Below are 72,089 nucleotides of genomic sequence, written 5' to 3'. Positions count from 1 at the left end.
AAAGAAATGGTCATTGCAAACCTTATAGTTGCATAGAAGTAATGAATTGCATATTTGCACATAATGTGATGTCTTGCAGCTATTTACACCTTAGAATAAATTTAGCATCTCTAAGAAAAGATCGTTTCTTGTCGCAAGACAAGTAGACCGATTTAGCTAAATCATTTGTAATGACATAATCCACATGGAATTCTTAAAAGCATAAGTAGTTAGTACAACGAACACCTCAAAGTGCTAGCTAGGGTTTAGCACGTTAGAAATTCTGCCTAGTATCGCACTTGGATGCCAAGTCGAGACTTTTGAACCCAAAGGTCCTACCCACATTCATGGAATGTTTGGGCTAATTGGACGCCCATACAATAACGATCTAGGGTTTTATCCTAAGGATCAAACGACCTAATACTAAACAACCGATTGAGTTTAGAAACCCTAAGGCCAAACGTTATTGGCCTAGTAAGGTTAGGGATTGGGTTGGGGCAAGAGGATTCCCAAACCGTACATCTTGACCAAACATATTTCGAGAAACACCGCCTGATGGGAAAGATGATCTCACAAGTCAGATGCGACTCCTATACAACAAGTTGCAACGTTGCATGGTTTTGTATTAAATCACAAAGGAGACTTGCCACTCCTTAGAACAAGGTTGGGAGATTCTAGCGCAAGTCTAACTTGCAAGAGGATGAGTAGTCATCTTGCTACATCACCCTTCTTGGGCTGATTTGCCAAGTTAGGGGAAGTTATGTATTGCTTTGGGGTAATAGGGTATAAACCCTAACCCAAGGATAAAAGGGTAAACAAGCAACGAAACCCTTGGGGATTTTGCCAAGTCGCGATTGATCCCGGATCGAATGCTAGATGTATTTGGAGAGAAGGATTCACACTTTAGCAGTTGGGCGTATAAACTCGAGTGTTTGTGTTTGTACACTTAGGAGCACTGTTTGTTCTTCTTTGCTTAAGGAACTAATGCTAGAAAATAACTAATGCTTTAGGTTGAAAGCCTAGAGGGAGAGGCAGTATTAGTTACCCCCGACTATCTGCCTGACCCTATCCAAGGGGGTTGTTAGCCACGCCGGGTACGTGGACCAAACCCGCCACGAGAGGTCTCTCTGTGGGTGCTACTTGGAGCAGGAGAACGCTTAGGTGCCAGGGGGGCTCTGGCCGTAAATCCCTTGCCTCCGGGTCCTGCACAAGAGGCCGACATGACTCAAGATGGGATCTCGAGGCCCGCATACTAGTCAATGGGCGAAAACTTGGAATAGCAATCCCTAAGGATTGTTGGAATAGCCTTCGGGCAGATTATGGATTAGCCTACGGGCTGGATTATATGATGTATTCCAAAGATAAATAAGATCAATTGTTGTAAAGGAACTTGTTTGACATTGTTTTTTTATGTCAGTGCTAAGCTTACGTGAAGGAACCGGTGACTAATTGGATAATTAAGGAAGCTATTTTATACATGTCCAACTAAATGTGGTAGGTAATTAGCCAACTAAAGCAACTCTGAGGAAAGTGGAGTTGATGTGGCCATGGGTCCGTCCTACGGATGGGTGGTCCCGGTTGGCCGGAAACTTTTCTTGAAGGAAATGAATAGCAAGGAACCTTGACCTAGAGTCTAGGTTACTAGAATCCCAATTTATGTTGTTTTAGGGGAATAGAATGGGACTATGCCTTATGGGCAGAGAGGTCGAGCTTTGCATCCCTGTCATTTCCCATTCTCCTTGAACCAAGTGCAGCATGAATCCGCTTTGACCCTGACGTTTTTGCGTAAAGTAGTTTGCCTGGGGTTCGACGGTAGTTACTCTCTAGGAACTTGACCATTAGGGAAACCCTGATTCAGATTGGTCCTAAGTGGGAACGGCCAGAATGCTTCTGCTATGTGACAGACTTGAGAAGACCTAGATCACAAATCCCATAACATTCCATGGGAGTGCCGAGCGGCTCTTTCTAGACTCTCTTCCCGATGGGCTACTAAGACGTGTCCTGCAAGTGAACAGGTGGACACGTTACAATTTTCACCTACGTATAGCTATAAAACGGGGACATTGAGCAGCCAGAGCCCGGAGGAGTGAAACCCATCACTTACCTATTGGCCATAATATAAGATAGCTATCAGCTTGGGGCAGTTGATTATTCATAGTTACGACACCTCGCTAGTGACGTCCTCCACCCGCTGTATTATTAATCTACATCGATCATGGCAACATCCGGTAAGATATCTAAGAAGAACAATATTCATGAATCTGGCAGTGGTTTCGCTTATAATTGTTGTACTAGTCATGCTTTGCAACAACAATATGGTTGCCGCCGAGTAGGGTACCGCCACATGGTATCACGGGATTTATGTGAGTAAGTGCTCGACTGCTAATTAAGAGCCCTCAATCCTTCTCATGGCTCGGAGGCTCCATGTTTGTCTCTATTTTGCCCCCTTTTTTTAATCCCTTCTTTGTTGGCATAATGTTATTGACGCAGACAATGCCTGCCACCTGGGTCTCCCTGAAGACTACATGTTTGCGGCTGGAAGCTCTGCAATCTATCAAGGTAGCAGGGGCTGTAATGCACGCTACCAGATCAGCTGTGTTCGGGCCAACAACGAGGGACCAGACTGCATAAACACTCAGGCATTCACCGTCACGATCATCGACTTCTACAATCCTGCTGATGACCCTTGCAATGGGACCCTAGGGAGCTCTTTCAGAGGATGGCACCTCTCAAGACTGGGAACATCGTCATCTCATACAGCCGTGTCTCATGATCATCATATTCAGCTTCTTCTGCACATTCTACATTTGCCCCATAGAGATGCATGAATTCCGCATGATATCATCCTAGCCTCATCATCTACCACGGCTATATATAAGAGCTAGAGCCTGGAGCAGCTATGTATTACTGAAAAAGTACAATATAATATGTAATTAGTGTTTGTGTTTGGATTCAGAGCTAATTATCAGTATGTTTTGTTGCCAAGTGGCACCTACGCAAAGGGATGAGCACCTTAAATGGTTCTCCTTTGTGTGTACGTTGGTGGGATGAGCACCTTAAATGGTTATCTGTCAATGTGGGGCATGTTCTTAAGAATTGACTTAGATGGAAGGTCGATGGGGACGCCTATCCTTTCCGGGCATCGATGTAAGTATGAACGTGGTTGATACCATTTTATCCACATGAGTATTAACGTCTTCGTGAATTAATTATCATATGGAATCCCAAATTAATTGATTTATGTGGCTAGCTACAATTATTCAGTTGGTTATTATTCTAACATGATTTTCTGAATTTTTGACAACTGATGTGTAGAGCAAGGTGAATTGGAAAGGCATGCCACGTGTAAGCATTTTAAAGATTATTTCCTCAAGAATTTATTTGGCAATTATTGGATTATTGTATTAGATACACCGCTATTTCTTATCAAGTGTGCACATAGCTTTTATGTAAATATTTATTAGCAAAATAGATTTTTAGAAGATATGTCCAATAAAATATTAATGGTTCTAGAGAGTTGTGGGATGCACAACTGCTAGCATCCATTAATTCAGATTACTCTATCTCTTTTCCAATACACTCAAACTCTTTATGCAAAGATTGATTGTAAAGGGCTTAAATATTGGGCAAAGAAGATTTCATAATATTATTATAAATACGGCATGAAGGGAGCTGCCCACTTCATGTCGGGGGGAGATTGTACCCAATCTTGTGTCGTTTCATCTTACTTTACCCTCTCTTTTAGTCTATTTTTAATTTCTCATGAGTCGAATGCAATTTTATGAGTAAGTGAGAGAAAGAGGGAGCTTCTTCCATTCGCTATGCACAAACCATGCATCCGTTGTTCGCAACAGTGGTATCAGAGCTGAGCCTACCTCTTGGGCTTCCAATCGCCTACCCTCTGGCGTGAAGGTGAGCCCTCTGCTACAAAGCGGGCTCTACAGTCCCGTCTCATCACGAACCGACTACACGGCTGGATTCCCAGGCCTTCAAAACCCCCAACCCCTCTATCACAATCAAGAAATTCTGTTATTTTCTCAGACATTGAAGAAGACCCACTCCCATATCATGGCTGTTAACCCCAACACGAAGAAAGCAAAAAGAAGTGGAAAAGACGCAGGGCAAAGGTGGAAAAAAGGTAGCCCGACTAAAGAAAGAAAAGAAGAAAAGGCCAAAAACGCAAGGGCAACCTTAAAAGTCCAAGGCAAAGGCAAAAGGGAAAAGGCGCATTTTAAAATAAAAAGGCGCACCCTAAAATCTTGTAAAAGAGCGCCGGGCTCTCACCCGTGCAATTTGTAAAGGTAGACGGGCAGTGGAAAGGAAGCTAGGAAGATAGAAGGACAATGGGAAAAAGGGCCTAGGCTATGCCCGGCCATGTAAAAAGGGGAAAAGGGGATGACCGCCCAAAAGGGATTTAGGGTTTTGTATATAAAGTTGAAAAGTGAATGAGAAGCTCATTCTTGTGTGTGGCCAAAAGTAGCTCTCCTCTTCTTCTTCTTCTTCTTGTTCTTGCTTTCTTGAGCTTATGCTTGAGAGAGGGAGTGTGAAAGTGTGAGGGAGTGAGTTTGTGAGGGTGAGGGACCGAGGAGGAGAAGCTCTCCATCTTCTCCTCTCTTCTTCTCTTCTCTTCTCTTCTCTTCTCTTCTCTTCTCTTCTCTTCTCTTCTCTTCTCTTCTCTTGCTCGCGGTAATGGAGCTTGGAGCCTGGAGTGGGAGGATTGAGCTTGCTTGAAGCTTGCACTTGGATCGTGGAGCTATCGGAGTGCGCGGGAGAGGAGGTAACTCGAACGGCACGGAGGTAATCTCACTACACCCGTAGATATGGATGGCGTGTCGGCTATGTGAGAGGTAGCCATTAGTGCTCGGCTTGGAATGCTTGAAACAATAAGCGGTCCGAGGGTCTTGGTGGTTGAGTGAAAGCTCCCACATTTTGGTTCCGTTGCCGGGACCTATGGATTCAAGCCTTGAGCGCTTGCGCGCTTCGAATCGAGCATTGGAGTAGGGTTTGTCCCGAAACGGTGCTTGAGGTAGATAGGTAGGAAGCGAGGGGGTTGAAGAGGGTATTTGATCTCCTTGGCAAGTAGGTTTTTTGCTTTTTGAGATTTATGATTGTGGAATGGAGTAGTGTAGGTATTTATTTTGTGATTTGGATGCATTTAGGATAGGAAAAAACAAAGAAAAAGAAGAAAAAAAGAAACAAACAGTAGGGTCCTCTGTTGCTGTATAACAGGCTAAAACAGGGAAATAGGGGCACAGATCCTTGGAGTGCCGTTCGATTCGAGCACCACAGTGGTTCTAGGCATGTCTGGCTTTCCCTTGTAGTGTCTTGCACCTATCTGGAAGGCGCTGGACGATTTGGTGTAGTAGACGTCAGCCTAGAGGCATCGCGTGCAACTCGCAGGCCATCGTCCGCGCCGTCGGACCAGGCCGTCCGAGTCCCAGAATCGGACGTCCGATCTTGAGAATCGGACGTTTGGACAACCGTCCGATCGGACCAACCCGTCCGATTTTGAGAATCGGACGCTCGAACGCTCGAACGCTCGGACTCGGACGCTGTCCAATCAGACCATCCTGTCCGATCGGACCACTCGGACTCGGACCGCTCGGACCAATCCGTCCGACTCGGACACTCGGACGAGTCCATAATCGGACCACTCACAATCGGACCAGGCCGTCCGATTCCCAGAATCGGACCAGCTCAGAATCGGACCACTCTGTCCGATCCGATTCCCAGAATCGGACCACTTGAAAATCGGACCACTTTTTGATCCGACTCCTAGAATCGGACGTGACTAAAATCGGATCACTGGTCCGATCGGACCCACCCAAAATCGGACGTCCGATTCTGATAATCGGACTCCTGAAAATCAGACATTTGAGAATCGGACAAAAAACTGTCAAAATCGGACACATGCTTAGAACATAAATTTTGATACATCTAAACCCCGAGATTGACCCCTAAGGCTACGTAGAGCTGAAGGCATATCACAGATCCATAACCGGGCTAAAATTTAGAGCACGTAGTTCAAAATTTGGCTATAAACGGTCCTCCAAATTGTGCATGGCTTTTACCGTAACGGCCCTGCGGGCCGGGGGGGACTGCCCCCCCTAGACCCCCGCAGAGGGGGCTCTGCCCCCTCCGCACCTCCCCCGAGTAGGTTGGAGAGAAAATGCGTGCCGTGATAGGTCTTCCAAATTGGACCCTAGTGAAGTAATGGCTCTACACCAGCATGGAGTCTCACTTGCAATAGAGCAACCAAAAGCCCATACCCGAACAGAGAGAAACAGAGACCCTAGAACATCAATGGGCCAATCTAGCCATCAAGGGCAAAAAGGCCACACCACGAGAACACAAAGACATTGTATTCAAACCGTGTCTAGTCAGAGCAAAAGGCAACTTCAGCAAGCTACAAATGCGCAGATGACTAGACATGACACTCTTGACGAGAGATGTACCTTGAATAGCACTGCACTGACGATCCAAGACAGCAGTGGAGAATCCACATCTGGTCGTGCAGTCGAGAACTCAAGGGAATCTATCAGAAGGATTAAATTTACAAGCTAAGACCCGGAAGATGAAGACATAGTACCACCTACTTATCTTAGGGTCAAACTCATCGCGAAAAGAGAGCATACTATTGATGCTCTAATTGATGAGGGAGCAGATTTTAATATCTTGACCTATGAATCATGGACCCTACTAGGCCAACCAGAGCTCACACCGACTAGTGCAACTCTTAGCCCTTATGGGGGACACCCACAAGCACTCATAGGGAAGTGCAAAATCCTTGTGACAATTGAAACAGAAAGCTTGCCTATCCTATTTCATGTTCCTCCAAATAGTGCTAGCTGCGGGAAAGAAACCCTCCTAGGAAGACCCTTCAAAAGGGCGACCAAGTGTGAGGCTGACTATGTAGCACAGAGGATACATGACACTACCGGGTGTGAGGATAGTCACAACCTTTAGCAAGGGTGACCTCATCGAACCTCAAGGGAAAGGCAAGGAAGGTGATGACATAACAGTCAAGCCTACAAACGAGGGCAAGGACTTGTTGGAAGAGTTGATACAAGCACACGTCGAACAACGAGAACCAGTGAGTGAGGCCATGCCGGAAACAAGAAGGTCAAGAGACAAGGCCAAGGACAGGGTTTGGACTCACAAATATCGTAGAAGACCACGAAAGAAGCCCAAGCCTTATAGACGGAGGCGTCGATGGAGAGTCAGCACAACACCGCGATGGATATCCAAAGCGTTGCTACGTGCTCAAGGATACTACGCAGGTAACCAATGGATTTGGGTGCCCAAACTCCCTGCTAGGCCACCTCTATCAGAAGCCCAAACTATGTCCAAAGCAAAGAGGCGCAGGAAGGAAACTAAACGAAGGGCCAAGTTTCAAACCAAAAATATTGGAGTGATTGAGCCCAGCACTACTGAAATCAAGAAACCAAACATGGCCTATCTAAAGGTAGATCCTCAGCCTAGCTTGCTTGACAAGCAAACATCAAGTGTAATCAGTAAGGATACGCAAAAGCCGCTAGTGCCCAAGGAGCCTTTGATTCCCCAAGGGGAGAACAAGCATCATGGGCACAACATTGCTCAAGGCAAGGCTGATCGCTCAACAAAACAAATGGCACAATCGCCTAATAGCCTTGAGCAAATTCTCCAATCAGTGCCAAGCCCACGTAGGAGTCCCAAATCTCCTACATCCTCTTCACCTAAATGGACACGGGAAGCACAGCAGCAGCAGCCTCGTGCCGCTGCTCAACCTACACAAGTGAATGTGCAAAGGGCAACAAAAGACATGACCACTTCTGATCGCCCTAGGGACTTGACACCGCAATCCACCAAGGGTAGCCAGCCCACTAAACTAGCTGCTACTACTTCCAATCAGGGATCCCAACAATCACAGAACTTGGCCGTGACAATATCCTATGTGGAACATGTCCTTAGAAGTTCACCTGTGGAGGAGGTGTCGCAACCAAATCCCTCGACAACTCCAGCACCTGCAAAGTGCCTAAAGCCTAGGACGGAGGAGTTAAACGAAAGGGAGTTGGTTGAAAAGCTAGACTCTTCGAAAAGGGTGACAGCTGTGCCCTCACAACCGGGCAAGGCTATTCAGCAAACCACCGCTATGTCCCATAAGGACACACTAGAGAAGGGAAATGCTAAAGCCCAACCAAGCACATCAACGGTCGATATAGCCCAGGGTCCTGAGTTGCTAAAAGAGGCACCTTCATTAACCAAGAAAAAGAGGAGAAAGCAGAGAAAACAACAACAGATGCAGGTGGTTGTGGACCCCAAGAACATTGAGACGAAGGGCACTGGAGAGCTGATGAATGAAGCATCGAGTCCACCCACCAATGAACCCACTGATGCCTCTCCTAATAGCGGTGAAATCTCAGACACATCTGTGTATTCTGAGAAACCAAAGCAACCGTTGCCATCAACAGTTGCTTGCAACACTCTATCCACTGACAATAGAGCTCGCATTGATCAATCAAGAGTGGATGCAACGCTGTCACAACAGGGTGACAAATCTATACCAGTCACATCCGAGAAGAACCAGGACGAAATAACAGCAAAACCTCAGGAGAAACGTGAGAACCCCAGGAGCATAAGAAAACCTAGTGTGGACCAATCTTGCTCATCTAGGCCTGAGCCCCCAGCCATGCTAAAGCCTAAGGAAACTCTTAGAACTTTGCATGAGATAGCAACCGAGCAAGCCCTCGTTGAACATAGAAGTGTCGTAGAATGCTTAACTGAGTTGGAGGCTAAGCTCAAAGTGGTCACGCATGTCTACGTCCTTGCGGACGTGGGCACGATCCCCAAGGAACAGCTTGGAGATTACTTGACCTTTCCTCTATCATGCGAAGAACAAGAACATCTTAACGGGCACTACGATAGGCTCTTGCATGAACAGATGTGACTCATCCCTGACGAGGAGGCTGACGAACTACGCTTAACCGTCACGTTCAATGAAGTACTCTGTCGACCGAATCTCGTAGACATAGAGCTACTAAAGCGACTGTCAGCAGGCCAGGGTCAATTTGAGCGGCGTTGGTGCGAAAGCCGCGTCGTAATGGCCGAACTAGGGGCTCAGATCATGACGGTCTCAGAAGAGCGATTGGCCAAATGGCGGTCTCAAAGAGACCCAACCTACGTGGCACCAACTTCCCTTCGAGTACTCACTGACATTCGGGGTGCAGACTTGGCTGGGACTAGGCTACAGGGCCCTTTGATTGATAAGGTTCTCACCGAACAGGAGTTACATATTGCCAGTAGACTCGGTCAAGGTTCCATGCTACTCGACGTGGCAAAATATCTATCAATATTAAGTCAGCTGCCACGAATACTAGATGCGTGTGCCATGCTCCGGTACAACCGCGAGTTCTACACTTGGTTCTTATCCTCGTGAAGTGACATGGATTCATAGATATGTATATAAATAAACACTGATTTTTGTGTCACCATATATAAACAATATCAACACACACAAGCAATGATAGTCAAGCGCAGGGAGAAGAGTCGGGTTGGATAGGCTAAGCTCCTCAGGTCCTCCTCTCATTACACTTTTGAAAGTCGTGTGATCAGCCCCACCTCTAAGTGAAGGACATGCAACCCATATTGCCGCCATAAGAGGCCTGGACCAACAACTTTAATGGTGTAGACAGGGTGTAGTCCCTTCTTATACACCTTCTTCCCTTTTTGGTCTATCCTCCCGAGGATGTACCATGTCCCACTCCACGACAACCAGTCCACGCGACTTAGCATAAACTAATATCCGCTAATGACTGAAGGCAACGCGAACATCAGCATGGGGACCATTAACCTACAACAAACACCGCATGCCTCACCCCTCCCCTTCTTGTCATATTCGCTTCATGAACCATACTAAAATCCCTTCCATGCAAACAGTTGTACCCTGTATCAAGGTTTAACCCTTGAAGTGCATCTTGCAGGTTTCCTTTTGCGGTGGAACACATGGAGGATCATGGAGATCTAGCATGCAAAGATGCTCTGCGCACAAGGCGGGAGCATCTGGCACGCGCCCCTCCACCGGAGCGCTATGTGCCCACCATCAAGAGGTATGCCAAGAAGCGAGGCCCTAAGCGACATTGCCCAGGGCGAAGGCCGAAGAATCCTCGAGTCAAGAAAGTCGAGACTCGAAACGCGCAACAAGTGGTAGCACTAGTGGTGCGCACTCCCAGCTCCCGCTCGGCCCCCAGATGCTCAAAGGCAGAAAGGGAAGCTCGGGAAAGAGAAGGATTTAATGAATTATTTAAAGACATTCTGGAGACGGTAGCAGGCCGGGATTACACCATTCATGTCCCGGCTGACATGTCCCCTGCTCACCCCCACACCAGCAGCAGCAGAGCCCCAATCACCCGGCCTCCCAGACTCGCCCCGCCTCGTACAAATAGAGTAGCCCCATGTTGTATAAAGGGCTTATCAAATGCTACCGAGCCATGACTTTTTGTCTTTAAATGGTTAAGTGTTGACATGATCCCGAAGTGTATGAACTTTTCAAATCTGCGTTTAATATATTTCATGTCTTTAGCAAAAGAAAAAGCTAATCAAGCGCAGGTGATAAATATCTAAGTCAACACCATAAAATTCAGATAAGTGATGTCTCCTTGCATTGCACTGGTTTATTATAGTTGTGGCATATACCATGCATGTACTCTCATGAAGCGGCAAGTTGATGCAGAATGACACAGGTCAATGTCTAGAAGCATTTCACATCCAAGTCACCACAAGACCACCAACCCCACAAAGAACCATTATGGAGGAAGTGACAGGAATACCAAGAAACAAAAGCCATGATGGAAACGCCACTAGATGAGAACCCAAGGACACCTCTGCAAAAGCACATATTGCGACTGAGCATGGCCAAAGCATAATCATCGATTACCTCCTCCTTCTTGGCCAAACTCTATGTTCGGGCAGGAGCCACGCTCTCAACAAGGGCGAGCGTCTCTTCATCATCCAAGATTCAACTCGCAAGATGCTCTGCCCTTGTCCATGCACACCTCACTCCAAGTGCTACCTCAATTGTTCGATGTCTCACATGTTACAAAGAGGTTTGCAAAATCTCAAGTGTATCTCTTCATCTCAACAGCAGTTCCTCTAGCATCAAGGCTGGTGACACAATCATCTTTGTAATATCCATCCTTCATAGCCTTTGGATCCCAACATTTCTCAATCCAAATGAAAGGCTAACAGCCTCAATGTATGGCATTGATTGTATTCATTTTTCCCACCAAAAAAAAAGGGAAAAAAAAAGAGAGAAAAAAAGAGAGAGAGAAAGAAGAAGAAAGAAAGAAAGAAAGAAAGAAAAAGAAAAAAGAAAAAGAAAAAGAAAAAGAAAAAGAAAAAAGCACACACAATCACAGCACCGCACCTAGGGGTCCTCAAATTAGGTACGTCCAGTGACCTTGGTCGGCTAGCTCCATCCCTAATCCCCTAGCCCTTTGTACATCCCCCACAATTGTTCAGGGCACATCAAGGGCAGGACATACCTCGGAGCTCGCCTTGCCTATGGTTAGACTTGTCACCCTGAACCACTTGCACAATTCTCTCGCACTCATCTCAATGCCATTACAATCAATAGTGGTAAGCAAGGCATGAAAGACACTGGACAAGTACAACATACTTTTCTACGAGTAGCCACTAGCTACCAAAAGCTAAGACATCAAGGAGCTCAATTATGCTACATGGCCTTGACAAGACCATAATGATGTCTCAAGCAATATTCAAGTGTACTTTTCCCATCCTCATCGACAAATTTTTCCATCAACTTAGCCCCTTGCTACACTAACCCATTGCTATACAAGGAACCAGGTCGACAATCTTCTAACTAAGTATAACCTAAATACTCACGAGCACTCACATACTATTTGCACCAAAGCATATACACGGTTTGGGTCCTCAAGTGCAGGACAATACTCCAAGATTACTTAGAGTTCGACCTATCTCCCAAACTAATCAAAATATGTCTTGTGCACGATAAGAAGACTAGCACTACCCCCTAGGAAGAGACCACAGGAGAGGTTTTCAATTGCAGGTGTTGAAGACTCCAACGCAAGTGTCGTTCGCTCTTCATCAACACCCAACTCTGAATGCTTATCCCTTACCATCCGACAAGCCCGCAAAGAATCGTCATGTGCAAACTCCCCAACAAGCCAACACTTGTGCTGGCCATCAATGCAATCCCCAACATAGCATAGCCCTACCACCAACTCCAACAACCTTCCACCAGCCACCTTGGCCACCAACAGGCCCCCAGGACCTCCTGCCACACCACCACCAACACTCCTCCATGGAAACCACAGGCATCCTTGTCACCCACGTCTTCGATGCATGCTACAGCCTGCTACCTACGACGGTGAGTGCCATGGGACTGGCACTCTTCTAGGAGGGGGGTAATGTTAACCCCAACACGAAGAAAGCAAAAAGAAGTGGAAAAGACGCAGGGCAAAGGTGGAAAAAAGGTAGCCCGACTAAAGAAAGAAAAGGAGAAAAGGCCAAAAGTGCAAGGGCAACCTTAAAAGTCCAAGGCAAAGGCAAAAGGGAAAAGGCGCATTTTAAAATAAAAAGGCGCACCCTGAAATCTTGTAAAAGAGCGCCGGGCTCTCACCCGTGCAATTTGTAAAGGTAGACGGGCGGTGGAAAGGAAGCTAGGAAGATAGAAGGACAATGGGAAAAAGGGCCTAGGCTATGGCCGGCCATGTAAAAAGGGGAAAAGGGGATGACCGCCCAAAAGGGATTTAGGGTTTTGTATATAAAGTTGAAAAGTGAATGAGAAGCTCATTCTTGTGTATGGCCAAAAGTAGCTCTCCTCTTCTTCTTCTTCTTCTTGTTCTTGCTTGCTTGAGCTTGTGCTTGAGAGAGGGAGTGTGAGAGTGTGAGGGAGTGAGTGTGTGAGGGTGAGGGACCGAGGAGGAGAAGCTCTCCATCTTCTCCTCTCTTCTTCTCTTCTCTTCTCTTCTCTTGTCTTGCTCGCGGTAATGGAGCTTGGAGCTTGGAGCGGGAGGATTGAGCTTGCTTGAAGCTTACACTTGGAATGTGGAGCTACCGGAGTGCGCGGGAGAGGAGGTAACTCGAACGGCACGGAGGTAAGCTCACTACACCCATAGATATGGATGGCGTGTCGGCTATGTGAGAGGTAGCCATTAGTGCTCGGCTTGGAACGCTTGAAACAATAAGCGATCCGAGGGTCTTGGCGGTTGAGTGAAAGCTCCCACAATGGCGCCATATTTTGTGAAGAACTGGAGCTTCAAGGGATTAGCAAGCTTAATTAAAGCCTATTTAAAAGTTTTGCCTAAGCTTAATCAAGATCTTAAGCTCAATTTTGATTTTGTGCGGGAGGGGGGGCGTTTTTTACCGTCACGACAACATCCACAATGTTCTCTAATTGTCAAGTTTTTTAAGGCTTAAAGCCTTATTAAGAAAGTTACATTACCACTTACATAATCAACTTCATCTTCTCTTACTATGTGACATACATAGACTTTGCAAATCTTCACAAGTCACAGCTGACTATCTCTTCCATAGAGGCAGCTCTCGTGCAGTTCTTTCTAGCTTCATAAATTTCACAAAATTTCCATAAAAAATTCTCGGCTTTCTTGCCTACTTCGATCCATAATTTCTTGTCCAAAGACCACTTAAAATTTTGGTCTTATACGCCAAAATTCTTCAACGACAAGCAAGGCGTCTTTTCATTTGCAAGGCGTCCTAAATCTTCGGATTTCTCCATCAAGCAATCATGTCACACGAAGGGCCATCCGACACTACCAATTTGGACTCTGCATCACCGCTCCTTGAGCCAATCCTGGAGCAGCGTATGGATTTAATATCCATGCAACTTGAAGAAGAGCGTCAACACTGCGTACAATTGGAGCAAGAACTAAAGTCCCTCAAGCGTCCTGCCACTGAAATTTCTACCAATGACGACAACCTAGTTCACGCCATCAACACTACTTTGGATGTCCACGCTAGTCGAAAGGAGTCGAAGATAAGCAAGCATACATTTAAATTTAATTCTTTTGATGATATTAAAGATGGTCGCAAAATTTTGTCATGGTTAAGTCAATTCGAAGCTTATTTTGACAATGAGAAATACTTAAAAAGTAATAAAATTAAATGTGCATCTCATTATTTTATTGAGAAAGCTGCATTACGGTGGGATGTCATGCGTAAAAGCATTGATCGTCCTCTCACATGGAATGAATTTTGCAAAAAGGTTCTTGCAAATTTTCTTCCTACACAATTCGAGCTCCGCATGCAACAACAATGGGACATATTCATGCAACGGGAACATGAGTCTATCCCTCAATAGACATAAAGATTTTGGAGCACTCTCTTGCAGCTCCGAATGGTGGAGCCAGTGGCCGAGTCTACCTTCAAGAGAAAGTATATGTCCGACTTAATTCCATCAATCCAAGCCGAAGTCAACATGTTCAAGCCCAATAATCTAGACAAAGCCATATCCCTAGCTCACGACACTGAAAAGTAGTCTAAAGACCAAAGGCAATTTCCGACATCCAACAATAACAACATGGGTAACAAATTTCATTTTAATTCTTTCCGTAACTTCAATTCTCAATATGGAAAGAATCGTTTTAGCTAACGACCATGGATGCGAAATGTTCTTAATAATCATGGTCAATCAATTTCCAATTCTAAACCTCCCAATCTACCTTCAAATTTGCCTAAATCTGGTGAACCTAAAAATATTAACCCAAGTGTCTCCAATGCCATTTCCAAAAATGTGATTTGTTATAATTGTAAGTGTCTTGGTCATATTGCGAGTTGTTGTCCCATGGGCAACACCCGTGATTGGAAGAAACCCACGGCGCATCTAAATTTTCTTGGAGCTGAAGAATCCAATGAAGACCTTGAAGTAATGCTCGACTTCAATGAGGCTACACTTATGGGCGAAAATTCTAACAAACCTAAAGACCTTTCTGGTAAAATTTATATGCATGCCTTATTAAAGAGGCGATGTAAAATCAATAATAATGATATGACTGTTTTGCATGACGATGGAAGTACTCATGATTTTGTTTCAGAAAAAGTAGTTAGAAAATTATAACTTAAAACTATTCCATCTACCTATAAAATTAAGGCTGCATTTCTAGGACAATGATATAATGGTACTAAAGAAGTTCATAATTTAGAAATTTGTATTGGATCTTATAAGGAAAAATGAAATCTTTTAGTAGCACCTTTGCAATCTGCTGATGTAATCCTAGGAATGCCATGACAACACCAATTCAACCCCAATATAGATTACAATACACACTCAATGCACATTGAGCACAAAGGTAAACAAATTTTACTCGAAGGGTTAACGAAAACCAAATTATTTCCAATTATTAGGCATACACAGGTGAAGCGAGCTTTGCATAAACAATCAAAAGCTTTCTTAGTATGGATTAATGAACTTGATGTTACAAAAACTGAACTAACTCCAAAGCAACATCATTTTATTGCTAAATTTTTTGATTATTTTTCTAATTATTTACCTTTACAACTTCCTCCATCACGACCCCAAGACCATCAAATTGATTTACTTCCTAGTAGTCAACCACCTTGCAAAGCTCCCTATTGCCATAACCAATTAGAACAGAAAGAGATTCAGAAGCCAATTGAAAAACTTCTAAGTAGAAAATTAATTCGTCCAAGTAGCTCGCCTTTTGGAGCTCCTGTATAAGAGTAGACGACCTTCTAGATAAATTACAAGGAGCAATAGTGTTTAGTAAAATTGATTTAAAATCATGATATCACCAAGTTCGTATGTCTACTCCTGACATTTTTAAGACAGCTTTTCATACACAATTTGGACATTATGAATTCTTAGTAATGCCCTTTGGACTTAGTAACGCACCGACTACATTTAGTAGAATGATGAATAGAATATTTTTGCATTTTCAGCATTGTGTAATAGTCTTTTTCGACTATATTCTTGTTTTCAACAAAACTAAAAAAGAACACAAAGAACATTTATCTTTAGTATTTAGTTTATTAAAACAAAACCATCTATATGCCAATCCTGACAAAAGTTCTTTCTTTCAATCTGAAATAGAATATTTAGGTCATATCGTGTCTGCCAAAGGCATACACGTAGATCCACGTAAAATTGAAGCAATTAAGTCTTGGCCAACACCTAAAAATGTACATGAAATTCGTTCATTTCTAGGATTAGCTAGCTTTTATCAAAAATTTGTTAGAAACTTTTCATTGCTTGCTTTACCATTAACTCTTTGTTAAAAAAATGTCATGTTTATCATTGGGGCGACAACCAACAACGATCGTTTGAAATATTTCAACATGCAGTCACACACGCACCAGTTTGTCGTAGGCCATCATTAAACAATATTTCTGTCATTTCTACTTCTTCGTTAGACACAATGAAAAATACTTATCTTCAAGATCCCGATTTTCATGATGTTTGGGTAAATTTATCTAACAATCAATGGATCCCTACTAATAACTTTTCTCTTTCCGATGGGTTTTTGTTTTATGAAAAAAGATTATGTATTACTAATCCTTTTCATCATTTCATTATGCAAGAAGTACAGGAGCCTCCTTAGATGGGACATTGTGGTATTATCTCCACACTTAGAAATTTACACGAATATTTTTTCTGGCCAAATACGCAACGTGATGTCTCTAATTTTGTTTCTAAATGCATTGTATGTCAACGCATAAAAAGACATCATGGTAAGTCATATGGTTTATTACTTTCATTACCTATTCCTAATGCACCTTGGGAGCAGATTTCTATGGACTTCATTACAAGTTTACCACAAACTTCTTCACAGAATAATATGATATGAACCATAGTTGATAGATTTAGTAAACAAGCTTACTTCATTGCTTGTAAAAAGACCTTAAGTGCTGCAGAAGCCGCTAACTTATTTCTCAAGCATATTTTTGTGCACCATGGATTGCCAAAATTATTGTGTCCGATCGAGATCCTCGATTCTGTAATAATTTTTGGATTACATTGTTTACTAACTTAGGAACTAAGATTGATTTTAGCTCTGCATTTCATCCAAAGACTAACGGTAAAACATAGGCCACAAATAGCACAATTTTGGATTTAATATGTGCTTACACAATTTCATTTCCAGCCACATGGGATAATCATCACCACAACAGAAACAAGGCATAGACGCACATGTTAGACGCGCAAAGTCGGCCGCGTCTATCATTGCGTCTATATGTGTGTGTAAAAGAGTGTGTAAATAAATGTGAATTTTGCGTCTATATATCTGCGCAGATAGACGCGAATATAGATGTGTTTGCAGATGCGTAATTATTTAACCACCTAAAATTGGAATTAATATAATTCAAAAACTAGAGTTAATAATTATTTTTGCATTGCTCTCTAATGAATGGCAGTTCCTCCAGTTGACAAGCCTGATATAAGTAATTAGCGGCAAGTGACACAAACCTTATTATACAATTAGTAGCAAGCATTGCATGTATCTCATAATTTCTCTACTTGAAGATGATAAAAAATACTTCCTTTTTATTATGGAAAATTCAATTTAGCTTTAAATTTGACTATTGATTCTTGAGTATGCACATGTGCGCATGATATTTTCCATAGAATTAAGAATACACATTGAATCATTAAGCGAATTAAGTATGTTATAGTAAATGATCCATCTCATCTTCAATGAGATCAGCCCTTGCTAAACTATCTACTTCTAGGTCTATGTTACCAAGAGGTAACGAAACAAATAAGTCTATCCCACTATCAGATGTGTTGCTATATTGCTCAATAACTTCATCATCATTAACCACATTATTGTCCTCTTTTGTGTTTCCTTGAACATCCTCACGAGGTTCATCTTGTACTATATCACATATATCATCCATTATGGTGTCATCATGTACATCATCATTAATTGTTGGATTGTCATCCGCTATCTCTATGTCGGTAATATTACCATATATTGGTTTTGAACGATTAGATATAGGGATGACATACCACCATCGGTTATTATTTACCATTGGATGATACACAACCTGTATTTGAAAAACAAAAGCAAGAAACTTAAATACTTATTATATTGTGTATATGTATCACATGTATACATATTAAAAAATTAGCTTTTACATATATACGTGCTCGCATTGTTGAGGTAATACTAATGTGTCATTCTTGTTTTGGTGAAATTTTGTAGAGTCAATGATTACAAAACCACTTGGATGACGTCTGATTGTGCAATGCTCACCATTTGTTACCACTTCTTTAAACCACTTCACATCCAGTAAATATATAAAGAATCATCTGAAGTCAAGCTTCAGAATATCTTGGATCAAGCCACAATAACCTTCCATGGTACCATTGGCATCCTCGAAGTGAGCAAGGATACCACAATCTTGGGTATTTCTCTTTTCATCTATACGTTGAGTTCGAAGATGTTTACCCTCACACCAAATAGCATTGAATAATGTGCACTAGGAGTAAAAGATTAAGATCAAACATGTCAATTTATTATATAAAATATAACTAGAAACAAATTAATTGATAGTATGTCTCACCTTTGATAAGCAACCTCGTGCGTATTCCCACTCTTCTTGAGATATATTAATTTCCTCCTCTTTTTCCATTCTCTCCATTTCTTCATGTAACCAATCTATATCAATATGACGTGGGAGCGCATTTAGATGATCTGGAAATGAGACATTACATCCATATCTGATGCGAAATGCTTGTCTTTCACTTTTTCTTCTTACCCTTGCTTCATTATATAGCGTCACCCATTTGCTCATTACATCACTATTGAGCACACAAAAACTATTTAACTTACGAAGTTCTTCTTTTGTTAGCACTTTACTCATTCCTTTTCCTTGAGGTATTATAGAGGTCATCCTCAAGTCTTCATCGTCTTTCCATAGTCGTGGTTGAGAGGGGTCCACTTCAGCAAGATATTTAGAGATATAAACAAGGGATGATTGCACTAACCAACCCTCAGCCATGCTTCCCTCAGGCCGTGCTTTTTGCCTCACAAAATCTTTCAAGGTTTTCATGAAGCGCTCAAGAAAAAACATCCACCTTGCATGTACTGCCCCACAAAGTACGATCTCATCAATCAAATGTACGAGTAAATGTAATTGAATAGTCAAAATGGATTGAGGAAAAATTTCCTCCACCAAACAAACCACCTCAACAGATAATACTCAAGCATCTTGAAATGTGTTTGGATCAATTTCCTTCGAGCTCACGTATCTGTCAGGATGTATTTGACAATTGTTTATTTTTGTGTAGAAATTCAAAGAGGTTCACTACATGATGTATGCAATATATAATGAAAAAATACAATGTATACACACCTCACAAGCTCTCCCATCTTGTAAATGATATCACGTACATCTTTGGATACACAATGGGATATGCTAGTAGGAAGTACGAACTGAATGTAAACAATATTCATAGATCAAATGATTAGTTGAGGAAAAAGTCATCATACCCCAAAGTTTACACACAGTTACTCCACTAATTACTATATTCATGGTTAGAGATACCCTTACTTGAATCATTTTGTGCCAATCGTGGGACTTCAAACTAGATAGTTGCTCCACACCTCTTTTCTTTTTCTTTATGAAGGCTCCCTTGAGACATCTCATACATCCTGTGGGTGTTCGAAAGCTACATATTTGTTCCTTCACTATTTTTTCCTCATTATTTGACAACATCCAAGGTGCATGGGGTAGCTCAATCTTTCCTCTGGGTCCAATGCGTGGCCAGGCTCGTCTCATGTGACCAATGTTACGTAAATCCTCCCTTACATTGACTGAATCACGAGCCCCTATCAAGTGATCCCATAATGTAGATACAACATTTTTGAATATGTGCATGGGGTTGATCTTGAGTTCAGTCCAATACGAAAGATGAAAAAATATAGAGAACCTAACAAACAAACAATATATTATGTAAACAATTCATCATGCTAAATACTTTAAAGTCAATCGAGAGAAATATACGTCTTACCGACTCATGTCGAGTGGAGGGTGGCTATCGGCATTAATCCATCTCTCCTATGGTTAGAGATTGTGGAGTCATTCCATTAGTAGGGAGAACATATTTGGGATGGTCAATAGGAAGAAATCGGTGATGATTGTCATAGAAACCTTCTTTAAACATGCCGGTCTAGAGGAAACTAGAGAGGGACTGCAAATAGGACATGCATGCTATCCTGATGTGGTTAAACCTGAACAAACAAGTGAATTAATAACATGCAATTGATTCAAGTCTTGAATTTCAAATATAGAGTTATATACATGTACCTGAACACTCTCCATATCCTGGAAAGTCATGCATGGTCTACAACAACATGGCCTTCAACGTGAAATCTCTAGAGGATGCAGATGCGCTTGTATCTTGCACCTCAATACCTTTCCATAACATTTCTAACTCTTCAATCAAAGGCTCTAAGTAAATGTCCATGTTTTTTACATTGTGCTTTCCAGGAATCAGAAGGGACAACATTACATGTCCCTTTTTAATTGCCATGGATGGAGGAATATTATAGTTCACCAATACCACTAGCCATACACTGTATGATGTGCTTTTGATGCCAAATGGATTGATTCCATCCATACCTAAACCAAATCTCAAATTTATTGGCTCTTCTTTGAAAACGGGCCACAAATTGTCTCTATGTTGCCATGCCGGTGTGTCTGTAGGGATCCTCCATTTTTCATCACTTGAACGATGACTAGCATGCCATGACATGAGCTTTCCAATAGACTTACACTTGAACATAAGTTGAATACGTGGAAAAATAAAAAAATGTCGCAAAACCTTACGAGGCACATCCATTGACTTCATCTCCACTTCATATCTTGATTCGCCACAAACAGGACACTCTCCTGCGAACTCATGAATCCCACGAAATAAGACACAATCATTGACACATGCGTGGATCTTAACATAATCGAGGCCTCCCAGAGATGTCAAGTAATGTCTTGCTTGCTCTCTCTTAATTGGCAATTTATTTCCTTTTGGAAGCATTTGTAATAATAACCTACATATATTTTTAAAAGTGAGTTAAAAAACCACCAACATATATTTGTGTCTGATTTCAAAATAGAACAATTAATATTATGATTCATAAGCCAAACTAAATTGATACTTACTTCAATAACGCATTCAAACTGACATTACTCCATCCATAAATTGTTTGCAAGTTAAGTATCTCGAGGGACGCACAAAGAACGAAGTACGTACAACCTTCATACAACGGAGTAGATGATGCTACGCATAGTGGGTCATCTGGCTTCATAGAGTGACCTTATCCTCGAATCGATTGCGAAAATAGATCGTGTACCATGTTATCCAAAATCTCATCCTCTACAACTTGATGGGGTATTTCATGAGGGCTACTATCATGGTTGTCAGTCTCCACTCTTCTTGAAGACTCTACCTCCTTGCGTCGACGTTTTGCAGCCTCTCGACGCCCGGGAGGGAGCATCTGAGAATGTGGCACCGCATCCTGCTCAACCACAAAAGGGAGTTACATGTACGTTGATATATATTGAGTAACATAGACTAGCAATCTTTGTTAGATATGATCAATGCCCCACCCTCATTAGGTGCTACCAATGATCCATGGTGCTCAAAATTGTAAGGCCCCCATTATGAGGAGAAGCCAAGTGTGAGCCTGGACATTGGTGGAGTCCTGACTTGTATATCAGATGAGGTCTATGTGACTGGATGGCAAAAAGGTGACCATTGTGGGTCTAATCTTTAGGTTAGACAGAGAGGTTAAGTTGGTAGCAACTCGAGGCACATTGCATTGAGTTGCGTGGTAAGGGAGTTAAAAGGGGCCCCTATTGTGGTGTTCGGGGGCCGCGGAAGTGGCCCCTGGCTGGGGGGGTCCCAGGGGGGCCAGCGACCCCCCTGGCGGGGGTCCAGGGGCAGCGCCCCCGGCCCGATGGTAAAGGGAATATTCCCTGGAATATTCCTTGGCCGACTAGTGGAGGCTCATATGGTAGGTCGGTTAGCAGGCCGACCTAACGACCTTCGCAGGCCATAAAAGCTAAACCCCTTCGTAGCCATCACACACTCATCTTTCACCCAGTCAGAGTTGTTGTTCCAGCTAGCCTTAAGCTCTTTACCTATCTTCTGTCTAGATCGCCATCTAAGCTTCACACAGTGAAAGCGCACGGGTGGACAGAGCCATCTTTGTATCAGTTGTTTGAAGTTAAAGAATTTACTGATTCTCCTCTTATCTATTGTGTACTCTCTATCTCTTTCTCAGATTCTATTCACTGCGCCGTGTAATATTTTACATCTTAGTGTTAAAAACAATGAATACCGGTGATTTTTCTCGGTCCCATTCTCCATACATGCTGAGGTGTGACATTGCAACTCGACGTGCTCGAAAAAAATACACCCTCGACAACGATCACACATGCATTTAATTTTTCGTCGTAGCCATACATCTTGATTATGAAGACGTAATGTTTCATCCTCACTTGAGGATGTGCTCGTTGACTCATCAGCATGCACCGCACTAGGTGATGACGACGACATGATTAAACCTAATTCATGAAAACATCAAATTTGTTATCCATATGTTTACATAAAAACTTCAAGGCGTATTAATTATTCTAAGATCTCAATTTTAAATACACAAAACTTATCATAAATACATAAAAACTTATGATAAGAACTTACTATCAAAACTTATCTTAAAAACAAAAACTCATGATAAAAGCTAAATGCACGTCTATATCTGCGTTTAACTACGCGTCTAAACCTGCATCTATCTGCACGTCTAAATTTGCGTCTATAAGCGTGTTTATGTAAACATAAACACGCATATACACGCAAAAATAGACGCAAAAGTCAAAATTCAAAAGATACTTGAATCATTTCTTTTCAAACTACGCCTTTCCTTTCCTGCGTTTTTTGCGCGTTCTGAAGCTCAAGTTCAGCCAACATGCAGTCTACCTCCACTAGTCTCTTCATGCCTCACCTCCTCATGACTCACCTCTTCTTTCACTTCAAAGAGACAAGAGGGAAAAGAAGAAAGCCAAGGAGAGGAAGAAAGAGAGAATAAAAGAGAGAAGAATAAGAGGAAGAAGAAGCAAAGAGAGGAGACAACAAGCAGCAAGCATCAAGGGAGAGTAACTCACCAAGGAGAGGAAGAAGGGGAAGAAAGCAGCGCCACCACCCGTCCACACCAAAGACCCAAGGTGAGTCCTCTCTCTCTCTCTCTCTCTTTCTCTCTCTCTCTCTCTATGTATTAGGATCTATGATTGAACTTCTTATATCACAAATAAATCATGGATGGCAGTTGTCGGATTTAAAGTAGCCGACTGAGCGCGTTTGACAGTACGTGTAGATTTCAGTGCAGATGCAGACATAGATGTGTAGCTATGTTTGCTGTCATCCCATCTACAGTCGCATCTCCAAGCGCATGTATTCTACATCTCAAACGCGAGAATACATGTGCTCTACCCAGAAGCTTTGACTTCAGAGTCACGTCTCCAGGTGTGTGTATTCTGTATCTCAGACGCGAGAATACATGCGCTCTACCCAGAAGCTTTGACTTCAGAGTCGCGTCTCCAAGTGCGTGTATTCTGTATTCCAGACGCGAGAATACCACGCTCTGCCCAGAAGCTTTGACTTCAGAGACGCATCTAAGATCGCGTCTATGTTGCATCTCAGACGTGAATATACAGCGCTCTGACCAAAGGGTTTGACCTCAGGGAAGCGTCTGAGAGCGCATCTATTTTGCATCTTAGACGCGATTATACACGTGCCAGCTCTGATAAAAAACAATTTTTTATTTCTGAAATTGTACGAATATGTTACACAATAGTATAGTTTACACAATATTGCAGTTTAGCAAATTTATCTTATTCTTGTGTTTTGTTTGCAGATGTCGCATCCTGGTTCATCTAGCAATGGTCCAGATTTGGATCGCATGAATGATACATTGGGCTTATTCGGCAGAGGGGTCAATGCTTTTTTTGGAGGTTTTCCTAGTAAGGAAGACTTCATGGGAGAGATGACCAGACACCTTGGCCGCTCTCCCACAGCAGACGAGGTGTTCAGCGTCATGTCTGGAATGCCTCTGATGTCTTTGCATGGCACTGCTTCCCAAACACCAAATGTCCAAACTCCAATTGCAGGTACTCCACGTGCAGTGCATGTACATGCATCAGTTGAAGCATAAGCGTTAGCCGACGCACGTGCATTTGCAGAAACACATGCATCTAGCGAGGCAGAGGGTAGTCGACAGAGAGGGAGGAGGGAGAGTCGAGGGGGAGGACGAGGCTTGTGTGGGGGTTGCCTAGGAGGTGGCGAGTGATCACCCTCACTAGAAGATCATGTAGAGGAGCATGTACGCTAGTACTACAGAGTTACAGATACTGGTGGCATCTTCCATGATGATGAAGGAAGAGATGTAATGGCGTACATGAGGAGCCTCATGCATGCAACATATAAAGATTGTTTCGTTTACTTCAAGAATCAGAAAAGCGGCTTGTGGCAAGAGGTGTTGAGGCCAGTCCTTAGGAGATACCCAAATCCTGAGGGTCAACAACTCTCGGATGATTGGGGATACACAAAAGTGAGGGATTGGCTTCACAACAAAAGATCCCACCTCGCGCGACACATCCAAATGGAAACCATGGGATCGTCGCATTATAGATCGGGCGGCAGAGAGTCGTGGGAGACAGATTTTGTAAGTATATTTTGATTTTTAGTTTTTTACAATTTATATTTCTTTCAATTCTTTATATAATTTGTTCTAATACATTGTGTCTCATAATTGTTTGTATATATCATAATTGTTTTGCAGACTACTATTGTTGGTAGGATACCTACTCCTAGAGAGGTAGGTTACTATCGAGGCCATAACCGCGCAGCCACATGGCTTTACTTCTATGAGGAGGGTCTCAGAGGAGCAATACAACCGGGCTATGAGGATTCGACAGCCAGAGGAGGTATGTTTTTCTTACTTTCCTATTAAAAGTATAGCTAATTATAACTTTTTCTTTGCAATTGTACGTAAGTAACCTTGATCTTTTGTGTGTGTAGGCAATCCTCGATGTGGAGCATAGCGAGGAGGGGGATAGCGACGCTAGTAGCCATGGTGGTGCTAGCAAAGATGTTTCTTTTTTAGATTCATAGAGGAGCACCATACCTCCTCTATGGCCCTGTTTCCTTGTATATCTATTATCCATCTTTGAGCCTACTGCTTGCGGCCACGCTTTAGGTTGTAAGCACTTAAACTCCCCATGTAAATGCATTTTATCTATAATGAATACATGGATTTTTGTTTTCAATTCTCGTACCTTCAGATCCATTGTGTTTTTCCCAAATGCACAATTTGATGTGTATGGGAGGCGGAAAAAAAAAACCAGAGACATGCTCTCTGGTTTTTTTTTCTAGGTTTTTTCTTCGCGTCTATTTGCACGTCTAAATTGCAGAAAACAAGCATCTAAAATGCAGAGTACACGCGCTCATACATGTCAAGATTGTGGGAGAGAAGGAAGGAGTCTTACTTGTAGCTTTCTTGCTTGCACAATGGGGGAATACACATAGAGGTGGAGGCTGAAAACAATTTTCCTCTTCTTAGTTGTGTAAGCCAAAAAGAACTCATACAAAGAAATAGAAGAACCCTATATATGGGTCTCAAACCAAAGACAACTAACTAAGGTGGCATACTAACTGAGCCACGAACTAGAGTAGATAAGGATAGCTATCATCTAGCTATTATTCATGGGCGGTGTACCAACCGCATTTACAACTGACAAGTCGGTGACATAAATGCACAACGGTCACCCTGGCATATCACGAGTGGAGCTCGATATCTCAACACTCCCCCTCGAGCTCAATCCCAATTCCTGCACACCAAGCAGGTCTCTGAACTTGCGCAGCTTCTCTGCGCCCAATGCCTTTGTAAATATGTCAGCTACCTGATCCTCTATGCTGACATAAACTAGATCAATAAGACCTAGTAAAACCCTCTCCCGCACATAGTGATAATGCACCTCAATGTGCTTTGTTCTAGCATGATAGACTGGGTTATTTGCCAAGTGTATACTACTCATGTTGTCACAATAAATGACAACTGGCCGATCTGTAGGCTGATGCATATCATAAAGTAGCTTATGCAACCAAGCTACCTCACATGCAGCCATTGCTGCACCCCTGTACTCAGCCTTTGTGCTGGACAAGGCAACTGTAGGCTGTTTCTTGCTGCTCCAAGTGACTGCAGCACTCCCAAAAGAGAACACATATCCCACCCACTGGTAGATCGTCTATCATAAATGCTACCAGCACAATCAGCATCAGTGTATCCATGCAACTGTATCTGAACCCCAGTCTCATAAAATAGTCCATACTGCAATGTGGACTTCACATACCTGAGTATGCGTCTAGCCGCATCCAAATACGATTTCCTTGGAGCCTGCATAAACTGACTTACCAATCCAACAGCATAGCTCAAATCTGGCCTGGTAATAGTCATATAAATCAAACTTCCTACTATGCGTCTGTACATAGTAGGGTCTTCCAGAAGCTCACCTGCATCTGCGCTCAGCTTCACATTCTGCTCCAAAGGAACTGAAATAGGCTTGGAGCCTGTCATCCCATATTTGGACAACATGTCCAATCCATACTGCCTCTGCAAGAGCTGTATCCCACTTGGTGATCTAATCACCTCAATGCCCAAGAAATAATGCAGCTCTCCCAAATCCTTCATCTCAAACTTCTGCTTCAATAGCATTTTCACATGAAGGATATCTTCATCACTGTCACCTGTCATAATCAAATCATCAACATAAATGACAAGTAGCATAATACCTTTCTCTATTTTTCTCACATAAAGTGAGAAATCTGCCTTGGAAATCTGAAATCCAATAGTGACAAGATACTGTCCTATCTTGTCAGACCATGTTCTAGGTGCTTGCTTCAAGCCATACAAGGCTTTCTTCAACCTGCAAACAAACTCAGGATGAACAGCATGCACATAACCTGGTGGCTGCTCCATATAGACCTCTTCTTGCAAATCACCATGCAAGAAGGCATTCTTTACATCCATCTGATGTAAAGACCATCCCTTTGATGCAGCCATAGCAATGACTGCTCTTACGGTTGCCATCCTTGCAACCGGACTGAATGTTTCTTTATAGTCAATGCCATATGTTTGTGCATACCCCTTGACTACTAATCTTGCCTTGTATCTATTCACAGAACCATCTGCATTGTGCTTCACCTTATAAACCCACTTACAGCCAATTGCATTCTTACCTTTAGGCAAAGGTACCAATTCCCATGTAGCATTTTCCTCCAAGGCATCCATGGCTTTCTCCCATTTTTCTTTTCCCATGGCTTGCTCAAAAGAAGTGGGTTCTGGTTCCTGTATCACTTTGACCATATATGCATAGTGAATGGCTGTAAATCCATCATATTTCAGCCTATCCACAGGATACCTAGCTCTCGTAGACCTGCTCAAAATAGGTTCACTCCCAGGTGCTCTCAAAATATCCCTGGTCTTCCTTACTCCATGTGTAACAATAGAAGGAATACCCAACTCATCATCAATGCTCTGTTCTGAGCCACTGGATTCACCATCCACATAAGAGTGATCTGCATTCACATCAAACATGGGCTGATCAACCTTCTCTTTTCCTTTTCGTGATACCTGCATACCACTATCTGCATTGCTTTGAGAAGATTCTCCTGATCTCAATCTGCCTGTCCATGGCGAAGAATGTGAACCACTGCTAGAGGACGCTCCAGGTCCACTAATATTTTGTGACTGCTGCTGTGAATTCTGTGCAGCATTACCATTTTGTGCATCTACATCATCAATCACATTTACTGGTTTATACCAGCTACTCATCTCATCAAAAACAACATCTCTGCTCACTGTAAACTTACGAGTAGAAGGGTTATAGCATCTATATCCTTTCCTGCAGAGAGTAACCAATAAAGATGCACTTCTCAGCTTTTGGATCCAACTTGGATCTCAACTCATCTGGCACATGAACATAGGCAATGCAACCAAATATTTTCAAATGAGAAATATCTGGTTTCCTACCAGTATACCTCTCCTCTGGAGTCATTCCATGTATTGCTGCAGTGGGAGTCCTGTTCATTATGTAGACTGCTGTAGCAACTGCTTCAGCCCAATAAAAATCTGGCAGGTCTTTTTCATTGAGCATGGCACGAAATACCTCTCCAATATGCCTGTTTTTTCTTTCTGCAATTCCATTTTGCTGTGGGGTATGACTGCATGAATATTGCTGCTTTATGCCATGCTCCTACAAGAACCTTGCAAACTCATTTGAGAGGTACTCTCCCCCTCCATCTGACCTTAGGCTTTTTATTTGCAGGCCTGTTTCTTTTTCAACCATAGCTTTAAGAGTTTTGAAATGCCATAAAACTTCACTTTTCTTTTTCATAAAATACACCCAAACTTTTCTGCTATAGTCATCAATAAAAGTGACAAAATAATGACAGCCTCCAAGAGATGCAGCTTTAGTAGTCCACACATCAAAGTGGATTAATTCCAATGGCTTCTTACTCTCTTGAACATGTCTAGGAAATGGTTTCCTTGCCTGTTTTCCAAACTGACAGGCTTCACATACCTTATGCATTTCTGCAACCTTGAATCTAGGCAATCCTGCAACAATATTTTGGGCCTGCATTGATTTAAGTCGTTGTACATTAACATGACCAATGTGTTTATGCCAGATATCAATATCTGCAACTACACTAGTTCCATGTGCAAACATTGCTGCACTCAATTCAGGCATGTCTGCATCCAACGTAAACATTCTGCCCTTCTTCTTTCATTTTGCTATCAAGCGACCTTTATTTTTCATATCCTCAACAAAGCATCCATGAGGATTAAATCTGACCTGCAAGCCCTGCTCAACCATTTGACCAACAGAAACCAGATTCTTGGTGATATTCGGGACATGAAATACATCGGACAGGTATTTCTTTTTTCCATCCTGCATAGACAAGGGAATTTTTCCAATCTGCACAATAGGATGTGCAGTATCATCACCAGTCTCCACAAATCCTGGTTTTTCCATTTTCCTTGCATCCTCCATCCATTTCATGACCTGTCATGTGGTTTGATGCACCTGAGTCAACATACCATACATCGTTGCTTTCTTCTGCACTTGTCACAGAATTGTTCATGTGCTGCACCATAAACAAATGCTCATTTCTGTCATCACCCTGTCTACTAGAAGATGCATAATTTCCTTGTTGCAGTTTTCCATTCATGATGACATTCTGCTTTTTATAGCAGTCTTTAGCCATATGACCCATTTTACCACAGTAGTAGCATTCAACATTGCTGTTTTGCATTTTGGCCTCTTTGCCATCCACCATGACCTCTTTGGCTCCCCCTGCCTTTAGAGTTACCACGTTCTCCTCCATAGGACTGGTTTTCTTGAGTTTGCTGCATATTCTGATTTCTACCACGGCCTCCAAATCGGCCTCCTCTACCTCTGCCTCTACCTCTTCTAGCATTTGAGTAGAAGACAGTTTCTTTTGAAGTTCCTCCTGAAGAAGATGTACCACCATTTCTCTGCTCCTCCTCAGAAATTAGAAGAGCAATCAACTCCTCAAAATCAGGAAATCTTTCGCGAACTGAAATGGATGTCCGAAACTGTGCATAATCCTTTCCTAGACCATTCAAGGTCACAGAAACTAAATCATCATCTTCCACTGGCGACCTAATGGAAGCAAGTGCATCTGCAATCTTTTTCACCTTCATGTGGTAGTCATTGATGCTCATACTTTCTCTTTGCACATTATGCAACTCTTGCTTGAGCTGCATTTTCCTGGCTTGCGTATTTGTGCTATACATTTTTGACAAAGTATCCCATGCCTCCTTTGGCGTACTTGCATCCTGAATATGCACAATCATAGAGTCTGAAATGCTGATAGACAGCCAATACATAACTTTCCTGGCTCTCTCATGCCATGCTTTAAATGCCTGCATTTGCTGTTGATTGGGAACATCAGGAAGAACTGGTTCTTCTTCATTTCCTGCAACAAATTCCCAATATCCTTTTCCCATAAGGAAATTCGTCATTCTAAACTTCCATGCTTGGAAGTTGTTCTTGTCAAGCTTTTCAGTTACAATCTGTGAAAGAGAATCAGACGCCATTACAGAACGCTGCAAAAAATTCTGTCACTGCAAAAAACACAGATTCACCCTCACAAGGGCAAATCTGCAAAACTGGCGAAAGTGGTATTTGACCACACAGTCACTTCCTAGTGACGATTTTGCATCAACAGGCAACAAAGATGATTCTGTAACTCCCAATGTCTCTGCACACAAGCATACGATGCAATTTCTACAGTAACTTTTCACCGACCTGTAGAACAGTGGTCGCACAGCATAAAACTGGGCGTTTTCCTGAGTGCGTGCAGAAAACTTCCGCCTCCAAAACAGGCCCCGAAATGGCCTCAAATCAAAAAAACAGGGTCGCCAGGGGCTAAAGCCCTTGCCCCAGTATATACTGCCCTCTTGCTTCACCGCGAAGGGCGTCTCAACGTGAGACAATGCATCTTGCAATTTCCGGCTGTGCTACCTGCAGAGATCTGCTCCCAAAACAGAAAATGAAAGCAACACTGCTCCTCTTACCAGAACACCGCGAGCTTGGCTTGCTTTCTTGAGCTCCTTACCATGAACAAGTCTCTGATACCATGTCAAGATTGTGGGAGAGAAGGAATGAGTCTCACTTGTAGCTTTCTTGCTTGCACAATGGGGGAATACACACAGAGGTGGAGGCTGAAAACAGTTTTCCTCTTCTTAGTTGTGTAAGCCAAAAAGAACTCATACAAAGAAATAGAAGAACCCTATATATGGGTCTTAAACCAAAGACAACTAACTAAGGTGGCATACTAACTCAGCCACGAACTAGAGTAGATAAGGATAGCTGTCATCCAGCTATTATTCATGGGCAGTGTACCAACGGCATCTACAACTGACAAGTCGGTGACATAAATGCACAACGGTCACCCTCGCATATCACGAGTGGAGCTCGATATCTCAACAATACACGCGCTATATAATTCAAATTAATAAAAAGAAATTAAATAAATTTTTTTTAAAAATGAGATTTTTGGTTTTGCATTTGCGTCTACTAGCGCTTCTAAAAGTACATCAATGAACGTGTCTATATGCCCGTTTAATTTTCCATGTAGACGCTATCGAAGGGTTTGTGAAAGCAAAGTCATGACCACATAGGACTTTGAATAATTTCAGGATTGAAGATCAATATTAGAAAAGCTCTGTTGTGACAACATGAACTTTTAATTCAGACGGTTAATTATTGTCTAAGTTCAAATCCACAGTTATAGAAGATCCTTCTTTTCCCACAACAAGAATGCCCTGGCCTGGTTCCACAGGAAAATTTGCAACTTCACAGATAAGTATTCACTGAACTACCCATTGGAGAAACATATGAAACTTTGATGCAAACATCCAAGAAATCCCTGTCTAAAAGAGCTTTGGCACTGTCATCTGGATAATCTCTATTTACAGAAGATATAAGACGCTTTGTATTGCCTGGGCACGCAATGAAAGCTCTATCTCTCTATTTACTGCAAGTCAGATTGTCAAACTCTATAGAGCTTTTACTGTACTTGGCACATTGCCCTATGTAGGTTTTTTGGGTCTTTGATCTCTTCCCATATTGTTCAGATGACCTAACTTAGTGATTACTATATCTTAAGCACCTTTCATCAGTGCTGAGTTCAGAGCTTTGAAGGGAGAAGATGTGATGGGAAAAGATATAGAGCATTCTTCCTTATATGTCTGTTATTTTTCAGTGTCTGAAGAAAGCTTTGCAGATTGTATTAGGAAGCATTTTGTATCTAGATCGTGTCGTTTCCTCAAAGCCTGGTAGACATCAATCTTCTTCTAGTTCCAATTACAACTGTATTCTTTTCAGCTGGCTTGTCAGTATCCAACTAGTCGATCAACTTCAACACCAAGGCTGAAAAACAGTCTGTTCAATTGGGCCCAATCAATATTTGCACTCCAAATAACGATGGAGATAAGTTTGTGCCAGCACTGGAGTAGCTGTGTAGTGTCTTTTAACAAGGCGGATTCAGGACATTTCATTAGGTTAAAAGATCAGCACCTCCAAGGAATGACAGAAATCCACCACTTGAATCCTGATCATCAAGGAAAAGATCATCCAAAACTTTGAAAGCCCATGTACTGCAACCAGCAGCAGCCCAATCATAGCAGCTGAAATGAGGAGAGACTCAACATTGGTCAGAAATATGTCAACACCACCATCATTGCAAAAACCTCCCGTTCACTGAAAAGCCTATTGAAGAGGACCAGCTGCTCTGTCCGATACAGATACAAGAAAAGCCAGGCTCTCAGAAGTCCATTTAACATAAGCAGAGAGAGAGAATGCGTGATCAGGATGAATTCAACTCGAGCTATCAGAAAGAGCAAATAGTTCATGTGGACATAATTCCAGTTCTTGCGAAGTCGGGTTCTCGCATCTGAAAGGAATTCTGGCTTTGCAAAGGAGCTGCTATCCAAAAAAAAAACTCACCCAGAGCATTCAGGATTCTCTTCCCCCTGTTTTTCCTGTTGTCTTCATTGAAGATGCAAAGCTTCTTCTGCCGCCGCATCACCTTCGTTCCTTCCACTTTTCGTCCACCTCTGTTCTAAACGCAGAGTTCACCCCAGCTAATCGTCTTCAATTCCCCAGAAGCGTTTGGTTCTTAATTCAACTGCATAATTTATCTCTTCATTCATAAGTTTGATCCGCATCCAACTCGTTGTGAACGTCACACCTTTTCTGTGGCTCGATTGAAAGAAGAAAATTATAGGCTCTCTCGTCACAGCTGCAATTCGATCTGCCATAATTGCTATTCGATCCGCCGTCTTCAGTCTCCGTCTTCTGAAATTCCTCCTCCATAGACTGGACCTAGGTGCGCCTCCCCTCCACACGCTTGACAAGCCCCTCCAAGATTAGACGACCATGTTGGAGCTAATTTTAGCCACTCAACCACTCCAGGTTTATTCACGACTGCGCTCTTCCTCGTCCGAGGGTACCTTGTGAATGCTGGCCGTCATTGATACATACTATCAGCGTCGGCTTTTTCCCATCTCGATTCCAGATAGGGGCGGAAAAATCTCTTTCCTCCCAGTAGAAGTTTGTCGTCCTCCTCTGCCAAAGACAGCCATCCCCCTTTTCCCAGAAAAGCCTCTTTTTCCCCAGACTTCCCAATTTTGTAAAACCTTCTTATTCATCTCGGTGCGGTGGTGATAACCATTCTGTCCAGCCCTGGCCACAGTAAAGGAAACACGTGCAGGGTGCCATTGTCCTTATCAGTTTGATCAAACTCCGTTAATGCTTTGTGCGATTCATCCACAAAATTAGATTGAGAAAAAGCTCTCTTCTCTCCCCTCCTAGATCCCCGAATGCCTATTTCTCTGTGTTTCCTTCCCTTCTCCCCAATTAGCATCGCCTTCCTTCCTTTTCGTCCCACACGCCTGCTTTTCCCTCCCTCCTTAGCTTTTGAATCCCCTAATTAGCGACACTGTCGTCGAGTCTCTTTGCCAATAATGGCGTGAAAATCTCTCACCAGCATTGGATAAGGGTGAGGTCCAGCTACGGACCCTAAAATATAGTGTGTAGTCTCTACATTTGTAACCCAGTCTCTTATTGCTTCTGATGTCGCATCTTTCAACGTACCTGTACCAGACTGGACAGCACGTACCTCAGCTCCAAGGAGTCTCATTCTGAATACATTAAGAGCCTGTCATTCCATATCTTTGGCGCCCATGTAAACAACACATTGTAACCCAAAACAAGCACACACTGTAGCAGTGACAACTCCATGCTTCTCATAGCACGTTTCAATGCTTGGCCTCCTTCTTTCCAACTCCTGGATGTGGAGGTTTGATATCATTAGGTATTTTTGATGTAGCTGGAGAAGGAGAAGACAAAGTCCTAAACGAATACGTGTAACATGTTCACCAGCATCAGTTGTGCTTTCCACTCGACCTTGCTCAACATAGGCTGAAAGCATCTCATCATGTTCACCACTATGCCTCCAACTCCTCCCCACTATACTCATATGCAAAAAATAAATGTAAACACAACAACTAAGTATGTACAAAGTATCAAATCACATGCACAACTTTTGGGTGGTTTTTCACACCTCGAATGCGCAGCAATACGACATCCACCCCCTCTAATCCTGCGCATCCTCCGGATGGGCCAACTACCCATGATCGTTATCGTCAAGGTCCACAAACAGATCAATCTCTTCGTTATGCATTTCCGGTAGATCAACAAGATTATCTGTCATATCATCTGTCTCTTCCATTGGAGTTTCTTCTCGTTGCTCTTCTCTTGAAAATTCTTCCAATGCATAATCCTCATCATCTCTTTTCTTGAAAATCTTGATTCTTTTTCCAGCAATAGGCACTCTAAGCACTGTCCCATCCAATTCTATCAGCTCATATGTTGCATTATCAAAGACATGTCTAACTATGTACGGCCCAAACCATCTTTTCACCATCTTCCGAAGTGCGGTATGCTGATTTTCAAAGCTGCTATCAAAGACCAATACCCAATCTCCCTCTTCTATTGCTCTAGGCCGCAAGCGATGCCTGCTGTCAAATCTGTCATTATTCCTTATTCTAGCAACCTTCAACCTGTCAATAGCTAGTTGAATATCATCAGGTCTCCTCTCCAACTGTCGAATCCGAAGAGCTAAGAGCTCCTCTCTCGTCAAATCCTCCTGCCAAGGTAAAACTGACCAAGTCAAAGCACAAGTCTCAGTCGGCATAACCGGTTTCTGACCATACATCAACTCTGCAGGCATATATCCTGTGGTAACACTATGAGTCGTACGATCAGCCCACAAAGCAAATGGTAGAAGTCTCGGCCATTCTCCAATCCGTCCTCTACATGCTTTGGCTAATGCTTTCACTATTGGCGGATGCCCTCTTTCACTCTTCCCATTTCCCTCTGGATTATATGCTGTGGTTAGAGCCAACTTGATTCCTAGCTGAGAGAAAAACTCCCTAGCTTCATCTGCATCCAATTCACCATGACCCGCAGTAATCTTACCCACACAACCATACCTGCAGAAAATTTCCTCCAATAAGAACTTACACACTGCACTAGTGGTATTTGTTCTCAAAGATCTGCCCTCAACATGATTGATAAGATCCTCTCTAGCCAAAACAATGTACCTCATCTGCCATAGACCCATAGGCATGGTAACCAAATCAACTACCCACTTATAATGAATGCATAGCGGATAGGTCGGATGAAGCTCATCTCGATGACGCACTACTGAATACATCTGGCAGTCTCTGCAAGTCTCAACAAAGTGAGAAACATCTCTGTACATGCCTTTCCACCAATATTTCTCCTTGATTTTCTCATAAGTAGCCCACACTCCTCTATGACCAGCCCAAGGACTCTCATGAAACTCCCTCATCACCTGTAACTGTGTCTCTCTATCGCAGACAACCCGCAAAGGTAATCCGCCTCTTTTCTTCGGATGCTTCCAAAGAAATCCGTCCTTGAGAAAATAACCATAAGCTTTCCTTCTGATCTTCTTAAACTCTTCATCTGTCCATTCATCTCTTTTGCTTAGTGTACTAAGGTACCTGCCAATCTGCAACCAATCTCCAACATAGAGTTCTTCTATAAAAGCCACAATATCATAGACATGACAAACATGATCAACCATAGTGGCTGAAATTTTTGCATCATCCTCTTCAGCAAGTAGAGTCTCCTCATCATCATATCTGGCTCTAGACAACATATCTGCCACTGGATTATCTTTCCTTGCTATGTGTTTAAATTCCGGATTTAATGACTTGATGTATGCAATCCATCTCAACATGGCTATATCCGGAGTAGAGCAACTCGTGATCATACCAATCAATGACAAGCAATCTGTCTCTACCACAATTGAAGCTCCAATAAAGTACTCCTTGTCACATTTGAGAGCCGTAACAATCCCCAGTAGCTCCCTCTTGATTTGTGGATATCTCCTCTGTCTCTCGTTTAGGACTTTCGCCCCAAACCGAATAGCATACCTATTTCCATCTGCATCATTTTGACCCATAGCCCAACCTATGCCAATTGGACTAATGTCAACTGTCAATACAATAGGCCTTTCACAATTATAATCCGCTTTCCTGAGAGTAGGAGCATTCTGCAATAACTTCTTCAATTTCCGCATGGCTCTAGTGTGGCTCTCCTCCCAATAGAATTTCTGCCCCTTTCGAAGCAGCTGATACAAACAATCTGCTATGTGTGCTAAATGAGGTATCCAAATCATATAAAACACACAAGCTCCAATGAATCTCCGTACCTCTGAAGTGGTAGAACAATACTCCGCAATCTTGCCTATAGCATTCACCTTATCAGGTGAGGGTTTTCTGCCATAATATCCACAAATATGTCCAACAATGACAACCTCATTCACTCCAAAAATAGATTTTTGCCCTGAAAGTGTCAAGTTCACTTCTTCTAACCTGGCCAAAATCTTCTCACATGCTGAAATATGATCAGCCACAAAATATCTGCATCCCTGCTCATTTAGACTCTCATTCTTCTCTTCTTCTGCACACCCCTTAATGGGTACATCATCCAAGAAAGTCATAGTAAGCTGAGGTATATAATCACGAAGGACCTTATGCATGGCATTCATCATATGCGCAATAGAATTAGTGGCACCTTGAGGCAAGGTACACATCCTGACAAGTCCAATAGGAGTTCTCATGGTGGTTATGTCCCTGCTTTCCAAAGCCAGCTGAAACTGATCATATCCTGAATACAAATCACCTAAAGAATAGATGGCACGTCCAGCAAATGCTTCTGCAAACTCATCCACAACTGGACCTATACCAACATTCCTGATAGTAACTCTGTTCACTGGCTGCATGTCCTGAATAAATCGGAGAGTACCATTCTTCTTTAGAACTGTAAACCACCTGTTTGAGTATGGTGCAGATGAAGGCTCAAGGATTCCCATCCTGATTTTCTCATTCAATAAATCAATCAGCTTTGGCAAGTGTGCTTTAGGCACTGGAATAGGTCGGAGATTCCATGGGATATGAGGAATAGTAAAAATGACCATTGGAGCAACAATATCAGGATTCACACATCCAATCTCATGCGGGAAAAAAGCAAATCCCCTTCCATGTCGCTCAAGCATCTCCTGAAAGCATTGCTTCTCTATGGGTAGCAAGAAATCACCATTTCCAATTTTCAATTCAACAAGAGTCTCTGCTGAAAATTTATGACCAATATGCTCCGGATTCCTCAAAATTTGCTGTTTAGCAGCCCTCTCTATTTGCTGATCACTGTCAGGTGGAAGCGGTACAGCAACCGGCTTCACCTTCTTATCCACAGTTTTGTATTTCGTGTCAACCCTGGCTTCATTATGCTCTTCTGCATTACATAAATCTTGCTGTAAATCAGCAATTCTACACACCAATGGCTGAATATCCTCAGCCCTCTGCTCTATGGACTGCATAGGAACAGCCCCAAACTCTGGATGCTGAAATATTTCAGCAGTAAACTCTGTTGGCTGAAAGTTTTCAGCCCTCTGTCTCTCTGAAAGATGATCATAACCAGCTGGAAACTCTGTTTGCTGAATTTCTTCAGCACTCAACACTCTTTGCTGAGTTACCTTAGCCTCTGACTCAATCTGTGATACAAAATCTGCAATTTCATGAAACATGTCCAGGGACTACACTAATACATTACTGTGACAATTCTGCATATCAGTTTTCAGCATATCTCCCATCTCTGTCATCGTATCTGCACAAATCACACTGTCATACATCCCATCTATGTGCTCATCATCCTCCAAAATTCCTGCATTTTTCAAATTTTTCTCCTTCCTGCATATATACTGCCTGGCAGCTCTAGGCAACCTAGAAGTCTTCTGATAACTCATCGAACTGTTTGCTGAAATCCCAACAAAACCGGAGGAGAAAACACTGCTGCCAGGAGGCGAGAACTCCAATCTCCTCTGCTCTGTACCACCGTCGTCTCGCGAAACGGCGGTACCTAATGAAAACCCGAATCCCTCACAGTGGGCAAAGGTGCATCTCTGAGAGTATCCCTGTTTCTAACATGGTTCACACATACAGTCATAAACTGAACTGCTCTCATACCATCTTTACTGCGAATCCGTGCATAAGCAGATCCATCATCCATGACCTTTGTTTCTATGCGCATCTCTGTGATGAATGGCTGTCCAAGAATTATGGGATAAGAGCATGAATCCTGCACAAAGAAATGAAAATCCTCCTCTACATCACCAATAGAAACCCTGACACTAGGACAGGCAGCATACAAATCACCTGCAGTGTTATTGGCGGCTCTCATACGCCACCCATGCTCTACATCCATAGGCCATCTGTTACTCTCATAAACTCCATGAACTATGAGATTAATCTCTGAACCATGATCCACCAATGCAACATAAGGCACCTGTTTCTCTCCAATCTTTACCATCGTCTCTGTAGTTGCCCTAGCCCAATGGCTCCGCGAAAAGTGACTACGCGATATCAAAATAGGCTCATCAATTTCAACATAATGCATAGGCTGAACCCTCTTTTCTACCTGCGGAAAAACAGAAGCATTTTCAACCATAACCTCATCCTCATCCTCATCCAACTCCCCAATCAAAACTCCCTGTGTATCAGTGGTAGACAATGCATGTCTTTTCCTCTTCAAAACCTCCTGAAACTGATCCTGAAGCTCTCTTTTCGAGATGCCCAAAATCTCAGAAATAGTGAAAGTCACCTCACTGCCAAGTATCTTATCATTAAAGATTTTCCTCATGTCTGTAGATGTCTCAATATCGGACATCAATCTAAACCCTGGCTGCTTTCTCTCTCTAGGCTCTTGCCTCTTTTCTCTCTTTTGAGCATCTTCCATCTGTCGATCTGGCCCTGGTCTTGAAGACGATCCTGCAGTAGGTGGAGTAACAAACTCACCCCCTCTAGTCTTCTTAGCTGCACTTGGATTTTCTTCATCCCTCTTACGCTTCTCCTCAACAAGTACATCTGCACCATGAGACTTAGCCAAATAAGCATAAATAGAGTACCTGTCAACAGGCGAGTCCCAACCTGTCTCTGATCTGATGCTAGAGCCTGCACTAGTCAAAACAGTTTGCTGAATTTTCCCCTTGTTTGCAATCTCCATAGCATAAGTCCATAGCGCTGACTGAGTCTTTGATCCCTTCTCAATCTGGACTCCATATGCAGAAGCATCACCTCTAGCTGTCACATAAGAAGTACGCGCAGCTATGTCATCCACTAACTTCTTCATTCCACCTTTACCAAAGTTGGTAGCAAGTGGAGCTCCTGTCTCAGTCAACCAAATCTTGCCATCTTGCCCCCAATATACCAAATTCTTCCTTCTTGCATCCTGAAAAGATTCACAATCCTTGCAATGCTGATGGTCCGTACTATCACACCAAATACATCTCCGATCTCTCCTAGGTGCACTAGGAGCACTCCTAGGTGTAGTAGGAGCACTAGAAGAAGTAGTAGGCGCAGTCGAAGCAAACTGCTCTTTCAACTTTCCCACCAACTCCGCTTTGACTGACTCCAGTGTCAAATCTGTTGTGCCTTTGATTATGTCATCAAGAGAAGTAGGCACCGATGGAGCGGATGGTTTTGGAGCAGAAGGTGTAGGCATCGGTCGTGGAACAGGAGGAATAGGTGGAGTGGAAACAGTAGGCACTGGCATAGGCCAAGAAACTGGCTGAGGAGGAGAAGAAATAACAGGGATAGAAGTAGGCATAGGAGCAGATGATGGTGTAGGTGTCATGGAACCATTCTGTAGGCGAGTCTTCCATATCCTCCTCTTGGTCAAAGTCGAGACTGCATCCTAAGCATCCTGCCAATCCATTTTAACGCCCATAGGCTTCGTGCGATCCTCAAGAAGCTCACCCAATTCTTCTTGAAGAGCAGGATCTGCAGCTTGCAAGAAAAGCTCAACTTTCTCAACATCCAATGCTCTTTGTTTAATGGCATCAAGCTGACTATACCTCTCCTCAAATTCTCGAATCAACTCCGAAGCAGCTAGACCTTTGTTTGGCATGTAGACCCACTCTCGGAATGACCGCCGAGTCACCATACCAAAGTCCTCAAGGAAGTATTCTTCTTTCAGGGCCTTCTTAAAATCTTGCCAATGTGTATTTTGAATAAAAAGATCAGTCACTTTTGTCCTCAAAGCGGGTGTGACAAGACGAAGGAAGTACTTACTCATAAATCCAGCAGGAACTCCAAAAAACCCCATCTTGATCTCATATGTCTTCAAATATGCTGAAACATTATGCCCGTCAAATACCTTCTTCTCATTCTCAACTGCTTCAATAGCCTTAGTCGCACTGTTTGCATTCTCCTGCTCCGAATAGAGTTGCCTTTGCTGAGACAACTGTTGTTGATGCAATTGTTGCTGCTGCTGCATATACAATTGTGTCTGCTGATTTTGGAGCTGCATATACATGGACATATTCTGCAAAATCTTCTTTAGATCATCTGTTGAAGTACTTGACGCAGCAGTCATTGATGGAGCTGAAGTAGACGCAACTGGAGTTGTAGAAGAGGCTTAACAGATTTGACACTGGAGTCAGTCAAAGCGGAGTTGGTGGGAAAGTTGAAAGAGCAGTTTGCTTCGACTGCGCCTACTACTTCTTCTAGTGCTCCTACTACACCTAGGAGTGCTCCTAGTGCACCTAGGAGAGATCGGAGATGTATTTGGTGTGATAGTACGGACCATCAGCATTGCAGATTGTATTAGGAAGCATTTTGTATCTAGATCGTGTCGTTTCCTCAAAGCCTGGTAGACATCAATCTTCTTCTAGTTCCAATTACCACTGTATTCTTTTCAGCTGGCTTGTCAGTATCCAACTAGTCGATCAACTTCAACACCAAGGCTAAAAAACAGTCTGTTCAATTGGGCCCAATCAATATTTGCACTCCAAATAACGATGGAGATAAGTTTGTGCCAGCACTGGAGTAGCTGTGTAGTGTCTTTTAACAAGGCGGATTCAGGACATTTCATTAGGTTAAAAGATCAGCACCTCCAAGGAATGACAGAAATCCACCACTTGAATCCTGATCATCAAGGAAAAGATCATCCGGAACTTTGAAAGCCCATGTACTGCAACCAGCAGCAGCCCAATCATAGCAGCTGAAATGAGGAGAGACTCAACATTGGTCAGAAATATGTCAACACCACCATCATTGCAAAAACCTCCCGTTCACTGAAAAGCCTATTGAAGAGGACCAGCTGCTCTGTCCGATACAGATACAAGAAAAGCCAGGCTCTCAGAAGTCCGCTTAACATAAGCAGAGAGAGAGAATGCGTGATCAGGATGAATTCAACTCGAGCTATCAGAAAGAGCAAATAGTTCATGTGGACATAATTCCAGTTCTTGCGAAGTCGGGTTGTTGCATCTAAAAGGAATTCTGGCTTTGCAAAGGAGCTGCTATCCAGAAAAAGAACTCACCCAGAGCATTCAGGATTCTCTTCCCCCTGTTTTTCCTGTTGTCTTCATTGAAGATGCAAAGCTTCTTCTGCCGCATCACCTTCGTTCCTTCCACTTTTCGTCCACCTCTGTTCTAAATGCAGAGTTCACCCCAACTAATCGTCTTCAATTCCCCAGAAGCATTTGGTTCTTAATTCAACTGCATAATTTATCTCTTCATTCATAAGTTTGATCCGCATCCAACTCGTTGTGAACGTCACACCTTTTCTGTGGCTCGACTGAAAGAAGAAAATTATAGGCTCTCTCGTCACAGCTGCAATTCGATCTGCCATAATTGCTATTCGATCCGCCGTCTTCAGTCTCCGTCTTCTGAAATTCCTCCTCCATAGACTGGACCTAGGTGCGCCTCCCCTCCACACGCTTGACAAGCCCCTCCAAGATTAGACGACCATGTTGGAGCTAATTTTAGCCACTCGGCCACTCCAAGTTTATTCACGACTGCGCTCTTCCTCGTCCGAGGGTACCTTGTGAATGCTGGCCGTCATTGATACATACTATCAGCGTCGGCTTTTTCCCATCTCGATTCCAGATAGGGGCGAAAAAATCTCTGTCCTCCCAGTAGAAGTTCGTCGTCCTCCTCTGCCAAAGACAGCCATCCCCCTTTTCCTAGAAAAGCCTCTTTTTCCCTAGACTTCCCAATTTTGTAAAACCTTCTTATTCATCTCGGTGCGGTGGTGATAACCATTCTGTCCAGCCCTGGCCACAGTAAAGGAAACACGTGCAGGGTGCCATTGTCCTTATCAGTTTGATCAAACTCCGTTAATGCTTTGTGCGATTCATCCACAAAATTAGATTGAGAAAAAGCTCTCTTCTCTCCCCTCCTAGATCCTCGAATGCCTATTTCTCTGCGTTTCCTTCCCTTCTCCCCAATTAGCATCGCCTTCCTTCCTTTTCGTCCCACACGCCTGCTTTTCCCTCCCTCCTTAGCTTTTGAATCCCCTAATTAGCGACACTGTCATCGAGTCTCTTTGCCAATAATGGCGTGAAAATCTCTCACCAGCATTGAATAAGGGTGAGGTCCAGCTACGGACCCTAAAATATAGTGTGTAGTCTCTACATTTGTAACCCAGTCTCTTATTGCTTCTGATGTCGCATCTTTCAATGTACCTGTACCAGACTGGACAGCACGTACCTCAGCTCCAAGGAGTCTCATTCTGAATACATTAAGAGCCTGTCATTCCATATCTTTGGCGCCCATGTAAACAACACATTGTAACCCAAAACAAGCACACACTGTAGCAGTGACAACTCCATGCTTCTCATAGCACGTTTCAATGCTTGGCCTCCTTCTTTCCAACTCCTGGATGTGGAGGTTTGATATCATTAGGTATTTTTGATGTAGCTAGAGAAGGAGAAGACAAAGTCCTAAACGAATACGTGTAACATGTTCACCAGCATCAGTTGTGCTTTCCACTCAACCTTGCTCAACATAGGCTGAAAGCATCTCATCATGTTCACCACTATGCCTCCAACTCCTCCCCACTATACTCATACGCAAAAAATAAATGTAAACACAACAACTAAGTATGTACAAAGTATCAAATCACACGCACAACTTTTGGGTGGTTTTTCACACCTCGAATGCGCAGCAATACGACAACGCGCTTGTAGACGCACAAAAGAAATTAAATAAACAACAATTTTGGTTTTCCTATGTGCTTGTATTCATGCGTGTATATGCGTGTCTAAAGCGTATCTATTGGTGCATGGGTTTGAAGAGAGCTAAGATAGTAAGATGAACAATGTGAGTTAGTGTGAATGCAATTCATAGTTTAAGAGAGAAAGAGAGAGTGTGCATCTATGTGAATGAGTCTCGCAGTTTAGGGTTATAAAAGGGGGTTTCACTTTCTATCTTATTCATTGAGTTCTCACATGTCTTGTGCAGTAAAGATAGCTAGGTCTAAGGTAGTTGCAAATAAGCTTCCGTCAAAGCCCCATATCATGTTCAGCCCCTCGGAGCGTCTACTAACTCAGATGCACCCTCTTCTTAACCTAATCCACCTTCATCAAGCTACCCTCACAAGATGTAACGAGCAAGATAATTTCCATTGTAAGATGGCATCACAATAGGTGAAATTGATTAGATAATCGCATCATAATTTACCAAACAAAACTTGCAAGAATTCCTGCATAAAGTGCATTGTTCCTTGCACAAGTTCTTGCTTAAAATGCATTTTAGAGGACATTGAAAGAAACAAAGTGCATGTTGATGCTCAACGTTGTGCAATACATGCGAAGGGCATCACTGTAACTCCAAAGGACTTCCAACTTGTAAGAAATCTTCAATCAGTGAAGGATGCATTCGTTCTAATAGAATGAACACAGTTTGCAATGTTATCTTTTTTGGCATAGTATTATCCTCGTACATTGGACATATGACTATGTCCCAGTGCAAAACTATTGTATGCGGATTCACACTTCATCCTCAAATGTGCAAGAGATATAGAAGAGTGAGATCTAGTTTCATTACACTTGGGCTTACCTCTTGGCACGAGTTAAATTTAGAGCTATAGATTTCAGTGGATGAAGGATCATTGCTAAGATCTAGAAATCAAATGAGGTCCTCTCTAGTAATGGGAACCTAGTGCTTAACTCTATGTTGGCTCAGCATGTGAATTTCGACTCTACTATTTTTTGTTGTTCAATATTTCGGATTCACACTTCATCCTCAAATGTGCAAGAGATATCTTTTAGGAAGTACTTGTGGTACAATGGTGATGGACATCACTGGCATGTGATTGGCTTTAAATGTGATAGCTTCGGAGCTTCAATGAAGTGGCTTGTCTGCTGAGGAACCCAATTAGGATAAGGCTGAGAGACTCCTCTTCGATCTCACCTACAAGATGTTGCAAACCAGAGTTGCAGCATTGGAATGTGTACACAAGAGGGAGAAGAGAGCTCAAAGTTCAAGAAAAAAATCATGCTTACTAAGTTGCTTAGAGTACAACTTGGGTACACTCTCCCACACTTGATAGTGACCCATAGGCTATTTATATGGCCTTTGCCAAGCTAGGGTTAGGGTTTCCCCTGCCCCTAGGGCTATTCACACTCATCTGTCCTTATACTCCCTTGCTTATAGTGCGTTCCTATGCCTATCTTCTAACACCCCCTCTCAATGCCAGGGTGGCATTGGATTACAAGCATGTACGATGTTCCCCCCCTTCTCAAGATGCCTTTATAAATCAAGCTTACAAGAGTGTTTTAGGCAGATGATTTAAAGAGTCAAAGCAGTCGATCTTCAGATGGATTGGAGGCATAGTTGGCCACCAATTCTTTGGGTATATCAGGAGTGTTGGGCCATTTACTAGTGATATGCCCTACCTTCTTGCATTTGTTACATTTCATCTTCTCGGGATACTTCTTCCAACAGTTGTTTACAATATGTCCTTTTTTCTTACAGAAAGAATAGCTAGCGAGAGCTGTATGTACCAATACTTGATCACGGGAAGTTGAAGATGCCTGACTATTGCTGCTTTCTTGGTTGTTCCTCTTTTCTTCATCCAAACAGGGTTGAATGGTACTTGCCAATGTAGGATCTGGAATGTTGGTGAGAGTGGTTACAAGAGTAGGAAACGCCTGTTTTACAACTTTTAGGAGAATAGCAATAGCATCTTCTTCATGTATTAGAGCTTGTACAGAGGCAAGTTGTGCCATAAGTCCCTTCATATGAGAGACGAATTTTCCCAAATCTTCTCTTGATTGATATTCCAAGCTAAAGAATTCAATTTTAAGAAATATTTTAGTATTTTTACCGGTGGCTCCATAGAGCTTTTGAAGCTCATCCCATTTTTCTTTAGCAGTGTTTAGTTGATCAACATGATGAATCAGGGATTCATCTAAGTGTAACATTATGATTGCTTGAGCACGTTGGTCATCCTCTATATCAACCAGATTTGCAGATTTTACAGCTCTACTGCGCCTTGAATGAGAGGCCAATACCCTCTCTACATCATTTTGTATTTTATAAGTACCTGCCATGGGTGGAAATCTTTGCCATCAAACTTTCGAATTTGAGGACGGACATCAGCATATGTTGTGGTCATTGGGAAGGTCTTACCACTTGTTAGGACAAGGGCAGTGTCTAGTCCCATACAAATTTTCCACTGAATGTGGAAGCAAATCAGACAATTTGAAATCAAAGTTGCAATGAAGAGAAAGGCTAATGAAAATCATATAAATGTAATATTTCAAAGTATGACTATGGTGGTCCTTTCTTATGTGCAAACTTCTTCCGAGGTTTAATAGTCTTTTTAGGTTTTAATGAAGTAAACCTAGACTAGACTTCAGGCTCCTCCTTGTGGTATGGCTTAGTGGATAAAGCTGTTGTTGGACAAGGTTGGTCTATGATCTCAATGCTTGTTGCTGATGATTCCGAGGAGAGTACAATGACACTCATCCTTTTGATTTCATTGACCAATGTACTTGAAATAAAGTCACTCACGATATGCAATACACTTCTAGTGTATGATGGTTTATGTGTTTATAATTGTACACATAACCTTTTAACAATATACAAAGAGGAATAACAAAACTCACTAGATTTTAGTCAATACCCAGCAAGCAAATGATTAGATGATTAATGATTAGTGTTTAGAAACACTAATGTCAAGCTTAGTGAAATGCTTGAATGAAACCCGATTGGAATTTGGCTTCTCAATGCACTTAGTGATGTCCATTGAGCATGCCCAAGAGCTTTTGAATCTAGAATAAGCTTCAGAGAATATGCTTCAGTGATTAGAATCACTATTAATGAAGCTCAGAGTGAAAAAAATGACAAAATGTCAAGCTTAGAGCTTGCTAGCTATGGATTCCACAGGATACACAATTAGGGTTTGTCAGAGATCTCTCTCTGTAGGGCAAATTTCCGAGAACGCTTGTAGATGAGGATAGCCCACTAGGGGGGCTATCAAAGCCCCAAGATGGTTGCTGGGATTGTGTTGCCTGCTATGTGCACAGTAGTACGGATTTCGCGCTCTCAGAAAACTGCACCTGTTTTGGAAACCACGCAATGCCGGGCTCAGTCGTGGATATGTTGGGGGTAGACCTGACAAGGAGTTGCGTCGTGATGTGGGGAAGAGATATCCAGAGGAAAGCATGAGCTAATATGGCCTCCTTTGTCCTCCCCAAGTCCTCCAATGGAGGTAAGTTGCAAGCAGCTACGGAGGAAAGAAGGATAAGATGAAGGAGATGATAGCTTATGTGCACTTAGTGGTAGCTGAGGGTATAGGAAGCTGAGGGGATCAGAGGAGGCTCTGATACCATGTTGCAAACCAGAGTTGCAGCATTGGAATGTGTGCACAAGAGGGAGAAGAGAGCTCAAAGTACAAGAACAAAATCTTGCTTACTAAGTTTCTTAGAGTATAACTTGGGTACACTCTCCCACACTTGATAGTGACCCATAGGCTGTTTATATAGCCTCTGTCAAGCTAGGGTTAGGGTTTCCCCTGCCCCTAGGGCTATTCACACTCATCTGCCCTTATACTCCCTTGCTTATAGTGGGTTCCTATGCCTGTCTTCTAACACAAGAGAATCCACTAAGAGAATACATGGATAGACAATCTACTTCGACATTGGCTAGCTAAAATGTATACTACCATAGGGTACTAGTATACGATAAAAGGAAAAGATTTTGGGTAGTCTCAAAAGGGTTTGGGAAGATAAACTCAAGGTAGAACGATGCACAGAAGTTTCTCAATAAATATAGCTAGGTCCTTTAACTTGAAGATATCAAGCATCCCCTAGTAGCCTTTTGATTGATGTAAAACTTTTCTCCAAAATCTATAAGAAATATGCCTATTGATGTGCTAATAGATGAGTCTTGTGAAATATAAAGAAAAATCATAGATGTATTTATGTATGTATTTATATGCATGTATAAAGACCCATGTCTACTAGCTTGTTCCCCTTACAAATTGAATGAAAATAGAGATGCACATATCAATGCAAGTATAGATGTGGTTTTCTCTTAAAGACAAGTTCCACAAAGGTGCTACTTGCAAAAATTACAACTGAGTTTAGACTAGAGCTATCATGATACAACGAACCATTCCCTAGTTTCTTACGCATCCTTGTACATGTTTTACATTATTCCTTATAAGAGACACATTATAAAGAACCTAACCATCATAAGAAATAACATAATATGCCTCATACTCTTGGGTAGGGGGGGAGGGGGGAGTGAGGAGTGGGAGAGGGTTATTAAGGAGTAATTTACATATTGAATATAAAAGGGTTTTTTATCTAAGAAAAAAATCACAAATACGAATAGTTACAAATAAGCCTTCAAGCACATGATATAGAGGGTATATAGACTTTAATCAGTAATCCAAACTATCACACTAAAGTGTATAATTCCAATATGAATAAGCAATAAGATTGACCAAAAAATACTCTGTATTGCATTATACGCATGGGCCTACATATTACACCACAATCCAATGGAAGTAGAGACATAGTGATCGGACACATATTTATGAATGTGTTTTTAATCGTGTTTATACATATATTTATACTTGAACTTGTTGTTTTGTAGGTGATACATATTTACTATAGAGATTCATGAATTGGGCCTACACCTCATGTAGAAGATCAACAGAATTAGTGATGATTATCATATCCTCATCATCTGTCATTCTCTAAGAGCTAGATCTTGGAGATAATATATGCATGCGATCAACTACCATTTTAACTTTGTACTACTAAAAAATGTATTGTGGTTAATAATTGATTATGACTGCTGAGAACCTTGCAAATATCTACAATCATGATGTGTCGACATGGAAACTTAGTTTGTTTAATGAATTACACATTGTGTTGGGGATTGGGAGCTTGTGCAGCTTTTCATGACTATTTTAATATGCAATCTGTGTTTGTGTCTGGATGAAGAGCTAATTCCTACCATGCTTGAGTATTCTAGAACATCTTAGGATATATTGTGATGCATGGATAAAAAATTGTATGTATCTACTTAGAAGCTAACCTAAGTGTAATCAATGTCATGCTAGACAATCTTTGTTGGAGGTAAAGGCGCCTCCGCCTAGCCGCCCGTGTATTACTACACTGACAGTACCTGCCACTGCACATTGCAGGTGGCAAGCGCTAGTCACAGTCACTTATTCTTTATTCTTTTAGTGACAGTTTGAATAAATGAAGGCCTGGCCACACATTGTGGTTGTTGGGGTTCCCATTTCTTGTCTCTCTCTTTCTTGTTCTTGCTCTCCCGCCATAGCTCTCACGTACAAGCTTCGATCCTTCTCACCTTTCAACTGGTGTCAGAGCTCGGCTTCCCGACTCTTGAGCTTGGCTCGTAGCATTCTTAGCTTCCCATCGACTCCCTACTTGCATTGGGTCTCCATTCCGACAGCCATGGCCGACTCCCTTGAGCTCCTATCACTCCCCGTCTTCTCGAGCTTCCTCCCAGCCTATTGAGGCATCCTCAAGGCATTCACACAAAGGTATTGCTTCATTCTTTACTAGGTTTTATTTGGTCCACAAGGTGCATGCAACAGGGCAGCCATATCCAAGGTTCATGGAGCTCATATCTTGCTCCCCCTTCATGGTGGCTTGTTGAGGCCTCTTCTTAGGCTTCATTGGTGCCTTCCCTACCCCCCACACTTGCCATTTAGACCACGTGGCATTGCAATAACCCCAGATTAGGTTGTGCTAGTTTTTCAACTTGTTTCCAACAGGTACAATTTTGTAACGTGTCCCCCTGTCCACTTGTAGGACATGTCTTAGCAGCCCATCGGGAAGAGAGTCTAGAAAGCGTCGCCCGGCACTCACAAGGAATGTCATGGGGTTTGCGATCTAGGTCTCCCGGAAGCACCTGGCCATTTCCACTTAGGACCGACCTAAATCAAGGTTTTCCTAATAGTCAAGTTCCTAGGAGGTAGCTAGCGTACTACTTTGCACAAAAACATCAGGGTTGAAGAGGATTTATACTGCACTTGGTTCAAGGGGAATGGGAAAGAAGAGGAATGCAAAGCTCAACCTCTCTGCTTGTAAGGCATAGTCCCATCCCATTCCCCTAAAATAGCATAAATCGGGATTCTAGCTCTATAGTTTCTAGGTCATTGTTACCTCGCCGTCAATTCCTTTGAGAAAAGTTCCCGGCCAACCGGGACCACCCTTCCATAGGATGGACCCAAAATCACGTCCACCGCACTTTCCTTAGTTTGCTTTAGTTATCTAATTACCTACCACATTTAGTTTGACAAGCAAAAACAACTTCCTTAATTAAGCAAATTAATCATTGGTTCCTTCACGTAACTTAAGCACTGACACAGAAAAACAATGTCAAGCAAGTTTCTTTTTCAACGTTTGATCTTTATTTATCAGTATTTGGAATACATCAAATAAACCTGCCCGAAGGCTATCCTAGCAATCCTCAGGGATCGCTATTCCAAGTTCTACCCGTTGACTAGTATGCGGGCCTCGAGATCCCATCTCGAGTCACGTCAGCCTCTTGTGCAGGATTCGGAGGCAAGGAATTTACAACCAAAGCCTCCCGTGGCACCCAAGCATCCTCTTGCTCCAAGTAGCACCCATGGAGACACCTCTCGTGGCGGGTTCGGTCCACGTACCCGGCGTGGCTAACAACCCCCTTGGATAGGGTCAGGCAGACAGTCGGAGGTAACTGATACTGCCTCTCCCTCCAGGCTTTTAACCTGAAGCATTAGTTGTTTTTCTTGAATTAGTTCCTTGAGCAAAGAAGTACAAACAGTGCATCTAAGTGTACAATCACAAGCATTCCAGTGGTTGTTCGTACGGCCAACTGCTAAGGTGTGATTCCTTCTCCCCGAATACTTCCAGTATTCAATTCTGAATCAATCGCGACTTGGCAAGATCCCAAGGGTTTCGTAAGCTGAGTTGCTTGTTTACCCTTTTTCCTTGGGTTAGGGTTTATACCTTTTTGACCAAAATTGTCTCTTCCTTAGGTTTCCTTAAATTATAGACAACAAATCCTGGGCAACCTTGTCGCCCTAACTTGGTTGGTCAATTGCTTTCTTGGCAATTCATTACTACTCTGGCTTGGCAAATCAGTCCCAAGGAAGAGTGTTATAGCAGGATGTCTACTCAACTTCTAGAAAGTCAGACTTGTAACTAGAACTCGCCAGACTTGGTCTAAGGAGTAGCAATACTATTTTGTGATTTACACACAAAAGCATATGACGTTGCGGCTTGTAGCACGAGAAAGGTGTCGGTATTTGACTTGTGGAAATATTTTTATCATCACACAGCATTGATCAAGAATACCTTTGGTCAAGATGTAGGGCTTCGGAGTCCTATTGACCCAATCCAAAACCTTGATCCTACTAGGCTGATAGTCGTTTTGGCCCTAGGGTCCCTAAATTCTTTGCAGAGGTCTAGCATTTGGTCAACTGATTCTTAGGGTGAGAACCCTAGATCATTCTTGCACGGGTGACTACATAGTCCTAACATTTCAAGAATGTGGGTAGGACCTTTGAGATCGGAAATACTAGATCGGCACCCTAAGTGCGACACTAGGCAGAATTTTAACATAACTTAACCTAACCCAACACATTGAGGTGTTTGTCGTATGCTAACTATTCACGCCTTTATGAATCTCATGTGAGTTACACGATTACATGCGATCTACCTAATTGATCTAATTGTCTTGCGATTAAAGGTGATATTTCCCTAAGAGATGCAAATACTTTCCCTAAAAGATGTAAGTAACTGCAAGATGTATGAGATATATCATTCCATGCAAATATGCAATTTCAAGACCATAGACCTTTTGCCTTTATGCAACTATAGGATCTATAGTGATCATTCTTTTCCTTGCCTTATGTGACATAGATTGACATTCAGAGCTATTCTTATAAACCCTAGGTTTTATGCATCGAATTCAAGCTTTACTATTTTAATGAAGATGCATCCTTTCCCAAATTTAAACTTTGCTAAAAGAACTCCATGCACGGATGTATCATTCTTTCATGATCAGATGCCATGAATCCATCATAGATTTAATCATTCTTTTAGCACTTAACCCAACCTTAAATCTAACTACAATCGCATGCAATTTGCAAAGTTCATAAATCCTTTCCATGCATTGCAACTATTCGGACATCATTTAATGACCGTCTACGATTATCTTCCACATGAGTCACAACCAGGAATTTATTTCATAAGCGCATTCTGTGTCATAAGCCCTATCCTTGCGAGATGCAACAAGGATGCCTTCGCACAATTTCATCTTTTAACTTTGCAACATACGTTCAAAAATGCAAGTACTCGTCGTGCAACTACACTTTGTAAATCAAGCGACTATATAAATTTTCCAATGCATTTAAGTTTCCTATGTGAATTAAAACATGCTTTGTGCATCTTTTCCATGCGGGACTATTTTCGGAACCTGGGCATTCATTATCGGGGCATTTTCCATTCTCGTACTTTGGGTGGAAGCTCCCATGTGCACTCCTCTCGACTTTTGCTTGGGAGCCATTGACAAAGTAAATCTCGACTCAGCAAACTCTCCCTTTTTCGATTTCTGAAATTGCCTTCAGTTTGGGATCTCCCTTGCGGCACGGGAAATAAGCCTTGGGGAACACGGTCAAAAATCCGGGAGGCACGGGTGAACAAGGACTAGAGAAGCTTCAATAGAAGCTTCCCAAGCTTTTAGAAGAAACAGGGAGATGATGTGGAGAAGATGATTGGAGATAATGATAGAGAGGATGGCGATGGAGATGAAGATGATGATGAGGACGACGACGACGACGACGACGATGACGACGACGACGACGATGATGATGATGATGATGATGATGATGATGATGATGATGATGGCGAAGTCATTGGTGGTGGTTGCAGCAGCCTGGTGGCGCAGCAGTCCTAGCAATGACAGTGGTAGCAGCGGGGAGCACCCACGATGGCTAGCAACACACATGATGCCCGCTTGGGAGGGGGTTTATATGGGGTAAAAGGGGGAGGTGGCCACACAAGTGGCAGGTTGCATGCTTCCCTCCCCCATGCCCCTCCATAACACCTACTCACACTCTCCCTCCCCGCCATGCAACGGGTGAAGGAGAGGGAGTTAATGATAAAAAAAATTGCAATTAAATCATTATCCCTTTTCTCCCTTAAAGGGGAGTTCCTACGGTGGCTTGCGGTTTCGAGCCATGGTTTCATATGCACTAGGCGGGACTGGTATTGATAATGCGCGAGGATGGAGCACTTAGGCCAATGTTCTTTTTTTGTTGCAGGAGAATTCTCTGAATTGCTTTTGTGCTAGATCTAGAGTCGTTAATATTTCATTGTAGAAATATTACAATTTTGTTCTTCTTCATCTCCATCTTCCCACGCATTGGGCACTTGCAAAGGCTCCATTTTGGGAACATGAACATACTTTGATGCTTGGCATTGAAGGTTTGAGCATTGACATTGATTTGAGGTTGATTTGGCACTATTTTGGAACTGTCATAATAGTCCACATGTAGTTTATAATAGTGCTACAATGACATTTGATGTTTATGCTTACTTGGCATTGCTATTTGATGCTCGGTTGGTCCCCGTTGTGATGCCTATTGACTCAGGGATGCATGCCTATTGATTTGCCACCATTTTGGAGCTTATTTTGATACTGAAATATTGAGTTTTGAACAATGAATCATTATTGTAATACAGTGGGCTTAAGCTATTTAACTCATGCTTGGTTATATATATGCTATTCGGGCTATGTTTCACGCATACATAGTGATGTATTGACATTTGTAGACAGACTTTGAGCTTCGCTTACACTCCAGATCATTGATTGAGCTTGAGCTCCACTTTGGAAAGATTTTGGATGCTCCGTCTTTGATGCACTTATGGCATGCTTTGTTCTATGCTTGACCCCCTTGACCGCCATTACGGGTTATGTCACCTATGCATGCTAGTTACATTATTTGGAGTTGCTTGCTACTGGAGCTTTGTCTTGGCTTAACTTTGGACTCCCTGGAGATTTACTTAGGCTTGACATTTGATTGTTTGGAGAATATTTTGGAGCTTTATTGGCTTACCAGAGTTTATTTTGGGATATACTTAATGTCTATGGATACTACATATGGATGTCACATCGCCTCCATGTCTGGGATGTATCATTGATTCTTGATCTTGGACACTTGTCACTGGTTCGTGTACATGCTTTGTTTGAGATTTGTTGCTTGATATTTACTGCTTTTGTGCTAGTTGGAGTGTCTTTGGATGCTTAACAGGCATTGAGCATGTAATATTTCCGTTTGAAATATTGAGGAGCTTTGATCACCGCACGCCCGCGAAAAAACCTATGAAAAGTTATCTCCCACATTGTAAATATTGGCAGCTAAATCCTTACCCCACACGCACAATAATGAGCCCATCCGTATTGTACAATTGAGGTCAGGGTTTAAAATCACAAAGCCGCATGAGAACACCCTTATTGGAAGAAGGGGAAATTGGATAATGGGTAAGGTTAAGTCAAATTTTTTTAATAATTACCCCTCCCCTCAGCCGATGCATGGCAGAGGGAGAGGGAGTGTGTGGAGGAGTGAGCCAAGGGGAAGTGGTGTGTGGGTTGCATGAGGGGGGGAGGCATGCACCAGCCATGTATGTGGCCACCTCCCCCCCCCTTAGCATTATATAACCTCCCCCTTAGGCATTGGGGGGAGGCACAATCAGAGAGAAGAAACAAGAGGCTGCCGTGATGCCTGGAAACGCCGCCGCCATGAGGACGCCACCGGCTGCCACCGATTGCAGCGTTGCTGCCGCCTCTCCTCTACCATCACCATCATCATTATCACCTCTCTCTTCGTCATCGGCATCTCTTCCACTAAACGACTTCTTCTCTCTCCACGTAGCTTTTGCCCAGAATCATAGAAGCTTCTAGAAAGAAGGCTTCTATAAGCCTTGGTCACCCTCACCATTGCGAGTTTAGTCAAAAATCACATTCTCCAAGGGCCGTATCCCACGCAGAATCGAAAAACCAGGAGGAAGGAGATCGATCCGCGGAAGAGTCAAAGAAGAGTTGCTGGACGAGAATTCTATGGCTCCCAAGAAGACGCAAGGCGCACCCACAGGAGGTTCTTCCCCGAACATACACGTGGACATCCCCACGAGCCCTCAAGCCCAAGTTCCACGAATTTAATTCCACATAAAGAAATGCTTTAAGCATGCTTAACTCCATAGGAAGAATGCATTTACGCTTGTCGTTAATTCATGTAGTAAAAATAAAAAGTTCATTTGAGAAATTATCTCCTTGAATGATGGACAAGGGGTGGTGCATATCATGCAATTGGATTGTTTGCATTTCCAAAGTTGTGAACATAAATTACTTGTTCATCTTTGGAGCTTAATTGCATGTTTCTTTTTCATGCATTTCGAAAGTAACAAGCCTAAGCGCATATTGCTTAGAGTTAAAAGTTGAAATTGTTAAGTGCATCCTTGATTGGCCGTGAAAGAACAAGCGTATCTTGCATTTAGTCAATAACTTCCTTGTTATGACTCGCATGGAAAGAATTGTTAAACGTCCATTGCATGGCATGAAAATGAAACCATCGACATTGCATGTTGCATGTGAGGACGCTTGTGGAATGGATCAAGGTTGCATGGTACATATTCATCTTGCATGAACTTCATTTATGATGTTGTATCTAGAAAAGGGTTGCATGTTACATATTCGTCATGCGTAAATTTCATTCATCGAAGTTGCAATTACAAAAGAATGCATATCATATCAAAGCATGAAATTCAATTGCATTAAATGAAAGGATGTAGGCATAGTTCCTTGATGTAAATCCTCGTAGCTTTCATGCAAGTTACTCTCCAAATTATCATTCGTCATGACTTTAGCAAGAAAAGAAAAGGGTTATTGCAAACCTTATAGAACATAGAGGTAACAAATCACATACTTGCACGAAATGTGATATCTAGCAACTACTTACACCATTAGAACAAGTTCAGCATCTCTAAGAATCATTTCTTGTCGCAAGACAAGTAGACCGATTTCGTTAGATCATTTGTAAGTGTATAACCCTCAAGGAATTCGAATAAGCATAACTAGTTAGTACAACGAACACCTCAAGTGCTAGCTAGGGTTTAGAACATCAAAAATTCTGCCTAGTATGGCACTTGGACACCAAGTCGAGACCCTCAAGCCCAAAGGTCCTACTCACATTCACAAAATGTTTGGGATTAATTGGACACCCATGCACTAACGATCTAGGGTTTTATCCTAAGGATCGAACGACATCCGATTGAGTTTTGAAACCCTAGGCCCAAACGTTATTGGCCTAGCAAGGTTAGCGTTGGGTTGGGTAAGAAGACACCCCAAACCCTACACCTTGACTAGACAAATTCCTTGACTAAGTAACACCATTAATGGGTGAAATGATCCCATGAGTTAGGTGCGACACTTGTGCAACAAGCTGCAAACATCACATGGTTTGTGTTTTAAACACAAGATAGATTTTCCACTTTCTGAAACGAGGTTGGCAGGTTCTAGGGCAAGTCTATCTTGCAAGAGGATGAGTGGACATCCTGCTACATCACCCTTCTTGGGCTGATTTGCCAAGTTAAGGGAAGTTATGTATTTGCCCAATAAGCAAAGGATCAATCAAGTTAGAGCAACGTGGTCACCAAGATTCAATGTCTCAACTTAAGAAACCTAAGGTGTTGGTTAATTTGGGTTGACAGGGTATGACCCTAACCCAAGGACAAAAGGGTAAACAAACAAACCCTTGGGGATCTTGCCAAGTTGCAATTGATCCTGAATCGAATGCTGGATGCATTCGGAGAGAAGGATTCACTCCTTAGCAGTTGGCCAAATAAACGACCACTGGATTGATTGTGTTTGTAATAGTTTAGGAGCACTGTTTGCATTGTTTGCTCAAGGAACTAAAGATGGAAAGATAATTAATGCTTCAGGTTGAAGGCTTGAAGGGAGAGGCAGCATCAGTTACCCCTGACTGTCTACCTAACCCTTACCAAGGGGGTTGTTAGCCATGACGGGAACGTGGACTGAACCCGCCACGAGAGGTCTCTCTGTTGGGCGCTACTTGGAGCACGAGGACGCTTGGGTGCCAGGGAGCTCTAGCCACAAATCCCTTGCCTTCCATGCCTTGCACAAGAGGCCAACATGACTCGGGATTGGATCTCGATGCCCGCATACCAGTCTACAGCCGGAATCTTCGATTAATAATCCCTGTGGATTGCTGGATTGCCTTCAGGCGGATTATGGATTGCCTTCGGGTGGATTATGGATTAGCCTGCGGGCTAGATTATTATGATGTATTCCAAAGAGAAATAAGAGCAATTTTTGTAAAGGACCTTGTTTGACACTGCTTTTCTATGTCAAGTGCTAAGATTATGTGAAGGAACCGATGTCTAATTGGCTAATTAAAGAAGTTGTTTTATGCGTGTCCAACTAAATGGGGTAGGTAATTAGACAACCAAAGCAACCTTGAGGAAAGTGCGGTGGACGTGGCCATGGGTCCGTCCTATGGATGGATGGTTCCGGTTGGCCAGGAACTTTTCTCAAGCGAAATGGACAGCATGGAAATTTTCTCGAGGGAAATGAACAGCAAGGGCATTGACCTAGAGTCTAGGTTACTAGAATCCCGATTTATGTTGTTTTAGAGGAACGGAATGGGACTATACCTTATGGGCAGAGAGGTCGAGCTTTGCATCCATCTCATTTCCCATTCTCCTTGAACCAAGTGCAACATGGATCCGCTTCGGCCCTGACGTTTCTGTGTAAAGTAGTTCGCCTAGAGTTTGACGCTAGCTGCCATTCTAGGAGTTTGACCACTAGGAGGACCCTGATTCAGGTCGGTCCTAAGTGGGAACGGCCAAAATACTTCCACTACATTGCAGACTCGGAAAGACCTAGATCGCAAACCCCATAACATTCCATGGAAGTGCTAGGCGGAGCTTTCTAGACCCTCTTCCTGATGGGCTGCTAAGACATGTCCTACGAGCGAATAAGTGGACACGTTACAGTTGGTATCATAGCGAACCAACGAAGGATCTATCTTTACAAGGAAACTTAATAAGAAGAAGTAAAGAAAATATTTTTGTTAAGAACATTTTCTTACTTATCGATGTTGTCTTGCAGAGTCATGAAGCATGAAACAGATTCATGGTGTTCCAGGTCATGTTTATAGCCGCGATGCATGCCTCGGATTATCGACGAAGGATCGATATGATGAATATCCTAGACCGCATTTACAATCCATCGCCCCTGTATGTGGAACGGAGATGGACAGGTGATTCAAGAATCTATTACATAGCTGCCCACCGATTTGCGTACCTTCGAACTAACCTAAAGAGAATCAAGTAGTTGGAGGACCTAAAGATCGTGAAGCTGTTCATCTTTGTTGAGGCTCACGTAAACACAACTTTACATGTCGAAGGTCGAAAGGTCAAGCTGAACATGTATGTGTACGAGAAAGTACCCGGATAATCCCTACCGATAGAATCAAGGTGTTGGGACGTTACGAGAAGAACGGGTACCAAAGGAAAGGATACCCTAATCTTCTAATGACTTATCGATTCCTGAAGATCCATGACCCAAATCCATACTATTACCCAGTTCGCGTAGCTGAATGTAACACAACCTTATTCTCCCCGAATTAATGTATTAGCTTGTTCCACCTTTCCAAGAGTAATTGTACTCCGAAAGGGCTATACACATATGAATAAAATAATACTTCTTTTTATCAATGATTGTCTTGATTGTGAATATTGATAAAGAAGTAAAGTGATTTGGTCATGTGGCTAAAAGCTGAATTGGGCATGAAATGTAATGTAAGTAACGTTTAGCGAGTTGTTAACGATAAGAATCTCATACCCAGGCACAACCCTAGGGATAGATTCCTAGCCCGACCCCTACACCAAGTACGGCCATGATTCAGGAGAAGAAGTTTCTTCTCGAGCAGATCAAGCCGCCAGAATTTGATGGAAAAGGAAGGACAGTCCAAGCTAATGTTGAGATTTGGATGGAGTCCATGGAAGATTACTTTGAAGCGGCCGGTATTGCACCTGCTAACCAAGCAATGCTCGCCAAGCTGAAGCTCACCGGTGAAGCCAGACTTTGGTGGAAGCAATGGTGCAGAGACCAAGGGATCTCAGAAGGGTCCATTACTTGGGAAAAGCTAAAAAAAGCTGTGCAAGAAAGATACTTATCACCTGTGTACCACACGTAGAAGATAAACGAGTTCTATGAGCTCAAACAGCTTGGTTTATCTCTTGATGCTTATTACTCAATGTTCATCTCTCTTCTGAAGTTTTGTGCCGGATTAAACCTACCTGTAAATACCCGCTTCGAATCAATGCGCCCAACAAACCTTCAGGATGCACTCATTCGAGATGTGCCCATAATTCAGGAGGTGCTGACCAGACCAAGAAATAACAAGACTTGGTCTTATAAGGATCAGAACAAAGGAGTATATAGGTCCCAGGCAAAGAGAGTTCAAGGTCAAAACCAGGGACAAAGAAAGAAAGCGAGGACCAACAATGTCAATAACTTTGTTCCTACCCAAGGTAATGGCCGCAACCTCCGTTGCTTCCATTGCAATGAGCCTGGTCATTTCAAAAGGCAATGTCCCAAACTTGGCGGAGGACAACGTCAAGGACCATTCCAAGGAACCGCCACCCGAGGCAGAGGAAGAACCGCGTGTGTTGCCAACAGGGAAATGTGCGAAGAAGAAGACCCGACCATGGAAGCAGACTTTGAGAGGGCAACAGTCCATGTCGCCCTTCATAAGAAAGGCCCGAATCGCCAGTTTTTGGTGATTCAGACACCATTGGATTATCAAGGTAAAATCTTTAAAACCTTGATTGATTGTGGCAGTACACATTCATTTATTTCACCAGTTTGTGCAAAAAGATTAGGGAATAGCCACAAAATATGCACCTTCCTTGCTTGTGGAATTGGCAAATGGTCATGAGGTCACTTGTACCAGGCAAACTGCTAAGGTGGAATTCTTTCTGGGAGGAAGGTCGACTTCGGTTAGATTCAGGGTCATGAACCTAGGTATCCATGAGTGTCTGCTTGGAATGGATTGGCTTAAACCTAATGACGCCCACATTCATTGTGGAAAGGGCCAAGTTTCCTTTCGAAACTCTGAAGGGGAATCGGTCACAACTCAAGGAGAGGCTGGAAAGCCGAAAATTCAATTGGCCAAAGCATCTTGGATAATAAAGGGAGTTAGAAAGGGACTATCTCTCTACTTGATTAAGCTTAATAAGCTAGATCAGAGTCAAGAATCTAGTGAAGAACCTTCATGGCTAAAGGAGTACGCAGATGTATTTCCTGAAGAGCTGATAGAAGTTCCGCCTCAAAGGGAAGTTGATCATGAAATCAAACTAGCGCCGGGAGCTGTGCCAATTGCAAAGAGGCCTTATAGAATGTCCATCCCAGAAGCAATTGAGCTGAAGGAGCAACTCAAGCAACTGAACAAATACCCTATTTCAAGAATAGATGAACTTCTTGACCATCTTCAAGGTGCGAAGATCTTCTCCAGGATTGATCTCAGGTCTGGATACTATCAGATAAGGATCAAGGAAGAAGATATCCCAAAGACAGCATTCAACACAAGATATGGACACTTTGAGTTCCTAGTCATGTCGTTCGGGCTGACAAATGCACCTACCACCTTTAACAGGTTAATGCAGGATATCTTTAGGCCATATCTTGATGACTTTGTACTTGTCTTCTTCGACGATACCTTAGTCTACTCCAAACAGGAAGAAGATCAAGAACCCCAACTTTGCATTGTCCTTGAGATAATGAGGGCACATAAGCTTTATGCCAATATGAAGAAATGTGCATTCTTCAAACGTCAGATTGAATATCTAGGATTCATCGTATCAACGGAAGGAATCTCACTGAATGCGACTAAGGTCAGAGACGTTCTGGAGTGGCCAATACCAACAACTGTCAAAGAAATACACAGTTTTCTTGGATTGACAGGATGGTACATGGTCTTTATAAAAAATTATGCTTTGATTGCAGCACCTCTAATGGTTCTACTGAATAAGCAAACATCGATTGTATGGTCACCTGCTGAACAATCTAGCTTTGATAGACTAAAGCAAAGCTTGGTATTAGCACCTATCCTCAAAATTCCGGACCTTAGTAAAGAGTTTGAAGTGATAATTGATGCAAGCACACTTGCCTTAGGATGTGTGCTTATGCAAGAAGGTCATCCTGTAGCATACTCTTCAAGGAAACTGAAGAGCCATGAGAAGAATTATGCTACCCACGACCTAGAGTTGTTAGCTATCATCCATGCTCTCAAGCTTTGGAGACACTACTTTCTAGGTAACAAATTTACCCTGGTGACGGATCATAAAAGCCTCAAGTGGATCTTTACCCAGAACGAGCTCAACATGAGGCAACGTCGATGGATTGAAGTGCTGGAGGAGTATGATTTTGAAATCAAATACCGGCCTGGAAAGGAGAATGTAATTGCCGATGCACTTAGTCGCAAGGCATTTCTAAATTTTCTAAGCTTGTAGGATCCATCAATAGCTAGATCTCTAGCCACGAAGATATCTATGCCAAACAACCCAATACTTGAGCTAGCTAGGGAAGAATCATGCCATGATCCAACCTATCAGAAGATGCTAAGGGAGATCCATATCAAGGATCAAGACCCAAAACTACAGGCTAAGTATCAAGAATTCTTTATTAATAGTGGACTTGTCTACTATAGAATAAGATTATGTATACTGGCAAGCCAGTCACTTAAGCAAAAGATACTTTGGGAATCTCATGATTCCCCTTTTTCACGACATCCTGGCTATGCCAAGTCCCTCAATGCAACTAGAAAGAGCTACTATTGGGAGAGGCTTAAAGGTGACGTTCTCAAATATGTCACTGAGTGTTTGTCTTGTCAACGCATTAAGACCGAACATGTCAAAATGCTAGGAAAGTTGCAACCACTTGACATTCCCCAAATGAAATGGAAATTCATCAGTATGGACTTTGTTGTTGGCCTACCCCAAGTTCAGGGAGGAGTCAACTCCATTATGGTCATGGTGGATATGCTAACCAAGGTTGCACATCTTAGTCCTGTTAAGACAAACTATAAAGCCTCTGACATTGCAAGGTTATTTATCAAGGAGATATTCAAACTACATGGGTTGCCCATAAGAATCATTAGTGATCGTGACTCTCTCTTCACGTCACATTTCTGGAAAGCTATCTTTGAAGCCATAGGGACTCAACTCTGTTTTAGTATAACTTACCATCCCCAAACCGATGGTCAAACAGAGCGAGTCAAGCAAGTCATTGAGGATATGCTAAGGGCACACTGCTGTCATGAACCAAAAAGGTGGATTCAATACTTGCCACTAGTTGAGTTTGCCTACAATACTTCCTACCAATAAAGCATTCAGATGACCCCTTTTCAAGCATTGTATGGGCACGACTATCGAAGTCCTTTAAACTTCTCGAATCCAACCTTGAGGGTTGAAGCTTCAAGGCAGATGCTGGAAGATATCTAGTTGTTCTTACATGCATTGTCTTCATCCTTTCTTTTCTAGAGAGGGTTAATATTACCCACTCCTAAACATGTGGTAGCTCCATGGTCCTCTACCATCGACGAGTGGGTAGCACTATGAGGCTGATGTCGGGGGGTAATAAAGAGAGTTGCTTCTAATGATACTACAATATTGAGTTTCTGTTGGTGTGGATGGAATTAGCTTATCTCTTGGGTCCATTGGCTACTACATTTTCCTTACCTGGTTGATATTGGATGAGTGGATGAAAGGATTCATGAATAAATTATGCCCACTGTATGTGTCTATCAGATATTTGTGGTTGTGACAATAAATGTTTAATACTCTGCTGATTGATTTTAATCATAAACTTTGAACCCATTAAATAGTGCTTCCATATGCGCAATGCATGAACTACGGCTACTAATTCTTTGTCATATGTACTATATTTAACTTCAAAAGGTTTTAGTTTAAAACTAGAGTATACTATAGGGTGATTGTCTTGCATCAATACTGCATCGATGCTAGAACCACTTGCATCAGTAACCACAAGAAAGAATGGTCGATTGAAATCAGGTAACTGTGTTCGTTGTACTAACTAATTATGCTTATTCGAATTTCTTGAGGGTTATACCCTTACAAGTGATCTAACCAAATCAGTCTACTTGTCTTGCGACAAGAAACGATTACTTCTTAGAGATGCTAAACTTGTTCTAATGGTGTAAGTAGTTGCTAGATATCACATTTCATGCAAGTATGCGATTTGTTACCTCTATGTTCTATAAGGTTTGCAATAACCCTTTTCTTTTCTTGATAAAGTCATGACGAATGATAATTTGGAGAGTAAATTGCATGAAACCTACGAGGATTTACATCAAGGAACTATGGCTACATCCTTTTGTTTAATGCAATTGAATTTCATGCTTTCATATGATATGCATTCTTTTGTAATTGCAACTTCGATGAATGAAATTTACGCATGACGAATATGTAACATGCAACCCTTTTCTAGATACAACATCATAAATGAAGTTCATGCAAGATGAATATGTACCATGCAACCTTGATCCATTCCACAAGCGTCCTCACATGCAACATGCAATGTCGATGGTTTCATTTTCATGCCGTGCAACGGACGTTTAACAATTCTTTCCATGCGAGTCATAACAAGGAAGTTATTGACTAAATGCAAGATACGCTTGTTCTTTCACGGCCAATCAAGGATGCACTTAACAATTTCAACTTTTAACTCTAAGCAATATGCGCTTAGGCTTGTCACCTTCGAAATGCACGAAAAAGAAACATGCAATTAAGATCCTAAGATGGACAAGTAATTTATGTTCACAACTTTGGAAATGCAAACAATCCAATTGCATGATATGCACCACCTCTTTCCATCGTTCAAGGAGATAATTTCTCAAATGAAATTTTTATCTTTACTACATGAATTAACGACAAGCGTAAATGCATTCTTCCTATGGAGTTAAGCATGCTTAAAGCATTTCTTTATGTGGAATTAAATTCGTCGAACCTGGCCTTGAGGGCTCATGGGGATGTCCACATGTATGTTCAGGGAAGAACCTCTCACGGGTGCACCTTGTATCTTCTTGGGAGCCATAGAATTCTGGTCCAGCAACTCTTCTTTCACTCTTCCGCGTATCGACTTCCTTCCTGCCCTGGTTTTTTGATTCTGCGTGGGACACGGCCCTTGCAGAATGTGATTTTTGACTAAACCTGCAGTGGTGAGGGTGACCAAGGCTTATAGAAGCCTTCTTTCTAGAAGAGTTGAAGTCTATAAGCACTAGGCCCTAAGCACTTGAGAATCTTGTAGGGTCCACAATACCTTGGACTTAGCTTCTTGTATTCACCTAAGCATAGTGAACTCTTCTTTGGGCGTACACAAATGAAGACCATGTCTCTTCCAGCGAAGGTTCTATCTTGATGTTTCAAATCAACATATGCCTTCTGCCTATCCTTGGCGGCTTGGATGTCCTGTCTTATTGACTTCATTTGGTCATTCATTTTTTTGGAAAAAGGAAAAAAATAAGAGTGTCTATTATACACTCGTATTTCCTAATAAGAAAACTATGTTATAAATCATTGGAAGAAGAGACAGGCTAACTCTCATGCAAATCGCAATAACATTTCGAGTGATGCACAAGTCTACAAATCTTTCTCAAAAGCTACTAGAAGGGTTTGTAAACTAATAATCTATTCACAAAGTGAGAAAGGACTAGTTTAAGCCCATGTGATGGAAGGGTGTCGAAAAATCCAACGGCATGTGTAAAAGCTAAGAAATGAAAGGATAAGCTAGTTCTTCTGGTGAAAATTTTTTAAGAGAGAGAGAGAGAGAGAGAGAGAGAGAGAGAGAGAGTGTGTGTGTGTGTGTGTGTGTGTTGATGGGGGTGAAGTTCTTGCTTCCTCTTCTTCTTCTACCCCTTTTTTTCCCTTCTTTTTCATCTTCTTCTACTCAAAGCTCATGTAGTCATTGAAGGCTACAGAGATGGAGATTGCTTGAGGCACATCACATTCAGTCATGGGGCTATTGAGACCTTTACTGATAGACTATAATGCAAAGGTAAATTGAAGAGTTTGCTGTGTTTATTTTGAGAGTGTGCAATGTTTATATGAGAGCTAGCCATCACCATGTTGCTTGAAGTGCTTGAAACAATAGGAATTCCATCAAGTTTGGCATTCATAGTTTATGAAGAGCACAATATTTAGGGTACTTGACATTTGATCTTTCAACTTTTTCAAGTTGTGATGGATGGCTTCTTCTACCATCTTCATTACGTGAAAATGTATTATTACCTTGAAACTTTTCAAGGACTCTCAAAGGTCCTCGATAACTTCTCCATAATCTCTTTCAATCACCAACCTGCATCACTCTTTCTTAAGGTAGTAGGTATATTTTCCTTGGTACAATTGGTGGGTTTAGTCACCACTAGGAAGTGTGGCTATTGCGGTTCAACTCCTTGATGGGAAGTAGTAAGGACTAAGTTAGTGGGTTTGGACAATTTTGATCTTAGATCTTGGTTCTGTTTGGAATGATTCCTAGGGTTAAGGGCTCTAACTCCTTGTGGATGTGGCTGTAAGGGAAGTGATTCGTGCTCATAGAGCCTTTATTAAGGGTTCCTCTAGGAGGTATGGATTCCTGGCCTAGAACTATAGGATGATTACTCTTGTCTAATATAGTCATTGTGGGAGATGAGGACATAGGCAAGTCACTCTACTTTTCATTTTTCAATGAGGGACTAGATAGCACTAGGGCAAAAATCAAGAGCTAAACTAGGTTTCATGTCACATAGCTGGGATAGAATTACTTGAAGAAGTTGGGATTGCATTAAAGCAAAACGTAGTTGTCTAGGACTCTTGAGTCATGGGTGAAGAAAAAGGCGTCAAGCACCATGCTTCCTACTCCAAGTCTATTAGTTACATGTAGATCTCTTCAACGAGAAGCTTCTTAAACAAGGGAAGGTTTTGGGCACTGGCTAAAATTTCAACATCATGGACAATTGATAACACTTGTAGGGATGTAGGAGCGACACATGAGGGGTCATGCAAGGATGTCCAAAGAGCTTTCCTTTGCTTAACTAGTGTCATTAGTCAGTGGCCAAATTAGCTAGTATTTCAATGACAATGCCATTTGTGCACAAAGGCACATTTCCTTTTTTCTCTCAGTTCCATTGCTTCTAGTTTTTCTTTGTTTGTCTCATGAAGGGTAGTATAAAAGGAGGGAGCTAGATCTAATTCTCTTGCTATGGCTTTTGGCATACCTTTGTTATTTCCTCAACAATGGTAATGTAGTGAGAGAAATTATGTCATTGCTCATCCTAGGTCAATGTCTTTTCTAAGAGTTGTTTATGCTCATTTGTAGGTTTTCCAATGTCAGTGTAAATGCATGCTTGTGTGAGCAATGTCAGTTTTGCATGAAATCGGACCAAACACTTCATTGATGATTCACTGGAGCTGATGAAGATGTTTGTTAAAACATTATTTTTATGAGTGGTTTTATAGTGATCACACATAAGTCGTTCAACCTTTGGATGAGGAATGACATTGAATTAGCATTTGTACCACAATGATAGAATGAAGGTGGAGAGAGAGAGAGAGAGAAAGAAATAAAAGGTTAAAGATTGAAAGGTGAGAAGGATCGAAGCTTGCACACGAAAGCTATGGTGGGAGAGCAAGAGCAAGAAAGAGAGAGACAAGAAAAGGAAACTCCAACAACCAAAATGTATGGTTGGGCCTTCCTTTATTCAAACTGTCACTAAAAGAATAAATAATAAGTGACTGGTGACGGGTGCCCACCACATGCAGTGTGCAGTGGCGGGTATTGTCAGTGTAGTAATACATGGGCGGCTAGGAAGAGGCGCATTTACCCCCTACAACCTCCCACTTAAAGGAAAATCTGCCCCATTGAGAGAGAAAAAATGAAAGACTGTACAACATGTACACAACAAGATGAGGAAAAAGATGTCATCTCATCCAATGCCCATCATGACAATCTCTTGAGGAAGACAAAGCGCTCAGTAGTGAGACTCTTTGTGAGCAATTCTACAGGATTTTGCTCAATCGAAATCTTGACAAGGTCAACAGACCTGTCCTCAACGACCTTGCGAATGAAGTGATACCTCACCTCAATATGTTTCGTCTTTGCATGGAAGACCGGATTCTTGGCCAACTGAATGGCACTCATAGAATCCGAATGTTGTGTAGGCATAGCATCTATTATACCAAGGTCTGAAATCAAATGGCCTAACCAGATAGTCTCTTCACAAGCCTCTGTGGCTGCAATATGCTTGGCCTCTGTAGTAGAAATGGTTGTACACTTGTGCGTCCTAGACATCCAAGAGATAGCCCTTCCAGCATAAGTGAACAGATAGCCAGAAGTGGACTTCGTACTATCTGCATGTCCTGCATAATCAGTCTCAGTATACCCCACAACTCCTGAATCCTGGCTGCCCTAACAAAGACACATATTTGTTGTGCCCTTCAGGTACCTCACGATACCCTTCATAGCATCCCAATGTTTCTTGCCAGAGGTGTAGCCATATAACGTGCCACAACCCCAACTGGAAAATGAATATCTGGATGGGTGGCTATCATGGCATACATAAGACTACCCACGGCTGATACATAGGGAATCTTGGCCATCTCGGCCCTCTACTCATCTTTCTACGGACAATCGGCTAGTGAAACCTTCAAATGAGAAGGTAATGGATAGCCAATAGGCTTAACATCCTGCATGCGGAAGCGCTCAAGGACTTTATGAATGTACTCCCTTTGTGACAGATAGAGTAGTCCCTGAGATCTATCACGCGTAATGCACATACCAAGTATATGAGAGGCCTGTCTTGGATCTTTCATCTCAAAGCTCTTCTTGATCTCATCCTTAAGAGCATCTAGCTCCTCATAAGTAGTCCCTACTAGAAGCATGTCATCCACATAGAGTACCAAAATCAGTAAAGAACCGTCATGGGCTTTCTTCTGTACAAGCATGGATCTATAGCACTGGGGCTATAGCCATGGGACTACATGAATGCATCAAACTTATGGTACCATTTCTTAGGTGCCTGTTTAAAGCCATATAGACTCTTCTTTAGTTTGCTTACTAGGTGTTCCCTGCCAAGGTGTGCAAAGCCCTTAGGCTGCTCCATGTAAATCTTATCATGCAAGTCCCCATGTAAGAAAGCCGTCTTGACATCCATCTGATATAAGTCCAGGTCAAGCTGTGCAACCAAGGCCAAGACTAAGTGTAGGGTGGTCATCTTGACCACAGGAGAAAAGACATCATCAAAGTCAACACCATGCTCCTATTTAAAACCCTTAGCAACCAATTGAGCCGTGTATGCCAACTTGGGATGTCGAGTGGTACTTTTCAGCTTGTACACCCACTTGCATGGCAAAGCCTTCTTACCTTAAGGCAAGGAAACCAAATCCCAAGTCAGATTCTTATGCAATGAGTCAAGCTCAGACTGCATAGCCCTCTCCTCCCAAGAGTGACAATCACCCCTTCACATAGCCTCATTATAAGTGAGAGGCTCTCTTGCATCTGTCACTAGTACATAATCCATAGAGGGTGCAAAACGGTTAGGAGGTCTTCTATCTCTAGTAGAACGCCTCAAGCCAGGCTCTGTTGCCTGACCAACATCCTATTTAGCATCAGTATGTCTAGCATCTGGGCTATGAGCATCAGGTGATGTTGTGCGGTGTCTAGCTAGCCGTGGAGCGGGTTGAATGGGAGCAGGTGGCTCCTCATGAAAGATAACTATGCGTACCTCAACCACTTTCTCAGGCTGCATATGCATTTTTTTCTCATGAAAGATGACATCATGGCTGCATATCACTTTCTGTGCCTGCGGATCCCATAGACAATGACCCATCTTTCTTGCATCTCCATAGCCAATGAAAATGCATTTGACACTCTTAGGATCAAACTTATTGCATTTGTCCCTGGGCACATGGAAGAATGCCTCATAGCCAAAGACACGCAAATGATCATAAGAGGGGGGTTTGCTTGCCCATACCTCCTCTGCAACCTAAAATTCAATGCCATTGCTAGGTGACCTATTAATGAGATGCACTACAATAGTAACTGCCTCATCCCAAAAGTGTTGCGGCAAGCTAGCCTAGCTAAGCATGCCACGGACCCTTTCCTGAATGGTCCTATTCATGCGTTCAGCCATACCATTGTGGGGTGGGGTGTAAGGGGTGGTCAACTGACTCTTAATACCCCGCTCATCACAAAATTGCTTAAAAGCATGTGATACATACTCACCCGTATTATCTAATCTTAGGCATTTTAGCCTTTTCCCAGACTGGCTTCCTACCAATGCAAGCTAACGCTGAAATGTGTCTAAGACATTGGATTTTCTCTTTATGGGATAAGCCCAAACCTCACATGAGTAATCATCTATGAAAGTAACAAAGTACTTTGCCCCTAGCATGGCATTGGCCCACATACATCTGAGTGCACAAGAGCCAAGGGCATACCCATGCGTTTCTTACCAGACTTTTTATGTGTATTTCTAGTTTTCCTGCCATACAAGCAATGATCACAAGAATTAAGAGTCAAAAGGTGGAAGATACTGCAAAGCACCGGGCATTTTAATTCCTTTAAGAGACATATGCCCCAAACGAGCATGCTAAACGGATACACGAGAATAGAACCCACAGACAAAACATGATCCAATGTAGCTCCTGATACAAATAAGGGATAGAGGCTGCCAAACTTGGCACCTCTTGCAAGTACAAGCCTGCCACGAGTAATCTTCCATGCAGAGTCTCCAAAACACACAAAATACCCTGCATCATCAAGTTGTCCTGCTGACACAAGGCTGCGAGTCAACGCAAGTACATGGCACACATCATACAAAACAAAAGAACTACGATAAGAAAACTATAGCCAAACATCTCCAATGCCCACAATGTCAAGAGACCTATCATTAACAAGATGCACAGAACTAGACATGGGACGATAGGTATAAAACCAATCTCGACAGGGTGTCACATGAAAGGACACACCCGAATCCGAGAGCCACCACTGTGCATACATAGAATGTATCTCAGAAGTCTGTAAGGCATCACATGAAGAAGCTACAAGTATGTAATCTCTGAATCAGTGGCCTGCATGACATTAACCTCTTCTATCTTCACACTGGACTTTGCAGGTACAATATTGTGCTGAGAAGACTTTTCCTGCACTTTTTCTTTTCCCTTTTCCTTGCGCTTATCATCGCACATTTTATGGCACTGCGGCCTAATATGTCTTGCTTTCCCACAATAGGTAGTAAGATCAGAATTCCGTCCCACTGGACTTATTATGACCATGTGACTTGGACCTGGACTTCTGAGAGTCCCTGCCCTTATGATCATTATCATGCATGCCATGTCTGCTACCTCTAACGGTCAATGCATGTGAAAAGCGAAAAGCATCATTGTTTGTCATGTTGATTTCCTCAGTCAATAAAGCACTCTCAACATCTTTGATTTTCAACCCGTCAAGCTTGTTCGTACATATGGCAGTACAGAAGACATCCCATGATTCAGGCAAGGAACCAAGCAGAAACAACGGGTGCAAGTTTTCTTTGAACTCAATATCCTGTGACAATAGACTCTTTATGATAGCATGAAACTGATTGAAATGAGATGAAAGGGAGGTCCCCTCCTTCATGTGAAGGTCCATTAACTGTTTCAGCCAATACATATGTGATGTAGACTCTGCTACGCATAGAGCTCCTAAATCTTCTCCCATAGATCCCATGCACTTTGATTCTCATCTTTAACAACATTATGATGGACCTCTTTTGAGAGTGACAAAATAATGGTAAACTTGCATAGCTCATCAACTTCCATCCAAAAAACATCATCCATATCCTTAGGTTTGATACCCTTGAAACACAAGGGTTTAATCTGCAATTTTTGCACCAAAACCGTCCATATTTGGGACTTCAGATACCCATAGTTGGGACCAACTTGACAATGTTAAAGAGAGCTGTATCTTTCAAATGACTAGCCATATTGTCCCAAATCAATGCAAAACAATAAAATTGCAGGTTGCTGTAATTAGCAAAAAATGCACTCAAACCACTGCTAAAACTGGTTGAAAGAGTGGATTTCACCAAAAAAATCACCTGTCCACAAAATATGACCAAAATAACATCAAATAGAAAGCACTACCCTCATAGAAGTGCTAAAAATCTGTAGATTACAGCTTGATGTAATAAATGACAAATTTCAATAAATGACAGCTAAGTGTGCCAAAAGCAGATCCCAAGTCAATCATATACTGCCAAGACCATAACCAACATCATCTGGGCATAACATAGGCATATGACAGTCGAGAAGCATGAATCCAATACCCAAACATGTCATGAAATATCTGCCACTGAGTAGGCACACCCCCAGTCAATGGAGCAAAATATTACTGCCACTGCCTTGACACAAGTAGGTGTCAGCTCACAAAGAGAGGGACCCAAGTTAGAGAGTCAGCTCATAAGCATCGAAAATGAACCAAGACATATGAGCCATGCATCATCCAAAAGGTAAGAGATCCTAAATAGTCTCAAAAGCTCAAATAGCATAAGATTGCTTGCTCTATAACGTGTCCACCTGTTCATTCGTAGGACACGTCTTAGCAGCCCATCGGGAAGAGGGTCTAGAAAGCTCCGCCCGGCACTCCCATGGAATGTTATGGGGTTTGGGATTTAGGTCTTTCCAAGTCTGCCACGTAGTAGAAGTATTCTGGCCATTCCCACTTAGGACCAACCTAAATCAGGGTTTTCCTAGTGGTCAAACTCCTAGAATGGCAGCTAGCGTCAAACCCCATGCAAACTACTTTACGCAGGAATGTCAGGGTCGAAGCGAATTCATGCTGCACTTGGTTCAAGGAGAATGGGAAACGAGAGGGATGCAAATCTTGACCTCTTTGCCCATAAGGCATAGTCCCATTCCCTTCCCCTAAAATAGCATAAATCGGGATTCTAGTGACCTAGACTCTAGGTCAACGCCCTTGCTGTTCATTTCCTTCGAGAAAAGTTCCCTGATATCCATTTCACTTGAGAAAAGTTCTCGGCCAACTGGGACCACCCATCCGTAGGAGGGACCCATGGCCACAACTTTCCTCAAGGTTGCTTTAGTTGTCTAATTACATACCACAATTAGTTGGACACGCATAAAACAACTTTCTTAATTAGCTAATTAGACACCCGTTCCTTCACGTAATCTTAGCACTTGACATAGAAAAGCAATGTCAAACAAGTTTCTTTACAACAATTGCTCTTATTTATCTTTGGAATACATCATAATAATCCAGTCCGCAGGCTAATCCATAATCCGCCCGAAGGCAATCCATAATATACCCGAAGGCCCGCCCAAGGGCAATCTAGCAATCCACAAGGATTACTAATCCAGGATTCTGCCCGTAGACTAGTATGCAGGCCTCAAGATCCAATCTCGAGTCATGTTGGCCTCTTAGGCAGGGCTCAGAAGGCAAGGGATTTATGGCTAGAGCCCCTCCTGGCACCCAACCGTCCTC

The 72,089-nt window shown here is 42.5% G+C and overlaps 1 pseudogene; it reads right to left on the bottom strand.

Moving 5' to 3' along the window:
* Positions 1-41,081: 41,081 nt before the first annotated feature.
* Positions 41,082-42,722, bottom strand: LOC148008676 (PRA1 family protein B4 pseudogene; annotated as a pseudogene).
* Between the last annotated feature and the right edge of the window lie 29,367 nt (positions 42,723-72,089).

The sequence above is a fragment of the Lygodium microphyllum genome, unplaced genomic scaffold (genome assembly GCF_053477565.2).
Source record: "Lygodium microphyllum isolate KBCC unplaced genomic scaffold, Lygodium_microphyllum_v1.1.10 scaffold_88, whole genome shotgun sequence".
Taxonomy (NCBI): domain Eukaryota; kingdom Viridiplantae; phylum Streptophyta; class Polypodiopsida; order Schizaeales; family Lygodiaceae; genus Lygodium; species Lygodium microphyllum.
The sequence above is the reverse complement of the archived record's forward strand: the minus strand, read 5'-3'. Positions and strand labels throughout refer to the sequence as shown.